The 72089-nt window shown below is 37.0% G+C and overlaps 3 protein-coding genes and 1 long non-coding RNA gene across 4 annotated transcripts; 2 read left to right on the forward strand and 2 right to left on the reverse strand.

The window, feature by feature from the left end:
- Positions 1-19416: 19416 nt before the first annotated feature.
- LOC117989538 (transmembrane reductase CYB561D2-like) lies at positions 19417-21326 on the forward strand. Its single transcript, XM_034976905.2, has 3 exons — positions 19417-19681; positions 20453-20645; positions 20839-21326. Exons 1-3 carry the CDS (start codon positions 19472-19474, stop codon positions 21153-21155), a joined length of 720 nt encoding a protein of 239 aa, XP_034832796.1. The 5' UTR covers positions 19417-19471; the 3' UTR covers positions 21156-21326.
- A 3609-nt stretch (positions 21327-24935) lies between these two features.
- Positions 24936-34797, forward strand: LOC117989775 (uncharacterized). The gene is made up of 6 exons (XM_034977186.2): positions 24936-25177; positions 25532-25724; positions 26711-27033; positions 33140-33385; positions 33710-33902; positions 34451-34797. The coding sequence occupies exons 1-6, from the start codon at positions 24950-24952 to the stop codon at positions 34780-34782; spliced, it is 1515 nt and encodes a 504-aa protein (XP_034833077.2). The 5' UTR covers positions 24936-24949; the 3' UTR covers positions 34783-34797.
- Positions 34798-44419: 9622 nt separating this feature from the next.
- On the reverse strand, positions 44420-51457 carry LOC117989534 (uncharacterized). Its single transcript, XR_011237646.1, has 3 exons — positions 51149-51457; positions 50243-50432; positions 44420-44702 (listed from the first exon to the last, which is right to left on the reverse strand). It is a non-coding gene; the product is annotated as an uncharacterized lncRNA (long non-coding RNA).
- Positions 51458-52012: 555 nt separating this feature from the next.
- LOC117989777 (uncharacterized) lies at positions 52013-53390 on the reverse strand. The gene is made up of 3 exons (XM_069503916.1): positions 53355-53390; positions 52906-53098; positions 52013-52332 (listed from the first exon to the last, which is right to left on the reverse strand). Exons 1-3 carry the CDS (start codon positions 53388-53390, stop codon positions 52013-52015), a joined length of 549 nt encoding a protein of 182 aa, XP_069360017.1.
- Between the last annotated feature and the right edge of the window lie 18699 nt (positions 53391-72089).

A 72089-nucleotide genomic window follows, 5' to 3' on the forward strand; every position in this document is an offset into this window, starting at 1 on the left:
TACTCTGTGTATAAGACCACAGCGGTCACCACTGCGCCAGGGAGGTCGTCAAACTTAACCGACTTGAATAACCACAAACACTAAAACTTAAAAATAATTTAATTTATTACCGACTATATTAGGTAGGTACCTATACAAGAGTAAATGTAGTTCTATAATAGTATTTCTTGGAGTTCGCGTAACAAACATATAAAAAAAATTAAAAAAATAAGAACTTACAGTCGACTCCTCCTTTTTTTTAAGTCTATTCAAATTATTTAATTTGACTTTTTAAATTGTGATTTATTTTTACTATGGGCAGAAACCAATAGATTTCAAATCAGTACTTTAAAGCTTAATTATGGAGTAAAATACTAAGTTGCAACATAATTTGGCTTGCGTGTCGCTTTATCCGTACAATCATATGCATAAGGGCTCATATACATTGCGCTCCTTTGAATATGTATTATTAGTTCTTATTTCATTCGAAAACGTTATTTTACGACTGTATTTCAAATGATTACAAGAATGATATAATTATAATTTCAGTGGCTTAAAACCAGAAATGTACTAAATAACAGGATGCTGAGCAAAACAATACAATGACGTATTTTTTAAGTTAGAAAAAGTTCATTCTTTTACTATCTAACCCAATCCAATCTATAAGCTTGTATGCGTCCACGGCTGGGCATAGGCATTATTCAAGAGCGCGCCACCATCACGGCCCTCCGCTTTCCTTCATCCACCCGCTTCCCACTACCTTTTATCAGGTCCTCGCGTCGGTCCAGCGTACATTGCGCTTACTAAACTATACTTAACTATATAAACTAAAATGCACATAGGTATAGGGTGTAACCAGAACGCTAGCAAAAACCAAGACAGGTGATGGTACTCTGTACTGATGATCAGTGATATTATACTACAAAAAAACGCGGGAATAAAACGGTAAAAAAAAAAAAAAAAAAAAAACATCTGACTGACGCTAGAGGTCAACGAACGTTCGGTAAGTGGGCCACTTGGACTCAACATCGCTTTGCAGGCGGGGCATTGACCCGAGTTTTGCACGCTATACTCGTACATTGCATTGCGGGTTTGAAAAATACTAAGTCACTGAAACTAAAAAATGAGGCAAATGATATTGGTATTGAATTCTGTTTAGGTAGTATAACAATAACGCTAAGGTTTTGCTAGCGTTCTGGTTACACCTTGTATATTAGAAATTTTCATAAATATGCAATGTAAACTTTTGTTTATTCCACTACTAGTCAGCGCTTGATTGCTTAATGCTTACTTACTCATTTAGTGATAACTGGTAAGTGACACTGCAGTCCAAGGTAGGTGGAAACGCACTGACCCAGAATGAACGTCAGTTTATTAAACCCATTCTCCTTCTAATTGTTTGCTCACAGTATAGTTCCGGAATGCTAATGTTACGACCTTTAAGAGCTACAATAGTTATAAATCTCCTCTCACCTGCCGCAGAGCACATTATAAATTACAAATTAAGCGCTTAATTGCTTGTAAAAGCTCCAAGATGCTCACCTTGTGACAGTTACAAATTCGGCATTTCGTTATCAAAATCTGTGACAAGCCGACTAACGTAAAGTCACTGAACCATTATTACTACGTTTTAGGGTTCCGTACCCGAACCACGAACAACGGGACCCTATTACTAAGTCTCCGCTGTCCATCCGTCCGTCCATCTGTATGTCAGTCAGCGGGCTGTCTCATAAACCGTAATAGGTATATAGTTGAAATTTTTACAGAATGTGTATTTTCTATTGCCGCTATAACGACAAATAATAAAAATTACAAAATGACCGCCATGAAAATTAAAATAGTGTTATTTCTCATAGGACGGTATTAAGCCCTTCGAGTGCGAGTCCGACTCGCACTTGACCGGTTTTATTAACCAAGGAATATACAGTAGCCAGCAAGAAATATTGTACATCGTCACTAATACCTATGTGACGTTTTGTCGGTCTCAACAGAGACAACGCTCGCTAGTAAGTAATAACGCTTACTAGTAAACAAGGTGTAGAAACTTATAAAAGATAAGTCTTTTTCCTATATGTAGATAAATAGTGAAGCCCGAAAACCAGCAAAGTGCAACGGATCATGATGATAGTTTTTAAGGTTTTTAATAAATAAATACCTATATCTACAAAAAAAACAATATAAATAAGCCCTAATGTTAGAAGTGCCTCTATTCCTACGCTCAGGCGCGATATCAGGTACAAGCCATCTCCACCTTGCTACAATGTAGCTATCTATCTTACGGGTTTCATAAAATTTCATTATTTACTTATTAGAAAACACTGCGGTATATTGATAAATAAGCAAGACTGGTATTTGTGTTAGGAAAATAATGATGTAATCGAATCTAATATAAAAAAGTATTTCATAATTTTTTATCATGTGCATTTTTGACATTTAAAACAAGTACCAGTACTTAACTATTCTGTTACCTTTCCACGGCCCGTCTGATTAACCGATTTTTACGAAATTTGGGACGAGCTTATATTATCTTGTTTAAAAAGTACTAAGTACTACTTTTTATCTCAGAAAAACATCTAGTGCACTTAATATGTAGGAAATAGCTACCTAAAGGTAAGTATAGTACGTTTTACAGCAATGAAAGAATTTGCTTGAAAAAAATCTGAAAACTCAGCATAGTTTGTAACAGATAAAACTTTTTATCTGGGCCAACGCAATAAATAAAAAAGTTTATATTATTTATACAATGAAAACAACTGCCGTAACTTTTAATTTAAGCGTTGTCGAAAGTTACTAACAAACTTTAGCGCAATTGGAAATATGCGCTAAAATTTTGTGTTAATATTTTTATTAAATAACAAGGAATGGATTTACTTAGCAGCTCCCAGTTTATTTATTTTTTAATTTAAAAACAAAGATACATTTAGAATATTAAATTACTGACAATTACGGTGTATCACAAAAACCTGCCACAAATATTGTTCAAAGTTTTTGAAATTAGTTAATTTTACATAATTCTTTTTTTTGTTTTCTTCCGTTTTTAGTAAGTAAATCTAAATATTATTTCTTTGGAAGATACTTTGTACAATACACCTTTTTTTGAAAATAATTCCAATTAAAACAAAGAAGATTTGTAGTTCAGATTAAGTGCACATTCTCTATCACTACACTAGCTCCATACTATCAGATGAGTTCCCACTTCACAGTCAACTACAACTTGTTATGGCAGGCTCAAAATTTAAAAAATGCGGACCAAATTCAATTCTATAGCTAAACCCATATATCCACACAAAAACTAGTAATTGTAAACGAATATTATCTCGACCCTTATCTGTGACCCGTGTATGCTATAATAATATGGATATACTACGTAGATATAATGAAAGTCATCTCGTTCCCACTGAATCGATTAGTTTCTCGATATGATCGGGTCGTTATCACGGTGTTTAGTTACCGGTAGTTCAAGATTAATGATCGTTAGTTTAAATGGTAGAAAAATCAAACGTAAAGAACTTTTTTTCAACTAACGACTACGACTCTGCACCGATATTGATTTCATTTTATCTTTCAGGTTTTCGATTAAACATTATCCTGATTATTCTAAAGAAGAGATCCGCTTATCTCTACGGGTCTCTACAATTATTGTCATGGGTATTTTAATATTATGACAAGTTTACCCCTAGACTGTGATCTGTGATGCAGCCGAAGATGGAAGCCTTGTTAAGTCACTGGCCTGTGAAGCTATCACACGACCCTGTTCGCTTTGTGAAGACACAGTTATCACTCCGTAAGCTTTTAGAGTTTAGACCTTAGAGTGTAGTTCTATAAAATAGCGACGTGGATATAATAATGATTGTTTATTGAAAATGTTACAAGCTTATTACTGTAAATCATGCCTGCGTGGAGTGGTGCCAAGAATTATGAAACAAGTATGAAACATCACTGCTTAAGACTATCCAAGAATTAATTAAGGTTCCTTCCTTATTTTGACTTAAATGTGTTATGTTTGCAATAAGACTTGCATGAATAGTCCCTTATCGAATCCGTTATCCAGTCATATAACAGGTCGGAGTCGTATCGTCATCGTCGGATTAGGAGAACCATTCGATTTATCAATGACACGAATGAATTGAATCCAACCGTTAAGTGGCTATTGTTTGATTTCATTGACATTTTGTTTAATAAATGTTACGGTACATTTCGCCAGAGGCGTATATTCTTCATAAAATCGTAGGATATCTGAGGAATTTTGGGTCAAGCGGAGTCGGGAAGTCATACCTACTATGAATTCCGTGCAGACGAAAGTGGTCATGTTTTACAGAAATAATTACTTCAACTTATTCTAAACACTAATACAAAACACTAGTACGTCTTACCGAAGTGTAATAAAATAAACCTACTATAAAATAGGTAGGTATCTTTATTAATATTATTATAAACATAAGATTGTAAATGTTTACTAAGATTAAATAAATTGAGTTTTATCAGTGAGTTAATAATATTTTGCTAGTTTGTTATTCTAGAGATAGTTTATATGATGATCGATAAATAATAGTAGGTTTTCTATTATTAGTTACTACCAACGCATAAAAAAGTATAATTTTTAGGATTACGTACTCGAAGGACTTCCGTGCCAACGGAATCTCCGCTGTCCGTCCGTCTATGTGTCTGTCAGCGGGCTGTATCTCAAGAACCGTAATAGATAGAGTCGTGTTATTTTCTCCGAGAGTATGTTATTATTACTATGTTATATAAACAGAGTGTATTATTTTCTCTGAAGAGTTCTATTGCTGTTATAACCAACCACAACTAGTAAAAAACCAAGATAACGAATTTCAAAATGGCCGCCATGCAAAATGTCTCAAAAGTAAGTATCTACGGATTTTTTCGTGTGTGAGTCCGACTCGCACTTGACTGGTTTTAATCCAATGGCTTATAAAACTTTTAATTATAAAGATTATGATTAGAAATGTTTTAAAATATTTTTAAGACAAATTTTAAAAGTACTCCTGTTTCAAGTTTTTTAAAAAAAAAATTTTTTAAAACATTTACTTAATGTTAAATTAATCGCCAAGCCAAATAACAGAGCAGTTGGGATACAAAAATCCCTATCCCACAGGACACAGCACTAACTCAGTTTGACGACAGAAAACATTTTTCGATCAAACTTCGAAATTAATTTTGAAGTTCCCGTCTGCACAACGCAGCCAAAGCTAAGCTAGACGGGTCACCCGTCTCCAAGTTAGATTCCATGTCGAAGTTAAAAGTTATTTACATTTTTTTATTCCGCTCGATCGACGTTTTGATAGTTTTTAAAATGTTCAAAAGAACTTCGTTTGTAGCCTAGTATACTGCAACCCACCACTGCACAATAACTTCAAAACAAAAAACAAAATATTAAAACTATTTCTTTAAAATACCTACTTGAGCCAACATAACTTCACTTCACGTTGTTTGTCAAGATCTCTCGTTTTGATAAACAAATAAAGTGGCCACGGTGATAAAGACAAAAAATTATCATTTTGTCACGTTCTAATAAGAGCTTCAATGCATTTAGCTATCTCGCTTTAACAGTAAGAGTCACATTAGGGCTACTTCTACAGGTATTTATTCTGAGTTCGTTCGTACCAGTATATCTAATGTAACTACCTACCCGCTGAAAAACTTACACAGACATTTTCTATTTACCTTTACCTATCGAATTCAATCTACGGAAAATCTATCGTACCTACGTATTTTATAAATAAAACATTGGCACATATCTGACTCTGTAGCAGCCCGGAAATACTGTTCGGACATCCGGCGGTACTGCGCATCGCGCTTCTACTATTTTATTGACAGCACATAACATACCTATTTTAGTTCTTTTTGTTTCAACAGTAACAATTTAGAGCAAGATTAAATACATTTATCTTCATATTATATGCAATCCCGTATCAGCTATTTTTTTTTTATTCAGGTGAAGGTACAAGTTAGCCCTTGCCATCTGTGGGAGCTCCCGGGTTCGATTCCTGGCAGGGGTTTGGAATTTTATAATTTCTCTGGTCTGATCTGAGACTTCGGCCGTGGCTAGTTACCACCCTACCGGTAAAGCCGTGCCGCCACGCGATTTAGCGTTCCGGTATGATGCGATGTAGAAACCAAAGGGGTATGAGCTTAATAAAACCGGCCAAGTGCGAGTCAGGCTCGCGTAACGAGGGTTCCGTACTACAGTCGTGTTTTTCGCCATTTTGCATGATAAATCAAAAACTATTATACATAATAATAAATAAAAATATGTTTTAAAATGCACAGGTTAAGACCTTTCATATGATACCCCACTTGATAAAGTTATCTTACTTAGAAAATTGAAAATACTAATTATTAGTTGATGACCACAATTTTTTTTGTTTTTGTGTGATGTAACCACAAATTCACGGTCTTCAGATTTTTCCCCGAATGTCAGCTATAAGATCTACCTACCTGCCAAATTTCATGATTCTAGGTCAACAGGAAGTACCCTGTAGGTTTCTTGACAGACAGACAGACAACAAAGTGATCCTATAAGGGTTCCATTTTTTCTTTTGGGGTACCGAACCCTAAAAAACTGCCATACCTTGTCCAGGTTAGCCCGCTTCCATCTTAGGCTGCATCATCAGTTACCACCAGATGCGATTGTAGTCAAGGGCTAACTTGTATCTGAATAAATAAATTAAAAAAGAGTCCGTGTAATTTCTTTGTAGCCACACATGACTGCAATGACGACCACGACAGCAGTCTCAAGAGCGTAGCGACAAAGAAGAAGAAGGGGTCAGAGAGGGGGTTTTCGCTCACGAAGTTCTCAATAAAATTGAGTTGAAAAGATGGCAGTACTACAACCCATAAATACCTCTAAAGGCCGTTGGTCTTGCACCTAATATGTCTCAGATCTTGACCGTCTACCGTCTTATCAGGCTACTAGCTTATGCCCGCGACTTCGTACGCATAGACTACACAAATTTAAAACCCCTATTTCACCCATTAGGGGTTGAATTTTCAAAAATCCTTTCTTAGCGGATGCCTATGTCATATCTAATAGCTATCTGCATGCCAAATTTCAGCCCGATCTGTCCAGTAGGTTGGGCGTTGATATATCAGTCAGTCAGTCACCTTTTCCTTTTATATATTTATATGATAGTGAGGTAATAGAGAGCAGAAAAACTTGTGTTTGCGTACACCCTTGTGGTACCTACCATATTGTTATCTCCTTCGTAGTTGGCTAGTCTCCGTTGCTCAGAATTTGGTCATGAGAACATTTTAATTTCAAAACCGTATAGGTATCTACATTATTTTTTCCAATAATATTTCAGTAATTATCTTTAGACCTAGACATGTTATAAAATTTATCAGTTCCGAATTGTGATATCAATGTACAAAATTATCTCTGGCATCGAAAATATTTATTGTGCTATCTATTGGTTTTGCGTCATAAAAAAATAAATATTAATGATAATAACTAATAGATGAAATTATTTTTAATGTCTATGGTTTTTATCACTGCATGAAACATTTTTCAAAAGTAACATTCAGCAAAAGTATCATTGCTGAATATCTCTTTAATTAAGTTGATAAAACGATAATATTTAACCCTTACTTTTGTGATAATTTAATTGCTATCATAAATTACATAAGTAGTTCCTAGTTCAATTGACTTTTAGGAGTATCTTGATATATAAAACTTTTCTAATTTACAAGGAACCAAAGGCTTAAGAAACAGATCAAATCTGTATGGTGCAACATGCAGCATGCGATATGCACCGCCAGCCCTCCCACTACTAAGCATGCAGGAAAAGCCACCGATACCGGAGCATCCTCAGGAGCTGATGTAGATCATCAATTGCAAAGTACATCATCATATTCTATATAAGATTTTTCTAATTTCAAATAATTTTGATACAACTATCACTTTACTATACTACTTATAAACAGTAAAGAAGAAAGATGACTCAACTTGTAGGTAAAAAAGTTTCAGTATTAATGGTATTAATTTTGTTACATTTGTCATTTTCTTTTATACCATTTAAACAATCCCAGAACAAAGAAAAACTTTTCAAACTCTTTAAGTGCTCTAAACTGCAGTCTAGGGCATGTATAAGTGAAATAAATGCCTGGAAAGCTGTAAAGCAACAAAGTATTAAGCACCCGTTTTATTTCCACTGCTAATAAATTAACTTCTCCAACCCACACTCAAGGTTGGGTTCAGGGTTCGCGCTCTCTCTATGACTCGTTTACAAAACATCGTTCCGTTTGAAAGGGTCTCGCTTCCATCAGCGTCGTAATCCTCCAAGAAACCCCACTATTTATCAAAGTATGGTGGGATTTTTATTGAGACAATAGGTAATGGACCTTTTTGCTTGGAAATACGTCCGGATTTTTGTATTCAATTGGCCAAAAACGTACGCCAAAAATTAAAGAAAAAACAAGGATTTTGATCGAGAGTGTAATTACACCGTTTTGTTCGCCAGCTCCTCAATTGAAAGCCAGTAGCATTTTTGTAACGATATAAAAGCAGACCAGTGGATTTAGTATGTATAGTCTATTTTAAAAAGCAAGACGTACGGGCTTTCCTCGTTATTTATGACCTTTGAGAAAGGTTGAGAAAATTTATAAAATAATTTTAACATTGATTCATTTATGATAGATTTTTAAGGATTTTTACAGGCACAGGTCTGTTTTTAATCAAAGAAAACTTTAATTGAAAATGAATCGAAGCTTGTATACCTACGAGTTGCGAAACTTCTACTTAATGATTGGCGATAGAATGTAAACGTATCCTCGTAAATTTCCGTACATAATTAACTGCTTAATCATAAATGTACAGATGAAAGCTAGTCGCACTATTAAATCTCTTGTACGAGGAAAATTATTTCGAGATTCGATTACGTACATACACCCACCTACCTACCTAGTTCAAATTTAATTAAACCAATTCAGTATTGGCTTCTTTCGAATACGTTGTTCGTAAGCTGTTGTGAAGGTTGATTTAATAATTTTATTCATGTTAAAATTGTTTCATAATTTTACTGTAGATAAGTATTATGTAGATAGAAGACCATAAAGCTGTGATAGCCTACTTACTGGTTAAGACGTCCGCCTCCTAATCAGAGGTCAGGGGTTCGATCACGGGCACGCACCTTTAACTTTTCGGAGCTATGTGCGTTTTAATTAATTAAATATCACTTGCTTTAACGGTGAAGGAAAACATAGTGAGGAACCTGCATTCCTGAGAGTTCTCCATAATGTTCTCAAAGGTGTGCGAAAACTGCCATTCTGCACTTGGCCTGCGCGGTACACTATGGCCCCTTCTCATTCTGAGAGGAGACCCGTGCTCTGTAGTGAGCCGGTCATGGGTTGATCATGACGATGTATGTATATATACACTTTATTGCACCACAAAACACAAATAACAGGTTACAGAAAAAACTTAAAATGTAGGTACAAAAAGGCAGTCTTGTCGCTAAATAGCGATCTCTTCCAGACTGATGAGATAAGATCACTCGGCAATTTTACCTTGCCCACACCTTGCCCACAGCTTCACGGACTAGTATTCTATCACTTTTCGTGCAGCAGTAGTTGCAATTTATCGAAAACTATTTCTCACCTAGGTAGACTTTATTACTATAGACTATCTATACAGACCTGACCCAGTCCCAATCTAGACCACATCTGCTCAATTCGGTGCATACTCGTAGCTACCGTAATACATTATATTAATGCGTTTTATAATTTTCATTGCGATCTATTCCATTATACATTGTACATATTGTATAGAAATCCAACAATTGTAGGTATTAATACAAGAAAAAACTCGCCATATTATTTCTCTGTTTCAACTGTCCTGTCAAAAAAAAAGTACTGTAAATACGAGTAGGTATATGTATACAGTTCTTGCCTTCTTAAAGAAAAGACACTATCTAGGCTAGTCGTCTTTGAATCGAGGGTATATTATTAGCTACTTTATATTCCACGAATTCTTCTTCATAATATATCGCAACGTTTTCATTATGGGATATTAAAATACCCGCTCGAAATTTATGCCTACAGTATTTCAGCGGAGAGTTCATAATGTGGTTCCGACGATATGCATCAAGGGTCTAACCTAATAAGTGTCATATCATTATAATGTATCCATCGTACCTCGTATAGACCTAATGACATTGTTACTTTATCTCCTCGTTTATCAAACCTTTGCAGATTGGTTAAATTCCAGCAAAGAACAAATTAGGGAATAGAAGGTTTATTTTTGGTTAAGAGCAATTTCTCTAGCGCGTTCCCCAGCAATATTCATTCCACGGAGGAGAAAATGTCATAGAAACGTATAGTCCGTGACAGGTTAAGATGGCAATCGGGGTATGAGGCGAGGGGATGCCCCGCACACCCACACCTCACCTGAGTTCGCCCACGCGAGTTAGGGCGGGGGCTATGCGGGGGTGCAGGGCGTTTCCTCCCCAATTGCTATCTCGACCTGTCGCATTTGGTCGGGTGTTATTCAAAATAGGTGCCACTGTACACTTTTTGATTGTTTATTGTTGAATTTCTAAGACAGTTGATGTAATGGTGTAAACTTAAAACTAAATTTACTAAAATCTTCCCAACGTAACCTGGTCTGACTCTAAACCTGACCATTTGAATATTAAAAGTCCAAACGCACTCACGCTGAGCTGCACGACGCGATTTGGCAGCACCTTGTCCCATACAAACTAATAATATAAACCACACGTGTAAATGCGCCGCGCCGCGTCGCGCAGCGTCGCTCATGTGCGCTTTGCTCATTTAACTACCTATATTTGACGTGCTGCGTCGCGGTGCGTCGAGTTGGGCAGCGCAGCGTAAACTTGTGCGTTTGGACCTTTTACAGTGCGACAAGGCTATCTTGGCGCTTGGCGCAAATCAGAACTAACGTTGCCATCAAGTGTCCCCTTTGTTCTTGTTTGAATATTCTAAGCCTTTGTTCTCCAACAGCGCCTCCCTGTCAATGTCATTCAAGTGCCAAGAGAGCCTTGTCGCACTGTACCAATTAAACTCAATGAGATTTTGCAGACACGTTCTAAAAACAAATATCTGTATCTGTGTTGAACTTGACTAGTTAATATTAAAATGAAAACCAAACAACGTTTGTTACGTACCTACTCATTATATTGTAGCATTATTTGTTCATCTCTGGTCTCGTAAGTAGGTACCTACCTACCTACCTACCTATCTATCTCCTAACCAATTGATTAGATTCGAATAAATGAGGTGTTTTCCGCATGGCATATGCTATAATGTTATGACGTCACGATTAGGCCTTATGTAGAATTATGTACCTGTTATGTAAGGTGATTAAAATACTTTTGTAATAAATACCAACAATCAATTTCGCTAATCTGAACGTTGCCTGATAAAACCGATTGCAGAATTTTTCTGAATTATATAGCAAAAATCACTTGTTATCATTAGGTATACATATACTTACCTCTACCTATGTTTATCAATTATTATGATGAAACATACCTCAAGGGCTAATTACTTGTATCGGAATAAATAAAATATTGTCCTATTTTCTTATTTTATTTTAACACCGATGTATCATGTAGATTTTTCTAATTCACTGTGCGAGAGCGAAGTATGAAATTGTATTTTATTTGAACACCATCGTAAATCTCCTTTCGCGCGCCATAAAATGAAGGAAGCTTTCATTCAGGAGTAGGTGTGCGAAGATAAATATGGCACATAAATTTCACATTTTCAACAATATCGGGGCGTACGCATCTATTACTACTTGATATATGCCCGTTCCTATCTATAAAAACTGTAAAATGATACGGTTTTATATTTTGAACAAAAAGCTTAAAATAGAAAATACCCTAACATCGCAACATTGCGGTGTTATCGCATCGTTATTGTAATAAAATATTGTCAATTTATAGTAGCAGCCAACCACAATATTACGCATACAATCTGAGAAATGACTCGCCATGTTTGCATATATTGTGTCAACTATACATAGACCAAATTCGGCGAGCCCTTTCTCAGATTCTACGCATTATAACTGCGATTTAGACGAAAGGTATAGAGATGGCTTGCATCCCAGGGAAGCACATAGACTACTTTTTATCCCGGTAAATCAAAGGGTTCCTAAGGGATTAAGAAATAATCTAAATTCACTTCACTCTATATCCCCACTCCCGTGTATACCTAAACCGCACTAAGAACTGGCTAGGAACCTTTTAGGTTACAGGTTACTAAATTCACATTTAATTTAGTAACCTATTCTGCTCTAACTACTTACTTAGAAGTTAGAAGTAAGTATTCACAGTAACAAATTCCTAAAAGGCCGGCAACGCATCGGCGGCTCCTCTGGTGCTACAAATGTTCATGGGCGGCGGTAATCACTTAACATCAGGTGACCCGCCTGCTCGTTTGCTCGCTATATCTATTAAAAAAAATTAAAAAAAAGTACCTACTTAGACGTCAAACACAAATTGAGCCAACTTCATATTATGAAACAATTAAAACGGAGATGCTCATATTAATCCAGCTAAAAGCAAGATTCATATAAGTTGAATAATGCATACCTACGCACCTTAATATGTTTCGAGTCGAAATTATCAGACGGTAAGGGGGCTCTTCGAATTGAAGGCACACCCAAAGCTCGCACACTAAGGTGGATTGAAAGTAATCCAAGTAGAAAATTAATCCTTGATTACGTCCCACTCCCACTGTGATTGGAGAATGAACAAAGATAACGATGAAATGGAAGTGATAATTTAAACTCTCTAAGGCACAGTTTGAAATGAAGGGATGAGAGCGAGGTGTGAGGTCGTAGTGCGGCAGTGGTATCCATATTTTGTTTCTCTTTTCATAGACCAAGAATTTTACGGCGTCATACATAGGCATTGAATTATAATGTACTACCTCAATGTACATAGGTACATAAATCTGTCACCAGGAGAAAACCTCAGAACACATACAAAATGCTCAAGTACTGGGCCAACTTATACTTTAAAAGTATCGTATTGTATGGTACAATTATTTATTATTATTATTATTATAGGTAGATCTTTTTTCGTTATTTCTTTCAAATGGACACTTTACTGTGTCAGCGTTATCGTTGAAGAAAAAACACATTATACAGAACCGAGATGATCTCTACAATAAAAATATAAATTACTACTCTCTACAATATAAATATAAATTGACTGCTCGCTTTTGATATCTAAGGGCCTGTTTTACAACTACCAGATAAATGGTATCTAAGGAATAAATTTGACGTTATGACAGTTTTTATATTGGGAATCTATCAAAATGCCAAATTTACCCGTTAGATAAAGTTTATCTGGAGGTTGTGAAAGGGATAGTAATAATATGAAAATTTTCTAGACGTGGACGTAATAAATAAAATCATACAATATATCACCAGTCACTTCCATGCACTTTATCAAACCTAAATATCTTCGTGTACGAAAATATTTTACCCTTTACACAGAACCCCCTGTTGATATAACCTTCAAACCTTTGGAAAAACAAATTCCTTTGCGGAAGTGAACTTTGTTCGGAAGAAACACAAAATAACTGCTCAAAATTACCCTAACAAGATAACGTAATTCCTTTAAATAATTTTGCAAATATTTCACGAAATGACTTTAATTAAATTATTGCGATTACAAAGTTGGTGAAATATTCAAAATGAAAGATGAATTAATTACTGTAATTTACTTACATGCTTTATACTTACACTAGCTTATTCCCGCGACTTCGTCCGCGTGGACTACACAAATTTCAAACCCCTTTAGATTGCATTTTCAAAACACCCTTTCTTAGCAGATTTCTACGTCATAATGCCAAATTTCAACCCGACTCCAGTAGTTTGTCTATTTGTGTGTGTGTGTTTTGTATGCGTTCGTCTTTCACGCAAAAACCACTGGATGGATTTGACTGAAATTTGGAATGGAGATAGATTGTAGGTACCCTGGATTAAGATGTATGCTACTTTTCATCCCGGGAAATCAAAAAGTTCTCACGCGATTTTTAAAAAATCTATTTCCACGCGAACGAAGCCGCGAGAATCAGCTGGTATTCCATAAAACAAAAATAAGAACGTAAAAGTTACAACTACAAGAACGCTTGTGCTTTCTACTTTTCGAACCGGGTGCTTAGTGCCTTGAATTGTCATACGCGCTAAATAAAAACATAAACTTACGAAAGTGTTCAATGCCATCCAGTGTCAATGTCCAGTACAATTTTTGATAAAATTCAATAAAACAGAAATAACAATAAACGGCTCAGCACAGTGGCTGGACGCGCACGTAGGTACATCGGAATATCAATTGTGTCACGTGGCAATTTATATTTTCGCAGAGGGTCCCTCTCTAAAAGATCAATTTCGCGCTTGGACAAGTTTAATGTAAACTTAAGTGCCTAGGGGAGACAGCAAATGAAAGCCGGTCCCGTTTCCTCGACAAACGTCTCTGTTATTGAATTTTTTGTGGGTTGTTTCAAGAAATTTGTAAAAATTTTCATTCTAAATGAAGCTTTTATAACCCTAAGGTTTGCTTAAAGTAAATAGAATGAAAGTCAAAGTAATTGTCTTTGTAGATTGTTCAGTGATTTCATACAATTTCAAAGTTATTTGAAAATATTATTATGCAAAGGACCATTGCCCTTTAATAAAGTTAGATTAAAGACAAATCCAATTTAAAATTGTCATAGCAATGAATTGGTTTTATTTAAAAAATGTGACCGTAGAATATTTTCAAATAAGTATTCGGTAAGTAATGTAACTTAAACTTACTTCAAAAAGAGAAGATGAGAAAAAGATGGATTTCTAACCATCATACATTTTTTCTTGAATACCTACTAACTTGGAATTAGTAGTTAGTACTGTAACATTGGGCACAGATTTGGCAGTCAAGGCCAAAAAAATCTCGAATAAAACATACCAAGTTACGTGAGTAAAAGTTGTAGCTTCCACGTATCATTTTCATCTCATAATATCATATAGGATCAACCCGTGTTGGCAGAAAATAACAATTTTTAACACGCATACATCTTTGCAAACTCCGACGGTTTTCATCCAGTGAGAAAACTTTGGAACCACACGTATCAAGAAACGCTGTTACTTGAGAAAATTTTCACGAAAGGAAGTTTCATGGATTTATCGAATATGCTGCTACCAGCACTCTAAGGCAAACAAGTTCGGAATACTTCGTGTATTTGGATTGAGGTTCTCGTGGGATGGAGTCTGATTGATTTTGTCTAGTCTATTTGCGCACGAAAAAAGTTACAAACGCAAGATACTATCTAGAGACTACCTAGTATATTTGCACATTCGCAGAATCGTTGGCAGATGGAATAGAGGTTTTAAATTGGAAACTTTGTATTACTTTACACTCAAAGGAAAATCAGATAGGTAGGTTTTATTTTGAGAGTAGGTACAGTGAGGCGAAAAAATCATTGATTAAAAAAATTTTTTTTTTTAAATCCCATGCATACTTACAGCGAAAACAAATGCGTATTTTTTTAAATAACACTGTATATTATATCACATGATAAATACAGGGGAAACCCCATTAGATACCATCTAATCAGTGAAAAAAACATGTTTATCAAGTCAGACAAAACAATTAGATTTTAAAGTCATACTAATATTATAAACTAGCTGATGCCCGTGGCTTCGCCCACGTGGATTTAGGTTTTTAAAAATCCCGTGGGAACTTTTGATTTTCCAGGACAAAAAAAACCCCACCCGTGGTAGCCCGTCCCCGAGATGCAAGATATCTCAGTACCAAAAAACAAAATAATATCATTTAAACGCATGATTCTTTAAAAATCCCATGGCATCGCCGTGATTTAAGGAAGCGATTCTTTACAGCATCAGGGATGAGGAGTTGGGTCCTCGAGTTGAACGATAGTCTTCACTTGGTAGGTACCTCCAATATCAATTTATAACCGACAGTTTCTAAATTCCATCAGTTTATCTACAGTAGAAGAAGTCGCGGGCATCATATAGTAAATAATAAAACTATGTACTGGCTAGTTCAGATAATTACGGAGAACTCTCAGGCACCTCACGATGTTGAACGCACAATACTCCAAAAAGTTAGAGATGCACGCCCGAAATCGAACCCCTGACCTCCCGATTAGGAAGCGGACGACGGAACCACTAGGCTATCATGACTTATTTTTCGGGTAGATAGATTTTATTACTAAATACTAAATATATTAAATATATACTAATACAAATTTTCATGCCAAATAATCTAAGCAGGTGCTAGCCGTAACAGGACGCCATTTGTTTGCCGACAGTAAACTTCACCTCGTAACCCTAAAATCTAATTGGATTTAATTCCATTAGCAAAAGCCCAAACGGGGCCCTTTAATTGTGCTGACCAACACCGGTTCATTATACGGGTCCCGAAACTCCGATGTTTGCGCCGTGTATGATAGTGCAAAATATTCGCAACTGACATTAAAATTGTTCGTAATGTAAGCAATACCCTCGTAACTTTCGGCAACGTCGGCTGAAAATACACCTGCTTGTTTGCTGATTACTTGGGGAGTAGTAATTTTAGAAGGTCGTCCAAATTGCTACGTTTTTGACGATAAATTAGGTTTGTTTTGTTCATCTTTGTAGCTAGGGAGTTGGTGGCAATTTCTATGGCCGTGATAGACATCGACATCTGCTCATAGGTCTCTTAAAGGGCTTTCCACACGCCACAGTGCGTCTCATCTGTGCACCTAGTGGGGAGTCTGCCAATTCTGCGCTTTACGGTGCCAGGTCGCCATTCCAGATCTTGGGACCCCATCGTCAATAGGTTTTTCAAACTATGTGCCATTGCTTCGCAAATTATTGGATTGTGTCGGTTACTGTGGTTCTTCTACGGATCTCGTAATTTCTGATTTTATCACATAGAGAAACTCCAAGTATAGCTCACTCCATCACCCGCTGAGTGACTTTGAGCTTTCTTATCCCTTGAATCCCAGTCTATTATAAATTATTTATAATACCCAACCTAACCTAACCTAATACTATAACCTAATTACTTAATGCATTTCAGTGTTTGATGAAATACATAAGTTGTAATTCACATTCTGATGTGCATTCCTAAAGAGCTTTGATTTGAATGTCATTTGTTTCGATCAATATCTCTGCCCTTGAATAACTAGGTAAATACTCGTCCTCAATAATTTGACCTAAATAAGAACTCAAATGTAAAAAATGAATACCTTTTTGATATGTAAAACTGTCTAATTAGAAATTTAATTACGAGGCCTATTAAAATTTAATTTGGCGCAATTCGTTGATAGTAAAAGTAGGTCATAGTAGTGAATATTACTTACTTGAATGTTCATAATATAGGTATGCTTTATGCAATAAAATCTTTTGCAAAGATTTGGAATATTTGCTTTTGCCGCAAAATGATCACCGTGCTATTAACTTCCCCCCGAGACACATACGAGATAGCAACTTCTTTACTTGACTTCTTCAAATAATTTCACTGACTGGTTGACTAGACTGGGCTGGACTGGACTGGATTATCTAGTTCAGTTCAGTCCAGTCCAGTCAAAACTGCTTTCGTCGTTTGTTTGTCATCCCTCGTTTCTTTTGTGTTGTTTTCGTGCTGAAATTTGTCTTTGTTTCTTTACTGTTTGATATTACATACACCAACAGTATCAAGACGTTCTCATTAAAACAGCGGCACAGTTACTTGCAAGCTTTATACGGGTCCTACGTTTAGTACTTGTCAGTCAATCAGCCTGTTTGCGCCCACTGCTGGACATAGGCCTTCCCAAGAGCGCGGCACCACACACGATCCTCTGCCTTCCTCATCCACCCAATTCCCACTACCTTCTTAAGGTCGTCAGTCCAGCGGGTTGGAGGTGGGTTAGTACTTGTATATGTCATTAAATTGGGATTCCCTTAAACAGCGTAAATTTATAGATACGCGGCACATATCTACAGTTTCCTCATGACTTTATAAATGAATGAGAAAATGGTTCATAAACTCTACAATAGACCTCTAACCTCTGCATAATATAATCTTGGAGACCAGTTGTAGTATAACTTAGTAATAATAATTTATCAAGTACGATATCCTAGTTATTAATAACATGACATATAACATTATTTCCCGCACGCTATTTAGCGTAAGATCATCAATCAGTTACAATATTCAATGAGGAGTTTCTATCTATATTGAGTACTAATTTATACTCACGACTTCGTCCACGTGGACTACATAAATTTCAACCCCCTATTTTACTCCCTTAGGGGTTGAATTTTCAAAAATCCGATAGCCGATGCCTACGTCATAATGGCATGCAGCCAAATTTCAGCCCAATCCGTCCAGTAGGTGCGTTGATAGGTCAGTCAGTCAGTCAGACACCTTTTCCTTTTATGTATTGACTACTAACTTGAAATTTGGCAGGTAGGTAGGTATTATAGTAGACATTAGGGGAAAAATCTGAAAACCGTGAATTTGTGGTTTTAACAACACAAAAAAAATGTGTTCATGAACAAATAATTAGTATTTTCAATAAATAACTATACCAAATTGGGTATCATATAAAAGGGCTTCAGCTGTGCATTCTAAAACAGATTTTTATTTATTTTTATGCATCATAGTTTTTCATTTATCGTGTATGTCGAAAAAAACACCCGAACCCTCGGTGCGCGAGTCTGACTCGCACTTGGCCGGTTTTAAAATAGATGTCTGTGATAAATGACTTAATTGATTTTTTGATAAAGTTAATAAGATTATTATATTTATGCAATTCATTACGTTAAAGAAATATTATATAGGCACTAGCTGATGCCCGCGACTTCATCTGCGTGGATTTAGGTTTTTAAAAACTCCACGGGAACTCTTTGATATTCCGGGACAAAATACCTATTTAGCCTACGTCACTCTCCTGGTCTTTAACTAACCATACCCATGCAAAAAATTGCTTCCCACTGCACTGCGTGTGTCCCAACTTATCGCACACTTTTTCCACAAAAGCTTAGGCCCCAATATTGTGAAGGTATCTATAAGTACACAAATATTATTGATACTGGTATGATTGGTATTATATCTAGAAGTCATCAACAAGTGATAATGCAGCGTAAAATTGTCACGGCGCATATTATGTGCACTGAAACCACAGAGTGCTGTATTGTAAAATGAGACGAGTTTGCATGACGATACAGATTTCTTCGCTTTGTATTGCTAAAGATATGTACCAATTTTTTCATGAGCTACTCAAAAATGGCGAGGTGTGCTCCCAGTATTAAAGACAGTAAATACCATTTCTATTATCTTATTTAGTGTTCCGTGGTACCAATGGAAATCGCAAAATAATATCGGTGACGTAAATGCAATCTCAATCAATATTGATTAACAATAGCTACCAGCGTTTATCTGCTTTTTCTAGGTACCATGCTATAAATTGGTGCACATGGAAGCTAATAACATTTCTCATCGTAAAGTAGTGACTTAAGGACGCAGTTTTCAAAATGGTTGTGGCCGACCCCGAGGCAGTAAATGGTTCGAAGTTTGAAGGTGTGGAAACCGACAGCTATGCGTTGCGAATTTTTCAATCGACGTTAAACTTGCTAGCTCATATACTAATTGGAATCGTAGTTGGAGTTTGCATCGTGTTTGCGTTCAGAAATGGATTGCCGTTAAATATGACGAATATGCACATTGTTTTGTGTGTTATTGGTGTGAGTAGTGCATTTGGACTAACCTTATCTTGTTAATTTAGATACCCAAAAATATTTCTTTTTGCACTAAATTACGACCTATAAGTATTTCAATGATTAATTTTGCTAAGAAGTAGGATATTAGTCATAAAATGATGTTCATTCGTGGATGGTAGATGATGCCCATTAGTGATCACTTAAATAGTTTTTTTTATATTTTTGTGTACACCAATTTTGACTGCTAGGCGTTGTCCTAATACAACGCGAACGCGATCATCGCGCGAACTACAAATAGGACACCTATTCGAGATCAGTATGTTTGATCGCGCGTCCGTACGAGTAAAATTCGCGCGAACTTACAATGATCGCGGTTACGCGTTCATTAGGAAAACGCCTAAGTTATTCATGGAAATATTTTGTATTATATTAAAAAATCTAACCCGATATTAGTTCAGTTGTAGAATTTTATTCAGTGCCCTAAAATTAAGTTGGTACCAAGTTACTATTCGTTTGTAATCAAAGTCAAAATCATTTATATTATGTACCTATGCTTTTTTTTAATAGAGATAGCGAGAAAACGAGCAGGCGGGTCACCTGATGTTAAGTGAATACCGCCGCCCATGAACATTTGCAGCACAAGAGGAACCGCAGATGCGTTGCCGGCCTTTTAGGAATTTGTTGGTCCGCCCCTTGAATAACCCCATGTTGTAATCTAGCTTGCTCTAGAAGCGCTACGATAGATCCAGACTCCACCAAACCAATAATATCTGATTAATTTTCCTTTTCTTTCAGTACCAGCTATTGATGGCCGAAGGAATTCTAGCTCTGTGTCCTCATAATAGTTGGACTGCTGGGTTCAGATTGGTGGACAAAAGAAGGACACACACAATCCTGCAAATTATGGGTTCCGTGCTAGCTATCGTAGGAAGCGTACTCAAAATGCTTGACAAGAGTACCAATTTTAACACACTTCATGGTCAATTTGGTAAGATTTTTTTGGTAACAATTATTTTTTTATTAATACAAGTTGGCCCATGTTGGATAGAAATTCTTTTTATTTCCCTTCTTATTTTGTAGAAGAAGGCGTTACTTACTTTACAAATTTCCAAATTCATCCTGCCAAGAATCGAATCTGAGACCGCCCGCTTATAATTTAACCATATTTTTTTTTATTACAGCACTGGTGGCAATGGTTTTCACTACAGTGAGCCTGGTAAATGGATTGACGTCACTTTACGCATACGAATTGCGTAAGTGCATACCAGGAAACTTCTCCAAGATCCCGCACATCATTTTCGGCGTAGTAGCATTCGTCGCGGCGCTAATCTCTCTCTGCTACGGGTTCGATTATGGGTTTTTCAAAACCTGGACTGGCCTCAACCAACACTATGGGTTTGCGTATGCCATGATGGGCATGGCCGCCGCCTTCACTTTTATCATAATCGTCAACCCTATGATTACAGCTTTCAGTAAAACTGTTCGTATGTGTAACTAATGTTACGTTAGTTCTTAAAACTCAGAATCTCAGTGTTCGTACAGTTATTTGTTGCAACTTTTTTGTACAAAGTCGCTTTAAATAAAATGATTAGGTATCTATTGATAAAACATCTATGTATTTATGTTTATTGAAACATTAATTTAGGGAACAGTAATAGATAATAAATCGTTTATAATATTTTGTGTATTTTTAATTGATTTTTGCGTTGAATTACCTATCTACTCATCTTCTCTATATATAAAAATGAATCGCTAAATGTGTTGCTCGTCGCAAATCTCGAGAACAGCTGAACCGATTTCGCTAATTCTTTTTTTATAATATTCCTTATAAAAAAAGTCCGAGGATGGTTATTACGGAGAGAAAAATTTAAAAAATCTGAATCGACTGTGAGGCGGTACGAAGTTCGCCGGGGCAGCTAGTCAATAATAAAATTTTCAAAAGTACTATAGTACAGTGGCGTTAGAAACTACATATTTATACATAATAGATTAAATCTTCACCATGATAAGGACTGATTAACTGTTAGTGTGTCCTGCATCACTAAAAATCTTTATCAGATATATTTTCTGAGGCGTTACTTATTTTTATTCATCTACCTATATGAACAAAAATCAAATGCCGCATGGATGAATGATAATGGTTCTTCTCGGTAGGGAAAGCATTCCGAACCAGTGTTCGATGCATATTTTGAGGATTCAAAAGTACCTACCTATAAAAGTTTAATAGAACAAATTATTTTTATTTATTTAATCACTTGAGAACAGAAATAACAGCAGTAATCATTATTGACAAGATTTGTATGAAAAAAACTTTATAAAAAATTCAACCCGGACAAAGTTGGCGTGGGCTCCTAGGTAGTAGTTAGTAGTAAGAGGGCGTCCATAAATTACGTGAGGTGTTTTTTTGAATTTTCTGGCTCTCCCCCCCCCCCCCCCCCCCCTGGTGAGATGTCGTAAGATTTTATTTAACCCCCTCCCCCATCCCTAAATCCCTCACGTGAGATTTTTCAAAATGTGGGTTTCTTACGTAAACACGTTGGATAGGTACTTGAATGAAATTATTTTCTTTCTAACGAATTAGTGAATTGTCTAATCGTAAGTATTACGATTACGCTTAAGATTAAATCTTAAGCATGTTTAATCTGGATTAAATGGACCAAAATAGTATATTTTTTTGTTTCAATCAGAAAAAAAAATTGCATGATACTTATTTCCCGAGACCCCACCTCTCTCCAACGTAAGATTAGATGAGATTTGACTCGACCCCCCTCCCCCCTTAAACATCACAAGTAATTTATGGACGCCTCCTTACCTACCTATACAGGATGTAACCAGAACGCTTGTCGGTAGCAAAAACTAAAACAGGTGATAGCACTGATGATTAGACTAATATGATACCAAAGAAAAGAACGCCAAAAATATATTTAAAAAAATCTTACATTTTGTAAAAGTTCACGATATATTGCAAATAAAATATATGACTGACGCTAGAGGTCAACGAACGTTGCCTAAGTAGGCCACTCGTAAGGCATTGACTCGAGTTTTGCACGCTATAAATTGCGAGTCTGAAAAATACGAAATCACTAAAACTACAAAATGAGGCAAATAGTTATTGGTATTTTATTGTTTAGGTAGTATTTAAGTTTTAAATTTAGGATTAAATTTACTTTATTTTATATAAACGTAACATACTTAACTTCACATACATGGACGCGTAATTAACGCTACCCATACACTGAACACACACACACACACACACACACACTTTATATTTGTTTCATAATTTACTTGTTTTTTTCCTTTTTACTCTAGGCTTCCAAGGATACTATGTTTTTATTTCCTTAATCCATTTAGTTTTGATATTATGCCTACTTAGCCAATAATTGTTTTTTTTTAAATTTTGTTCCTCTGTATGAAATAATTTTAACTCACTCTTATATATTGTTAATTTTTCGAGAAAATCTGTAATTGGCCATACTTCTGTAATTAGCATTTAAGAAACTTATTGTATTATTTTGCTGTTGATTTTCCTATAATAAATAAAATAAAATAAATAATAAATAAAGTATAACAATAACGCTAAGTTTTTGCTAGCGTTCTGGTTACAGCTTGTATAAATATAATCAATTAATAAAAAGCGGTTCACCCAATAAATAACCGTGAATATTTGTGAAATATACTACAAATTATTATTTACTTATTATGAAATATTTTATGAGTATTTCATTTATTTATTCATCTTTAATTGCTCACACGTAAGTAGGTATACACAGAAAAACAATACAAGAAATAGAAGAGACTATAGTACGCGAAGGTCGAGATGGCAATCGTGGTGGGGAGGCCCCGCACACCCGCACAACCACCGCAAAGCCCCCTGCTAACCCGGTGCAGTATAGCGCGGGGGACGTGGGGATGAACGAGGCATACCGCCGCCTCATACCCCGATTGCTATCTCAACCTGTCGTGGTGTTACAAGCTGCATCCAAGAGAGACATAATAAGTATTATTACTGAATAGTCCAAAGAACATATTTTCGCATAGTATCCAACCAACTCGTTCGGAAACGACAACGCGATCACTAAAGCACCTTATCTTTATGGCATCTGAAGCTAAAGGAAACTGCAGGGAAGAGTAATAGCCCCGATACGCACATTCTGAAATAGAGTATTGTTGCCTTTGCTAATGTACCCTGTGATAAATGTGAATACGACCAAAGCCAGAAGAAATCACAGAGACTACGTAAATGTACAGCTTTTGTAACATTTACTGGATTTAGGTAAGTAGGTAGAACATGGACAAAAATAGCGTAAATCGTAATATAAAACCAAAAAATACAAGTGTTTTAAAAAGAAAGTGCCTAACCGTAACCTAACCTAGGTCCTCGTTATTTTAATTATTACTAAACTTTAGTCAACTAATGAAGCTTAATCTACCACCTTATTCGTCAGTACTTCAACAGTTTACCAGAGATTTTTAACAGCAAAAACAAGTAGGTATACAGGTAGTACGCAACATGTCAAGATGGCAATCAGGGTGTGAGGCGGGGGGACACCTCGCGTACCTGCACGTCACCCGCGCTTGCCCGCACTGGGTTAGCGCGTTGGCTGTGCGGGTTTGCGGGGCGTTCCACGACGTTTGTCATCTCGACCTGTCACGTACTATAGGTAAGTGTGTTTCCAGCTCTTTGACACATTTCTGCCGAGAGACCTTCTCCTTACTAATACTACTAAGGAAAAGCTGACTGACTGACTGACTGCTCTATCAACGCACAGCTCAAACTACTGGACAGATCAAGCTGAAATTTGGCATGCAGATAAGCTATTATAACGAAGACATGAAGTAAGGATTTTTGAAAATAAACCTCTAAGACATTAAGTAAGGATTTTTGAAAAATCAACCTCTGAGGGGGTAAAATAGGGGTTTGAAATTTGTGTAGTAATAAAGAAAATCAAACACAGGAGTGGGTCAGGAATAAGGAAACTTTCTAAACAATATTTTAGCAACCAATTAACCACAGTATAAAAATATAAGCAACTCTGAATGATTGTGATGAATCTGCACCTGCAAAAACAAGGGTAAGGTCTTGCACAGAATAATCATTTTATTGAATATCTTATTATTCAATACTGATAATGACAAACTGTGATCTCTTTCGATACAGATAAGTTACTCACGAGCGTTTATCTGCTCTTACATAGAGCTACTTTATCTATAAATGCATTCACATAGAAAAGTATAGACATTTTTTAACTTACATTAGTAACACAAGGACGTAAAATTTTCGAAATTACCATGGCTAATCCCGAAGTAGGAAAGTCTATCCCGAGTAGTCAAAATGGTTCAAAATTCAAAGACGATGAAAGAAAGGAAAATTATTCGTTGCAAATTTTTCAATCTACACTAAACTTGCTAGCTCATGTATTAATTGGGATTGTAGTGGGAGTTTGCATGTTATTTGGGTTTAGATATGGAGTGCCGTTGCGTATGACTAATCTACACATTGTTTTGTGTGTTATTGGTGTAAGTATTGAATTTTAATTGTTATATTCTTAGCAAAAAATTATCGAAAAGTAAAAAGTAGTAAAGTGAAGGACTAAATTTCACTTTTTATTTATGTGTCCTTTGCGTACAAATGTATAATATAAAAGAGTTACAAATCTTTTATATTTCAGCGGTGTTTTGTGTTTATATTGTATAAATATATACAATATTTTATACTAACTAAATTAATAATTTGTTATTGAATCTCACTACCAGATAAACTTTTAATAAAATTTAACGAACAAACCAGAGAATTATTTTAATTTCAGGTATTTAAATTTTTTATTTTCATTATTCCGGTGTTTCCATTTTTACATTTCCTTTAATTTTCAGTACCAGTTGATGATGGCAGAAGGAATTCTTGCCCTTTGTCCATATAATAGTTGGACTGCTGGGTTGAAATTGGTAGACAAAAAAAGGACACACACAATCCTACAAATCATGGGTTCAGTGCTAGCTATTGCCGGAAGTATACTCAAAAGTCTTGACAAAACTACTAACTTTAACACCCTTCACGGTCGGTATGGTAAGTTATCATCATCATCATCATGATCAACCCATCACCGGCTCACTACAGAGCGCGGGTCTCCTCTCAGAGTGAGAAGGGTTTTTGGCCAAAGTCTACCACGCTGGCCATGTGCGGATTGGTAGACTTCACACACCTTTGAGAACATTATGGAGAACTCTCAGGCATGCAGGTTTCCTCACGATGTTTTCCTTCACCGTTAAAGCGAATGATATTTAATTAATTAAAACGCACATAACTCCGAAAAGTTAGAGGTGCGTGCCCGGGATCGAACCCCCGACCTCCAATTAGAAGGCGGACGTCCTAACCACTAGGCTATCACACACTTATGGTAAGTTATACCAATCTTAAACTTCGATCAATGTGCACACTTACCTCTACTAAAATTGATTAAAAAGAGTAGTCTAGAAAATATAAATATAGCAAAATACCACTCACTGACTAATCACGAAATCTCAGGAACTATAAAGCCTACAAACTTGGAATTTGGAAGGTTGGTTCCTTCTAGGATGTAGGTGTCAGCTAAGAAACGGTTTTGAGAACATCCCCCCCTAAGGGGGTGAAATGGGGGGGTGGAAGGTTATATGAAAGTTCTACGTTTTTGTATAAATAATAAAAATCTGTATAAGTCAGTTTAAGAAATTCCCCCCTTAAGGGTGGTAAAATAGGGGGGAAAAGTTTTTGTAGAAAAGTTTTAAATATTGTTATTTTAACTTGAAATTTGAAACATAGGTTCTTTCTAGGGGGTAGGTATCAGATAAGAAAGGATCTAACTAAATTCCCCCCCTAAGGGGTGAAAGGGGGGTCGAAGGTTGTAAGGTGAGACTGAGTGAGTAGGTAAGTGAGGCATTTCGCAGCGGGAAAATTTCTGATCTTATGAGAAACCAGAAATTTTACGCGGACGAAGTCGCGGGCAACTGCTAGTATAATATAAGACCAACTCTTATTAATTCTAAAACCAATATTAAATTTTTCTTTATTTCCAGCACTGGTGGCAATGGTTTTCACGATAGTGAGCCTGGTTAATGGAGTCACATCTCTTTACGCGTATGAATTGCGCAAATGCATACCTGGGAACTTCTCCAAAATCCCCCACAGCATCTTCGGCGTAGTAGCGTTTGTTGCGTCTTTAATCTCACTCTGCTACGGATTCAACTATAGCTTTTTCAAAACTTGGACTGGTGTGGAAAGAAGCAGCGGGGAAAACCAACATCATGGATTTGCTTATGCCATGATGGCAATGTCCGCCGCTTTCACATTTATTATAATCGTCAATCCTATAATAACTACTTTCAATAAAACTCTTCGTGTAAAGAAATAATACTTACTTATAGTTCTTAAAATTTAGAATCTCAAAGTTCAGTTCATTTTAATTTTTATGTGTTAGATCGCTTTATCCTCTGTTTTACTGTTTGTTCTGCCCAAAACTTGTTATATATCTATAATATACCTACTTACTTAATCAATCACTAATTGCGTTTTAGTAAACATATAATATGTATCTTCGATCGTTTTCGAACGACACATAATTTTATCAATAGACATTTCCCATTTGCGACTATTATCAAACTCTGTGTCAACAAGACGAATATAAATCGAGGTCAAATTCTGTTTAATGCTAATCAAATATCATAATTAATTAATACATAATTAAAACATCATTATCATTTCGAATACCTTATGATCTAATATTACAATATAAGTATAATGTACTGTTAAAGTTACAAGTAATAAATTATTATGATATTTCAAGAATATTTTTATTATTTTATAAGGAGCTAAGGCTTGTATATTTCTCCTAAAATAATATCCCATAAATAGAACCTTAAAAGCGACTTTCTATGCTGTTAACCAGTTCAATATGAGTGTATACCTAAATATCAGCAGTTTTATTCGATATCAAGATAAACTAGTCACTAACGTTTATCTGCTATTTCTATACTATAAAAAAAATTCGCATACAAACTTATACCCATTTCTCATCAGTACAGTTAGTACAAGATTGAACAATGCATTTATCGTTTATCGTTTCGTTTACTCCTCACGGTCAATGTTTACGTATTGTCCGGCAGTATGAGTTGGCCATAACAGTCAGTATTGGACTCATCGAGTAAAAGAAATAGTAAACGTGATGGTCCAACTCTCGCCACAATTTGTCTCTCTTACACGTTCGCAAAAAAAGGGGGACAGATATACGCTGCCATTTTGTTGAGTTTGGCATTTATTATTTCGTTTATTGACGTTTTTGACAGATTGACAATGACAGATTGACAGCGTGACAATGACAAACAAGTGACAGTCCACCACTTAGTCTATGGTGTGTGTGTCTATGGTAATTTGTCTAAGATCACTAAAAACCTCAAGAAACTTGTGTCCAGAGCCAAATTTTCATCAGATTAAAAAAAAAGTTACCGCTTTCTAGTCTGTTACTCTGTCATTGTCAGTAAAAAAATAAATCAAAACAAACCAACATAACCTTTTATCATAACTGAAACTGAGAGTTGAGACTGAAACAAACGGAACAATCGCTTTAGTTTTAACTAGAAAACTGAAGTTTTACTGATTATTAGGTATATATTATTGTACGTAATACAACTTTGTAGAAACAACTTCGACAAGGAAGCTGACAGAAAAATAAGCTGGGCTGGGCAGCATTTGGAAAATTGCCTCAAGTCTTCAATTCGTCGATACCCCAAAGCCTAAAGACGAAAGTCTTTAATGAATGTGTCCTACCTGTGATGACGTATGGTGCTGAAACGTGGACACTGACAGTTGGCCTTGTCCACAAGTTCAAAGTCGCTTAGCGGGCTATGTTGGGTAACTCTGAGGGACAAAATCCGTAACAACGAAATCCGTTGGATGACCAGAGTGACTGACATAGCCCAACGAATTAGAAATCTGTACTGGCAGTGGGCAGGCCACGTCTGCCGCAGAACCGATGGGGCAGACGTGTTCTGAAGTGGAGACCGCGTATCAGCAAGCGCAGTGTGGGACGACCTCCAACCCGCTGGACTGACGACCTTAAGTAAGTTTACTCTCTCTCTTCGGATCACGCTCACATAATGTACTAATTACTAGGTAATACAAATCTCTTGATCTGAATTTGGACACATAGACAAGTGGCCAGGTTTGAAGAGTATAGTTAAATCATAACATAACTTCATATGTACCTACCTACTTAAATAATTACTGTCTACTAGGTACCTAGCATTAAATGAGTTCAAAAAGGGCTGAGCCATCATTAATAATTATATTTGTTAGAACAGTTTTGACTACTGACCGCTTGATAAATGACAACACATTTTAGACATAATCTTGTGGTACACTGAAGTTAAAGTTGCAATAAAACATCTAGGTAATCTATTACAGAAAGGCAACTCTTTAATAATCAATTCAGTTTTCTTTGTTTAAGACATGTAATTAAGTTCGGGACCTTGAGTTTGAGCTGTATTTTAGTGTATGTATAAAGGTTATCTGTCTATCTATCTGCTGGCTTTTTACAGCTCATCCGTTCAACCAATTTTGACAAAAGGTACAAAGATCTTTCATCCTGGGGATGGATATAGCCTATTTTTAAATAAACTAGGCTCTGAAAATCGAACAGTTCCCACAAGATAAATGAAGTTGCGAGTATAAATTATTTAGTGTGGAGCTTTGTTACATGCTGGAGAAGGAGATAGGCTACTTTTACCCTTTAAATCAGCGCGGATAAAGTCACGGGCATCATCTACTTATTAATTAATATTATAAATAAAACTTAGACCTCATTAAGATAGATAGTAAAATAAGAAGAATAGTTCTTGTCTAATTAGCAATTTAAAAAATTAAAGATCAATAATTTCTATTTTTTCAGTGATAACTGTGGACCAGTTAGTTACGTTATGTTAACAGCCTGTGAATGACCACACCACCTGCCTAATCCACTTTGTTAGAAGAATGCAAGTTGATTTTGCTGCATCAAGACTACACTCTACAGAATCCTCATAAGTCATCTAAGTGCAGTAACACTGCGCAACAAACTACAGTTTTATAACAATATAAAAATTTAATAGTAAATAAAATGTTTTTTGTCTCTGCTTTTCTATTATGAACATAGTGTTTTTATAGCTAGTCATGCCATAAGATTCTTTTATAGGCATTTTAATTCATACCTACATACAACGGGCTAGCTTTTGAGACTTGCCGCCTTGATGGAGAAAAGAAGAGGAGATAGGGACGTTCCGGAGTCTCTGGATTCATCCATACAAAACGTGAGTGAGTCTCTGGCTGAAGGAGTGAAGGGGTTGACTTACCCCGCCGCCCCCTACCGAGGCTGTTTTAAGTCAATGACAATTTTATCAAAATTAAAAATCATTTAAAAAAGTATACATCCCCGGCGGAAAATCACTCCTTCCAAGGGAATGATTTCCCTCCCCTCCCTTTTACCTCAGCTACCCCCATCAAGGCTGCACGTTTCAAAATGTTCATACAAATAAACAAAATTGAAAATTGCCTGTTACGTTCTCAATAAGCTCATAATTAAAAAAATTGTGAGCTAATCTTTGAAGTGTTGAACCGATTTTGATGAGACTTGGTGCACAAACAGTTGGGGACAGTGTGGTTAATTCTGTTAGACGAGGTCTAAATGTATTGCTATCCTTTTCTGCAGTGCAGGGAGCTTATGAAAGGAACAGCAATACACATAAACCTGTCATTTTAATTTAGTTTTGATCATAGATTCCCGGAAATATCCAGGCAGGCAAATTCCAGAATACTTTTTAACTATTATTAGTATCATCTGAAAACTTACTTTTTTTAGGATGAAATAAAACAAATTAAATTCTTTTGTTTTAATTTAAATTAGATACTATAAGTAGGTAGGTATGCGTATAAGTATTTTACATCAGCTGTAAAATTCATAAGGTGTATTTAAGTAGGTACATCATAAACAGTTCAAATTATATAGGTATTCTACAAGTCTGATGACCCCCAGGTTAGTTGCAGTCTTGACTCTTGAATTAAGTTAGGTTCTAGTGGCCCTAGCTTAGGTAGCTGGAAGATAGGCAACATAATCTGGTAAGTATAGGTTAGGTACCATAGATGATCTGCAACCTGAAAATAATAATTTATTTTAGAAAAATACTTAATATAATAAGCTAGCTAAATTTGGTAGGTAGGTCCATTTCATACAAAATTTTACTAACTTATACCCTTCTATACTAGATTGTGCCCGCGATTTTGTCCGCGAGGACTACACAAATTTCAATTAGATAGATCAGTCAGTCAGCTTTTCCTTTTTTATATATAGATAAATTAAGTACCTACTTTCTTGTTTGTGAATGGATGCAAGTAATGGTAGGTAGTAGGTAGGTATTTTCTGTTATTGTATGTATGTTTCTTAATATACCTGGTAGGTAGGTACCTACCTAGGTTTCTATTCTGGTGAAAAAATGGGTTGATTTTATCAGATGTAGGTACCAACTTATATGTATAATTGAATCATAAATTAATGTAAGTAGGCACCTACTTAGTAGGAAATTTGAGCCACACGTTTGATGTACCTACCCATAAGGCTTAGAATAATATTATGTAGGTATTAGGTACCTAGGTATAGGTAGGTAATAAATTGTGCATATCTTACCTTTGCCTCAATGATCAAGGTGTGACATACTCTTTGTGATCGATCTTACAACGCTACAAGTAAATGCATTCTGCGAGCTATATGTATGGATGGCTATCGCTGCACAAAATGATTCATCCGAGATGCACTATTATCATTATCTATCATTTTAGCCTGTGGATGTCTGTCTTCTACATCCAATCATCGCTGCACAAAATGATTCATCCGAGATGCACTATTATCATTATCTATCATTTTAGCCTGTGGATGTCTGTCTTCTACATCCAGTCATCGCTGCACAAAATGATTCATCCGAGATGCACTATTATCATTATCTATCATTTTAGCCTGTGGATGTCTGTCTTCTACATCCAGTCATCGCTGCACAAAATGATTCATCCGAGATGCACTATTATCATTATCTATCATTTTAGCCTGTGGATGTCTGTCTTCTACATCCAGTCTTGAGGCATCCTCATTCAGCCACTTCACGTTAGGTACCTACTCTATAATATGAACGGTCCATCGGTCGGTACCCCACTAGGTACTTGTAGGTATGCTGTGGTACCAAATCTCAACTCAGTAGGAACGCAGGCATGGATTGTTCACTGCCACTTCAACTTGCTGGGTGGTTTCGACTATGTGAGAACCTGTTTCTTTGACGGATGCTCAACCAAGTACGACAGGCATGGATTGTTCACTGCCACTTCAACTTGCTGGGGGGTTTCGACTATGTGAGAACCTGTTTCTTTGACGGATGCTCAACCCAGTACGACAGGCATGGATTGTTCACTGCCACTTCAACTTGCTGGGGGGTTTCGACTATGTGAGAACCTGTTTCTTTGACGGATGCTCAACCCAGTACGACAGGCATGGATTGTTCACTGCCACTTCAACTTGTTGGGGGGTTTCGACTATTTGAGAACCTGTTTCTTTGACGGATGCTCAACCCAGTACGACAGGCATGGATTGTTCACTGCCACTTCAACTTGTTGGGGGGTTTCGACTATGTGAGAACCTGTTTCTTTGACGGATGCTCAACCCAGTACGACAGGCATGGATTGTTCACTGCCACTTCAACTTGCTGGGGGGTTTCGACTATGTGAGAACCTGTTTCTTTGACGGATGCTCAACCCAGTACGACAGGCAAGGATTGTTCACTGCCACTTCAACTTACGGGGGGGTTTGGGCTATGTGAGAACCTGTTTCTTTGACGGATGCTCAACCCAGTACGACATGCATGGATTGTTCACTGTCACTTCAACTTGCTGGAGGGTTTGGGCTATGTGAGAACCTGTTTCTTTGACCGATACACTGCGCACATCACAAATTACGCCGCTGAACCAAATTTAAGTTACACAATCACGAAGGTTAGCTTTGACTACCTTCCCAAACATTCTCCTTGCCTCCGTGGGCAAATTAAGGCACTTCACTTATTAAATTTCATCATTTTGTTTAATTATCAATAAGCTTTCACGCTTCTCTCACCGAGTATTTTTTGGTGAGTTACAATTCGACTATCGACTCGTATCCATAAGCGAAAATGACGTCATTTACTAGTTTTAGGACGTCAAACTTAGGACTCGTACTGCCAAATTACTCGATATTGGTATTGGTGTAGGTAAACGCATACCATTCTCGATGGTGACGTAGTTATGTGGTAATTGGTATCGTAAAGTTGAAAGCTATACTCGCAAACACTCGATCATCTTTAGTTCGCAATATTTCCGCTGTGTCGCTGCCTGTAGATGTATGGAAACAGTCGATTTCGACTTTGGTATTTTTAAAACTATGAAATCTTATACTAACTGTACAGACGTTACTGTCACAAGGACGTAAAGTTTTCGAAATGGTTATGGCTGATCCAGAGGCAGTAGTGAATGGTACCAAATTAGACGATGTGAGGGTGGAAAATTATTCGTTGCGGATTTTTCAATCGACGCTAAACTTGCTCGCTCATATTTTAATTGGGATTGTAGTTGGGGTTTGCATCCTGTTCGCCTTTAGAAATGAATTACCGTTGAATATGACGAATCTGCATATTGTTTTGTGTGTCATTGGTGTAAGTATATTTTAATTCTCGATTAATTTTATTTTTTGATATTCCAACAAATGTTCACTTCTGAAAATTAAGTATCGACCTTGAGATCCAAAATAATTTTTTTTGTACAAATAAATTATTTAATAGTAATTGTCACAGCAACGTTTTGTAACTGAGCTAACTTGTACATTAAATTTCATGCAGTCTTTTTAGAGTTTTTTAATGAAACTTAGTCGAAGTTGATGGATTAATTGTTTTTATTATTACTGATACAAAAACCAAAAAATTAACGTCGATAATATTAAAAATTTAGTTTGTTTTTTTTTCATTTACTTTAATTTTCAGTATCAACTTTTAATGTCCGAGGCAATTCTTGCTCTTTGCCCTCATAATAGTTGGAGTTCCGGGTTGAAATTGGTGGACAAAAAAAGGACACACACCATCCTGCAAATCCTTGGTTCAACGCTAGCTATTGTTGGAAGCATACTCAAAATGTTTGACAAGACTACTAACTTTAACAGTCTTCACGGTCAATTTGGTAAGATATACAAATCTTTAACTTCGATATAGGTATAAATTTTAAGAAAACTAATTAATTTTAAATACAACACAAAAATTGCGGACCAGCAGGGTTCAAACCTACGTTTTCTGGGTTCGCACTCTACGCCTTGACTTATAAGTTCACTCAGTACTGAAGCGAATGTTAATACATCTAGTAGCGAGACTTTGCAGCTATCGATACTATTAAAATTATTTAAGTGGAGTTATTTTTTTTTATTTTTTTTATTCAGGCCCTTACTGCCCTTGACTGCAATCTCACCTGGTGGTAAGTGAAGATGCAGTCTAAGATGATAGCGGGCTCACCTGGAAGGGGTATGGCAGTTTTTATTAAACCCATACCCCTTTGGTTTCTACACGGCATCGTACCGGAACGCTAAATCGCTTGGCGGCACGGCTTTGCCGGTAGGGTGGTAACTAGCCACGGCCGAAGCCTTTGAACCGGCGACCTTTCGGTCTTCAGTCCGCTCCTTTAACCGTTGAGCTATCGAGGCTCTAATTGATTTTAATGTTTGTTTTGATTTTCAGGACTGGTAGCAATGGTATTCACTACAGTGAGCCTGGTTAACGGACTGACGTCACTTTACGCATACGAATTGCGTAAATACATACCTGGAAACTTCTCCAAGATCCCCCACATCATTTTTGGCGTAGTAGCATATGTTACGTCATTAATCTGTCTTTGCTACGGACTCGACAAAGGCTTTTTCAAAGAATGGACGGGTGTCAGCAGCAGCGGTGAGCCCCAACATCATGGATTTGCTTATGCCATGATGGCGATGGCCGCTGCCTTCACTTTTATTATAATTATCAACCCTATGATTACCGCCTTCAATAAAACTCGTCGTATATTAAATTAATACTACAGTAGTTCTTAAAATAATAATTGTGAATCTCAATGTTCATACAATCACTTGTTGTAAATATATTAGGTGAGTATGTTATCCTATTCAACGTATTTCTGAGATCCAGATTACGTGATATAATTTAAACACTTATTGTTATCTGTATAAAACCTACTGTAAGTGGTGTTTAAGTAAAAATAAATAAATAATTGTGTTTAACAAGTTTTTTGCATAATTGCATTCTCGCCTAGAAATGGTATGATCCGGTATTAGGAATATCTACCCTCATATGTTATTTAATGGTGATAGAGGTGAATGACAAGGTGACAACACGGCAATGACACGGTTACGACACAGCAACGAAACGACAACGACAAGACAATGACACGGTAACTACAAGACAACGACACGACAACCTATACATATTTCAAGTATAATCTTTATCCGGCATTAGCCAGTACTTTTAACGAATTGGGTTTTCACTATAGTTCAGACTGATTTACTGTAATCTTATCACAAAACCTGTAATGATATAATATATTTTATACAACCTATAGGTATAATATTCGTTCATGGATATATTGAATCATCATGTATCTTATCCACAAAAGTATGTAATGCTTTAAATCACCGATAATGGCACGATACTAAATTATATTTTTGACAATCTAAGGATTTTGATAAGATTTTACAAAGTTTTTATTTTTAACTGAAACGTGAAACGTTTAACTTTAAATAAAAACTTCCTAAATCTTTTGTTAATGGTCCTATTTGCTATACTTAGGCAAAATCTCTAAGCTACTATATTCGTCAGTCAGTTTATCCTTTTTAGGTTTCCGTACCTCAAAAGGAAAAAAGGAACCCTTATAGGATCACTTTGTTGTTTGTCTGTCTGTATGTATGTCTGTCCGTCTGTCGAGTGTGTCAAGAAAATCTATAGCGTACTTCTCGTTGACCTGGAATCATAAAACTCGGTAGGCAGGTAGGTCTTATAGCACAAATAAATGGAAAAATCCAAAAACCGTGAATTTGTGGTTATATCACAAAAAAAAATATGTTGTGAAATTATAACTAGTATTTTTAACTTTCAAAGTAAGATAACTATACCAAGGCTTTGTACTATTATATATTCTGTGCCTATTACATTCTAAAACAGATTTTTATTTATTTTTATGCATAATAGTTTCTGATAAATTATCGTGTAAAATGTCAAAAAAATACAGCTGATATATATACAATAAAATACAAATACAGAACCCTCGGTGCGCGAGTCCGACTCGTACTTGGCCGATTATTTGTATAGATCACATAGATTAATAGGTAACCACTGTACGATTATACTTTAATTAACTCACCACTCGCCAATTCTTCGCTTCGCCATGCGTCTAGGTTGGTTTTTTTTTTTGTTCACTTCATGTATACAATGCACAGGCAAGCAGCCATCTTGCCATAGAGAGGGTGCGGGGGCGACGTCCGCGCCGAAGTTGCTCAGGCGTGTCGTTGGCGAGTATTCGCGGGAAATTTAAAACCCAACATTTCCCCCCACCGAAATCCATCTGGATTTCACCAGTTAAGACACCAATTGAAAATAAAATTTATTGAAAGTTAGTGCATAACTGTTAGTTGAATAATTAATTTAATAGAGTGTGGACTGTATAGATAATAAATATAGACATATAATTATAAGCATGTTGAATTGCATAAACTAAATGGCTAACGAAAATATAATTGAAGCTAAGTTGAACAAAATATATGTAAATAAATAAAGACATTATGCATACATGGCTAAGCTGACTCCGTTTCCAGAGGTAAAGGACTCAACTTAACTATGGGTCGAGTGAATTCGGAATTCTTTGTTCGAACGCTGACCACGCGAACTATGCCGTCAGGCCCGGGATGCAATTTAGTGACTCTTGCGAGACTCCATTGCAAGGGTGGAAGATGATCTGAGTTTACTAACACCAGATCACCTATTTTCATATTTGAATTTTTGGTAAGCCACTTTTGCCGTTGTTGTAGCAAATGGAGGTAGTCCTGCCTCCATTTTCTCCAAAACTGTTGAGAGATTTGTTGCACAAGTTGCCAACGGTTTAAACGGTTTTCAGAAATTTCTGTAATGTCATATTCGGGTACGGATAGCAGTTCGCGTCCTATCAAGAAATGTGACGGCGTTAACATCTCAAATTCATTTGGGTCGCTTGATAAGGCGCACAATGGTCTGGAGTTAAGAACTGCTTCGACACGAGCAAACACAGTGGTAAGCTCTTCAAAGGTTAAAGCTCGAGTGCCGACCGATCTCTTTAAATGCAGTTTAGCCATTTTGATGCCACTTTCGAAAATTCCACCAAAATGACTGCCAGTTGGTGGGTTATGTCTCCACTTGACATTACGTTTAGAAAGCTCGGTCGATAGCTCGTTGAAATTTGATTTTAAGAATTTCGAGACTTCTGCAAGGTGTCTACCAGCCGATACAAAGTTGGCCCCCTGGTCTGATATTAAGGAGTTACAAATTCCACGCCTTGCGCAGAAACGGTCAAAACTATGTAAAAAGCTTTCGGTGCTTAAGGATGAAACAACTTCTAAATGCACTGCTCGAGTGGCACAGCAGACAAAAAGGCACAGATATGCTTTGTAAACACGCGCATTTTTACGAGTGGACTCTTTGATGTAAAACGGACCACCCATATCCACTCCGACTGTATGAAAGACATGGATGTCCTCAGACCGAAATTTAGGGAGTTCACCCATCATGGGTTGTTTAATGGATGGCGTGACGCGAAAACACGCAATACATTTCGTGGTGCGTGACCTTATCACTCTGCGTGCTGAAACTATCCAATATTTTTGACAGAGGATACTTTGAAGAGTACGCGGACCCACGTGTAAGTGCAATCTGTGGTAATGGTCAATTAAAATGTTGGTAAAATGGCTCGTCTTAGGAAGAAGTAACGGATGCTTTGTAGCGAAAGGCAAGTCTGACTGGGACAGCCTACCCCCCACCCTGAGGAAATTGTCTGAATCAAGGAAAGGATTCAGCTTTCGAAGGGCTATACTACATTTCTCACCTTTGGACAAGGCAGCAATATCATCAGAAAAATGTTGCTGTTGAACACTTTTGAGAATTGCATTATGAGCCGTCCTCATTTCGGAAATTGAGAAACTTCTTCTCTTCTTAGGTTGACATCTACTGTTATTTAGAAATAAGTAACAGCGAGCCACAACATTGATTAATTTAGTGTAACTTGAAAACTTTTCTGCCAGTTCACACAGAAAATTAGTCTCAGGTTTCTGAGTCGTAATCAAACCAAAGGCAGGGCTTGGTTTCAGCTCTGGTGGATTCTCATCCCTGAACTCTTCAATTGACTTTATAGGCCAGGTGGATCTGTTCTCGTACAGCCACTGTGGGCCGCTGAGCCATTCTGGCATCTCAAGTAGCGTTGATGGTAACGCACCACGAGAACACACATCCGCCGGATTACTATCGCCTGAGACATGATTCCAGCACGAGGAAGGAACTGCATCATTGATCTTGGCAACACGCGTGGCCACAAAAGTCTTCAGAGTGTGACTAGGCGTGTTGAGCCAGTTCAAGACCACTGACGAGTCGGTGAATAAAAGTATCTCTGATACCTGTTGTCGAGTTACTAACATTGAATATACATATTTGATTAACTTGGATAATAGGTGCGCAGCCATCAGCTCTAATCGAGGAATAGAAACTGTTTTTAAAGGTGCGACCTTTGATTTTGCAATCAACAAACTGATTTTGGTATCAGTGTTTTCAGTACGTAAGTAGACCACAGCAGCGTAGCCCCTTGAAGATGCATCGCAAAATCCTACAACTTGAAGTTGAATATGCTTTTTGAGAACAGCATGTCGTTCATGCTTGAACTGAGACAGTAAATGAAGTTCACTGACATATGTTTGCCACTGAGCCTCCAAATCCGCTGGCAATGGTTCGTCCCACCCTAGTTGTAAGGACCATAGCTGCTGCATTAGACACTTTGCATAGAAGATACAAGGAGCCACATATCCTAGAGGATCGAACTGACGACCTATTTGAGATAAAATAGTTCTCTTAGTTACCACCGGGTTTGGAGGCACAGTTGAAAAGGTGAAAGAGTCGGAAGCGGGTGACCACTGCAGGCCAAGAACTTTGATTGCGAAGCTCTTGTCATCGTCAAATGACAGTGGGGTTTCTCGATGGTCGTCTGGCAGATGCTCGAGAACTGGTAACGAGTTACTGGACCACTTTCGCAAAAGAAAACCACCACGTTTCAATAGAGCGATGAGATCATCTTGAAGTTGTAGAGCTTCATCAACTGTCTCCACGGACCACAAGAAATCATCCATAAAGAATGCTTTCTTGAGGGCCTGGGCGGCCTGAGGATACGTTGCAGCTTCCTCATCCGCTAAAGTGTGCAGTACCTTTATAGCTAGGTATGGACTGCTGGCAACACCATATGTAACTGTGTTGAGTTCGTAAACCTTAATAGGTTGATCCTGGGAAACACGCCATAGAATGTGTTGATATGGCCGTTGACTTTGCTCGATTAGAATTTGCCTGTACATTTTGCAAATGTCAGCAGACAAACAAATTTCTTTGAGTCTGAAATTAATGATGAGCTCATTAAGATCCGCTTGTAGCTTAGGACCTGGCAAAACTACCGAATTGAGAGAGTTGAGGTTAGAAGTCTTACAAGAAGCATCAAACACCACTCGATGTGAGGTCGTGGTACTTGAAGGCTTGACAATACAAAAATGCGGGATGACATACGTCGAATCCACGTCTTGTAATGAGCCTAGACAAGTCATGTGCCCGAGAGACTCATACTCACTCATGAACTTGTGATATTCAACTTTGAGATCATTCTCGCGTTCGAGTTTTGATTCTAAATTGAGAAGCCTACGTATAGCAATTTGCCGTGAGTCGCCAAGCTCATAACCCGGTCGCAATGGGTATTTGACTATATACCTCCCGTTACTATCACGCTGATGTTCCTGAGCGAATAGTTGTTCTGCTAAAACATCATCTGGATTCGGTGGGATCTCGGTAGGTATATTTTCCAATTCCCAAAAAGAATTCATTATTTTATCGATATGCGTTGAAACGCCACAAATTGCACTGAAGGTGCTTGTCTCATGTTCAAGTTGAACGGAAGAAGGTACAGACTGACTCGCATGTTGAGGCAGCATAGTCTGACCCGTCTTGACGTACTCGACATGAGAGTGTTTCTGATGTCCAAGTTGAACGGAAGAAGGTACAGACTGACTCAAAGGTTGAGACAGCACAGTCTGACCTGTCTTGACGTACTCGACATGAGTGTGTTTCTGATTCCCAAGTTGAACGGAAGAAGGTACAGACTGCCTCGAAGGTTGAGACAGCACAGTCTGACCTGCTAGAACGTACCCGAAAATCGAGTGCAAAGCTACTGGCATACCACTTTCTTGTGGTAGAATCCGTTTGCCATCATAAATATAGGGGAACAAATCACCCGCTATTAACATGTCGATAGGACCCGGTTTATAAAAGGAGGGGTCTGCTAGACTTATATTTTTGAAATTATTTATCACCTTGTTAGATAAAGGCATGGTGGGTAAAGCACCAGTAATTTTTGAAACAATAACTGTGTCAGTTGACAATATAGGACCTGCTTCACTTGTGGGCTTGACTGTACAAGTGGTTAACCCGTGGTCTTGAACCGCATTTCCACCTAACCCGAATGGTTGAAAGTGACATTTACGGCGTGCTAGACCTAAACGCGAAGCTAGCTCTTGAGTAATGTAGCCCGTCATGGCACCACTGTCAATTAAACAACGAACCGAGTGGTATTTACCCCAACGATCTGCAACATGAATAACTGCAGTGCCGAGTAAAACAGTCAGAGAGGCCGAACATGTTAGCGCAACTGTGCTATCCGCAGTATCTGTGCCCTTATCTATGTGCAAGGAAAAGTGATGTGGACTCGAACACATGCACCTAATCGAAGATGGGCAGTTTTGAATACTATGCTGCTTTAAACAATTTTCGCACCTCTGGTGTTTCCTAATTGCATCTAACCGTTGAGTTGGTGAGAGTGCAAAATAGTCCGGACACCGATAAATTGAATGTAATTTTTTACAATAAAAACAATCCTTAGTTTTGAATTGTGTGGGCTCGCCCTTAGTATCATTACTAATAGAAACTTCGGATGCAAACGCAGGTTTTGATGTATTAAAATTTGATTTAATTAATTTATTTTGTTTTGATAAGTTATTTTGTGCCTGACTGTACCTAACCTGATTTTGTTGTTTATTAGAAAAAACCATTTTTGATTTAATTTGTCCTTCAGTCATCTCGATTACTCGAATATGATTTTCAATAAAGGCAATCAGTTCATTAAAAGTTGGTATGTCAGTCTGTGAAGTCGACTGTTCAAACTCCCTTCGAGTACTAGAGTCTAAATTTCTGATCCCGATATAAAATAACATAAATTGTGCTAAGTCTGTGATATTTAACATTTGTAACGCCTTAACACTTTCCTGGAATGTCTGAAGAAATGAATTGAGACCTGCCGCAGACTCATTTTGTAATGGTTTGAAATTAAACATTTTGTCTAAGTAGTTAGTAGCCAACGCTCGCTTATTTTCATATCGCTTAAATAATGCACTCCATACGATTGAATAATTTTCCGCACTGACAGACATTGCCTTTAATATTGTTAATGCAGGGCCGCTCACCGATGATAACAAATAATAAAATTTTTCAATATCAGACAACTCAGAATTATTGTGTATTAGAGTGGTGAATGTATCTCGAAAGGTTGGCCAGTTTTCCAAAGCACTATCAAAATGGAAAATTTCTAACTTAGGCAACTTTGGTTTTGCAGCAGATTGACATGTCTCACGCTTCAGTTGACCTTCAGGTTCAGATATTTGCAAACTTAAAGCAACTGCTTGAATTGAGTAGTATAACACATCAAAATTTTCAAATTCAGTGTATGTTGGTGCAAAATCAGGGTCATATTTCTTATTTAAGGCATAAAGTTCGTGAACCGCCTTTTCAAAACAGGTTTTCCACGTGTCCACATCCTTGTACTTTGAAATAAACATTTGTTTGGAGGCAGGACTGTCCATACTAGTTTTTGATAATTCATACAGAGAATTTATTCTCATAAAATATAATTCTTTAACAGTTTCATGAGGTTGCGATAACCTCATGAGCTCTTGTTCAGCTTTAGGATTTTTAGCCATCGTAATTGATTACAAAATAGGCACTTTGTACTAAAAATTGATTAAAAGCTGCCAGATGACAGTTCATGTACCTAAGTTCCTTCACCTCGCCTATAACATGGCGGTTCGCGCGATCACTTTACGATGACGTAATCGTATATAATTATGAATTTTATTTAGAAAATAACATTAGAGCCCTTATGTTATTGAATAAATATTAGTTTGAAATAATATTAGCTTGAAATATTATGCCAGATATGTAAAAAACCGTGTGCATATGTATTACGTAGATAACATTTATATTACATATAGGTACTGAATACAATGTTAAACGTTTATTGATGTCTTAAATGGATGAATCCAGTTAGAATAGATCAAAATCCGGTTCGAAGGACCAAAATGTACGATTATACTTTAATTAACTCACCACTCGCCAATTCTTCGCTTCGCCATGCGTCTAGGTTGGTTTTTTTTTTTGTTCACTTCATGTATACAATGCACAGGCAAGCAGCCATCTTGCCATAGAGAGGGTGCGGGGGCGACGTCCGCGCCGAAGTTGCTCAGGCGTGTCGTTGGCGAGTATTCGCGGGAAATTTAAAACCCAACAACCACAATAACTACGTCAGTATATAATAAATCTATTAAATATGATAATAACTTAAGTAAAATAAGAGATTAGGTTCTAATATAATTTTATTACATTATTAAATAGATATAGTGTAATAAAATTATATTAGAAACTAATGTCTTATAAACAAGCGTTTACTAAAAAATCTATATCATTCAATATTTTTACTAGCCGGAAACTAACAATGTAGGTACTTAAATATTAATAACTGTAACCTATTTAATTCGTTTTGTCAATAATACATATAACAAAAATATTTGACTGCTTCCAATGATGTTATGTAAAAAAGATATGTACTAAAAACTAGGATACTTATGTCACATTTTTAGAGCTCTATCTCTATTCTTGCGCGTTTTGTAGGTATCTTCTGTCTTACTCATCACTGAACACGAATTATATAAATCATAATATAATATGAACGTAATATCTCTATGGCAAATTTCAGTGGTAGCGCTCAAATAATACAGACCAGAACTTTCAATTACGTTGTAGACATCATCAAGTACCAAATACCTCAATATCTGATAAAGTAGACTCGTAGATACCTAGTCACTACCCACCCTAGCGTCGCAAAGCCTGATATGCAGTTGAAAGGCACTTAGCGAAATTGGCTTGAACGCAAAGCACAACGACACAAAAACACTTATAGCGATTAAGGAGTGAGCCAATGTACTATTCATGCATGCTCTGAACACTAGTCGAGAATAATTGCCTTCACTAGAACTGTCACTAACAGGTCGCATTATTACTTGCTGCCTACAGGAGGTCTAATAATGATCTAGTAACTAGTTATGATTTTTTCAATCTATGTTACCATGTCAATGACTATTTCCATACGTAGAGATAAGCCACCAGCAGGAGCAAGGTGTTAAGTTAATTTTTATTAGTTGCGTTCGAAGCAATTATAATATATTATAATACTTGCTCAACGGTGAAGGTATCGTGAATAAACCTGCATGTCTGAAAGTTCTCCAAATTATTCTCAAACGTGTGTGAAGTCTCTCAATCTGCCATTTGCCAGCGAGAACTACGGACCAAACTCATCTCATTCTGAGAGGTTAGTGGGTTGGGACGATAATGATGAAAAGAAAGAAACAACACATTTTGTAAAAAATCATTGCAATAAACAAATATAATCATAATAATCATTGCAATAGTCCAAAAATATAGCACGCTCTATACGCTCGTGTTTACTAATCTCTGATGGTAACATGCACCAAAATATTTATACTGAACAAAAAACCTCTATCAGTGAATTAAGAGATAAGAAAGCATGCTAATACGGCTCGACCACCTTGAAAAATTCTTGAATAAAAAAGTAAATTAGATCGCTAGATGACGAAGACGTTCTAGATGATCCTAATCCCTGTCACTTCATTTTCATAAGTGGCTTTAACTTTTACAAGTGGTCGTAACATTTTATTACACGTAAATAAATAATCAATGAACTATACTGGTCACGCATCTTTTATCAACGATAATATTTCTCACGTATACTCGATAACCGATAGAAAGTGCTCAAATACCTACATGTTATCGAATCTGAAGTACTTGAAAGTAAAGATTTTGAAGATAACATTATTGTGTATTGAATTGTTCACTATGATAACAAGAATACAATGAAAATAAAGGTGGCTACTTAAATAACTGCAAACTGAATAAGAGTTTGTACAAAATCATCATACACATAGACAGTAGAATCTGTCTCTCCCATCTATATGTATAGAACAGTTAAGCGTGCTTAAATAAAACTTATTGATCACGCGCTTTCAGCAAAATATTTAAAAGTAGCAACAAAATAAAACCTGAAGATTTTAATGTACTTTTTAATAAACTCTAATCATACATTTTATAAAACAGGTCACCAAAATAAAGGTCGAATAGAAAACAATAAAACCTATCAAAATAAATAAAACAGAATCATTTGTCCAGTTCTTAAAGTCACTTGTAAATAAAGCACTACAAAGACTGATAGATGATAGCAAAAATGTTGGTATTCCAAAACTTGTATGTACTAATCTGAAATATCGCCCGCGATATAAAACAAAAGGGCCAATTATTAATGATATAACATGCAATACAGCTGTGGCTAGACCTGAAACAAAATTATTATGATAATAGTTTTCTCGTTAATTCTCTTATTTACTTACCACTAGAATATGATAATGTAAATAAATGAGAGAACTTCGTCCGCGTCGATTTAGGTTTTTAAAAATCTCGTGAGAATTCCTTGACTTTCCAGGATAAAAAGTTGCTTATGTTAATTTCCAGAACGCAAGCTATCTCTGTACAAACAGTTGAACGGATGGGTCTTTATAAATCCCGCGGGAGCTTTTAGATTTTCTATCAGTTAAAAAGGGGAAAATCAAGTTCAGTTTAAAAACAGATCGGCAATCGGAGGTTCAGCACATTTGTAAAGGCCAATGATAGTCTAAGAGTGTTTGTGCACTCATCCGTATTCGGTTCATTTCCGTTCATTTTCTTCGAAGTGCAGTCATACAAATACAGTACGACAAGGCTTCCTCAAGGCACTTGAATGACATTGACAAGGGGGCGCTGTTGGAGAACAAAGGCTTAGAATATTCAAACAAGAACAAAGGGGACACTTGACGGCAACGTTAGTTCCGATTTTCGCCACGCACCAAGATAGCCTTGTCGCACTGTACGTACCCATTCCTCATTCGATTCGTATTTTGACGTAATACGTCAAATCATGGATGAGTGTACAAACGCCATTAATCAAAATCGGTCTACTAGAATATTAGATACAGATTGACTCTAAGGCCTTCCCCTAATAATACTGAACGCAGAACGCAGAACTTTGTAGTTGGGGAACTCTAGAGCTGAAGGCCAAAATTAATTAAATATTGCCAAGAGACTACAACTAGGTATTATCATTTAACTATCACAAACTAATCATTAACGGTTCGCGGATCTCTTATCAGTTTTAATATCGGCTCGATATCGGCGGCATTTGATCTCGACCTCCAATTTCCACATAGCAAGTCACATGCACAAGATAAGCATTCTACTGACGACACTGCGGTAGGGCAGATTTAGGGGGAAAAAGTGGGGATAATCCTAGATTGCCTCCTAAATATGTCGTGTGTAGGGTAATTCAAGGTCGGATCCTAGATTGCCTCCTAGATCAGCTGACGGGAGCAGATAAGCATCCGATAGCGAGTTTTCCTTCACACGTCCGCGCATATACTGAGCGGCAGACCCATGTGTAGGTGATAGGGACCATCCTAGATTGCTCCAATCTAGCTGCCCCCGAATCGGCCCTGCCGCAGTGTCATGAGTAGAATGCTATATAATAGAATTCCTGCCTCGATATATTAGCTGGATATATCCGTGTTATGTATAACGCATGCCAGTGATTAGCTAAATGCGTAAAGATAAATGGATAATCTGGTACCGTACTTAGATAACGGAAGCATTTCATATTACGAATCAATGGCCTTAGCCATCACGTAAGCAGTGATAGCCTAGTGGTTAAGACGTCAGCTTTCTAATCGGTGGGTCCAAGGTTCGATCCTGGGCATGTCAGTTTTCGGAGTTATGTCCGTTCTAAGCCATTAAACTTCACTTGCTTTAACGGTTCACCGTTAAAGGTTTCCTCACAATGTTTTCGTTCAGGAAAACATTGTAGGAAACCTGCATGCCTGAGAGTTCTCCATAATATTCTCAAAGGTATGAAGTCTACCAATCTGCACTAAACCAGCGTGGTAGTGTGGCGATAAATTGATTATGATGATGAAAATGAAAAGTGCATGCTAGCTGATTCATCCTTACTTCGCTTGGATGGATTTTCTGAAAATTCTGTCTAAGTGGGGGTCCACATTATTGAGAAAACGCGAGCTGTTTAAGCTGTACGTTAATAATGTTAGTTAGTTAAGTAGTTTTTCTTTTATACAATACATAACTAGCTTATGCTCGCGACTTCATCCGCGTGGACTGTACAAACTTCGAAACCCGATTTTAACCCGTTGGGGGTTGAATTTTTAAAAATCCTTTCTTAGCGGATTCGTGCGTCATAATAGCTATCTGCATTCCAAAGTTCAGCTTGATCCGTCCAGTGGTTTGAGCTGTGCGTAGATAGATCAGTCAGTCAGTCAGTTTTTTTTCTTGTTTATGTGTATTTCTATAAAGGGGACTATGTTAAAATAAATGAATACCTATCAGAAATTAATTGGCACGATGTACTAGTAGCTGACTCAATTAATAAAATAACAAACATTTTTTACTCCATTCTAAATGATGCCATAAATAAATTTGTCCCAGTTAAAGTTAAATATAAATCTAATTTCCCTGTATGGTACTCTAAGTCTTTATCTCATATAGTGAAAGAAAAACTTCAAAAGCACAAGCAATGGAAACAAAGTAGAAACCCTCGCGATTACGACGAGTTTGTAATACTCAGGGCTCGACAAAAACTTGTACAGAGCCAGTGTTACACCTCTTACACTCGGCGTATGCAATGCTATATCCGTAAAGATCCTAAACTTCTCTTTTCTTATACAAAATCCCTAAGAAATAGTGAACAAGGATATCCCACTAAGCTTACTCTGGGTAATACTACTTACTCTGATGAAACTTCAGCTTGTAACGGATTCAGTCAATATTTTGAGAGTGTCTTTGTAAAACCGGCTAGCTCGTACGATGTAACAAGTTCTATAAATATGAACCACAGTGAAACCATTTGTAAAATTACTGTAAGTGAAGATGATGTTTGTAAACTGCTGAAAACTTTAAAAACTAATAAGGGAGCGGGTAGTGATGGCATTCCACCTGTTTTTCTAAATAAGTGTGCTATCAAGTTAGCTATACCGCTCTCCATAATTTTTAACCTGTCCATTAATGTCTTCAGCAGTTTCCCTGACAAATGGAAAGAAGCACATATAGTACCCATACACAAAAGCGGATCAAAAACCCAAATAGAAAATTATCGACCTATATCAATCCTGAACGTGATGAGTAAGTTATTTGAAAAAGTGGTCTACAGACATATACGCCCCATTATAACTAGATCTATTCCATATGAACAGCACGGTTTCATGAAGAATCGTTCTACCGTTACAAATTTGGCTGTTTTCACGGATTACGTACTGCAGAGCATGGACGACAGATGTCAAGTGGATGTGGTCTACACGGACTTCGAAAAAGCATTCGACCGTGTAGATCATGTTATCCTACTTCAAAAACTAAGTGTACTTGGCATAAATGGGAGCTTGCTCCGGTGGTTCACTTCATACATTAAAAACCATATGCAAGCAGTTGTCTTGGGTAGTGCTAGAAGTGACTTCGTGACTATACCCTCAGGAGTACCTCAAGGGTCCATTCTAGGCCCGCTTTTATATAACGCCTATATATTTGACATTGGAAGCTGCTTCCACCATGCGCAATACTTAATGTTTGCGGATGACAAAAAAGTTTTCGCCAAAATACGTTCCATTGAAGATTGTTATAAATTACAAAAAGACCTCAATGCCTTGACAGAATACTACGCAAGGAACAGGATCTCAGTTAATGTTAAAAAGTGCCACCATATAACTTTGACTCGTAAAATAAATATAATTGAATTTGACTACATAATCAATGGCACAAACTTACCCAGAGTGACTACCGTTAGAGATCTGGGTATCCAAGTTGATACTAAACTTTCAATGGATGTCCATATTGATATGGTAGTAAATAGAGCTTACAAACAATTGGGTTTCATCAAACGGGTAACCCGTTCTTTTAGTAATGTGGAATGCATAAAAACACTTTACTTCGCGTATGTCCGGAGTATTCTAAAATATGCGTGTAATATCTGGTCGCCTCAATACATAATATATGCCCATAGGCTTGAAACCATACAGAGGCAGTTTCTTAAATACTTAGCTTTTAAAGACTTTAAAAAATTTAATAGTTATGAGGAAGCGTGTACTCACTACGGTATCAGCTCACTGGAACATAGAAGGGAACAATGTGATATGTTGTTACTGCAAGCAATTTTAACCGGCTCAATCGATTGTCCTAGCTTACTCTCAGCCTTTTCATTTAATGCTCAACCTTTAAGAACGCGTCACACGCGCCTTCTAAATGTTCCCAAATCTAACTCAAATTATGCGCGAAATTCTATAATTCCACGCTTGGTACGTACTTATAACAATCAGTTCGCTGAGTTTGACTTATTTTACCTATCAAACAATAAATTTAAAAAGGAATTAAGAAACTATCATCGTAAAACAAAAAAAAAAAAGTAGCTAACATCTAAATATGCATGCAATCATACACTCCCATTTACACACACACACATGCACACACGCTCACACATACTCATAAGCACACACTCACATACGCATACACACACACATACAATCATACACACACTGCTGTAATTTTATTTTATTATTGTATATACCTACATTTATTCTAACTCTATTCTGTTAAAATAGTTTAATTATAATTTTAAGTAATCTCTTTTGGCCTTCTGTTATACCTAGATTTAAATTTAAATAATAATTATGTATTTACGCTGTTGATTACTTTCAAATAAACAAAAATAAAAAAAAAAATATGCATACTTTTCCTCTGTCTGTCTGTCTGCTAACTCTTCACGGCCCATCTGTTAAACCAATTTTGATGAAATTTGGTATAGAGATAGCTTGCAATTTGGGGAAGGACATAGGCTATTGACTTTTGGACGCGGAAGGTGTCCAGTTTTCTTCCCGTATAAAATGAGCGGAGTTCAATTGCCCAGACAAACTAATGTAAAAGACCTGGGAGTAATATTTGACCATAAACTGACATTCCATGACCATATTTCTACACTCGCCTCCGAATCATTCCAGCGGTTGGGGTTTGTTTTGCGTAATACTCGAGATTTTCAAAATTGTTACACGATAAAACTGCTATTTGACGCTTTGGTTCGTGCCAAGCTAGAAACCAGCGCTTGTATTTGGAATCCATATGAAAGCACGTACACCTTGCTACTTGAATTTCTTAAAAATTTCTCCAAGGGCACTTGGGTTTCCACTCGCTCAAAACCCGAAGAGACTGCGACCAAATTGGTACAATTTGCAAGATTCTTAGGGGTGTGATTGACTGCTCTGAACTACACAACAAGCTCTGCTGCGTTTATGCACCCTCTAATTACAGCTATCTCCGCCACCGCTCCAAATTTTTCGTAAGTCCGTTTAGTCGCACGGTAGCGCGTTCCAGGTCACCCATACCGCGCACTTTGGCTGCGCTCAACGCACTGCTGAAGGAGTCCCCTCGCTGTGACATATTTGCTGACAAATGGGCTGACCTCATGGGTCAGATCTTGCACTTTTGTGAAAATTTATAATTTTGCTTTTTAAAATTTATAATTTTAAGTTGTTAATTTTTGTAAGTATGTTTATGTTAGTTTGTACTCGTATTTTAATTAGTGTAATTGGCTTTATGGCCGTTCTAATTAAATAATAAATAAATAATAATAATAAATAATAATAATAGGCTACTCTTGATCCCGGATAAATAATTAAAGAGTTCCCACGGGATTTTTATAAACCTAAATCCACGCGGATGAAGTCGTGGGCATCATCTGGTATTATATAGATTTAATTTCTGTTCTAAATTATTTGAAAGAAACGCTTTCAAACTTACCCGTTACACCATGTACACTTCCGGATAACCCTTTAGAAGTGCAAACTAAAACAGTTCCCGTTATAGCGCACACAATACCACACACTTGCAGGAAAATGTGTGCGAATCGCTTGTGTCTTAAATGCAAAGGTACTGACCAGCCATTCGCATAGTTGAAACTTAATATAGCTTCTGCGGTAAAGAAATGATACTGAAATAATATAAAAATTAATAGAGCCTTAAAATATCTACGTCTTATAAGCATAAACTACTAATAAGTATATCTAACTTATCTACAGGAACTGGTAACTGGTATTTGAAATATAACTCCTTTCAAATAGTAGGTAGCTGTAGTAAGTAGGTACCAACTTGTTTGTTAAATCTCTATCCTGCTAATATTATGCATGCGAAAGTGTGTTTGTTCGTTGGCTTGTCTTTTAATCACATCGTCATGGAGCAACAGATTGACGTGGTTTGTAGGATATAGTTAAAGGCCTAAAGAGTGACAGACTACGTTTTATCACGAGAAATTAAGAGTTCCCACGGGATGTTTTAAAACCTTAAATCCACGTAATCGAAGTCGTGGGCATCTTCTAAGTATACTTATGGAACAAAAACTTTTGGTAAAATTTGCCAGAAATAAGCTGTTATTTCCCGTGAATTAGACACAGCAAGAAATCCCTACCCATATTATATCCCTACCTCCCTGTGAAAGTGTGTTTATTTGTTAGTTTGTTGGTTTGTTCTTCAATCACATCGCAACGGATCAACGGATCGCCGAAATTTTTTGCATGGGTATAGTTAAAGACCTGGAGAGTGACATAGGCTATTTTTTATCCCGGAAAATCAAATAATTCCCACAGAATTTTTAATTCTTATTTTGTAGTTCAGAAGTTCTTATTTTGTATGGACTATAACAAAACTTACTGCAATGGTACAAAAGATAGCATGAAGGTCTCCCATACTCAAATAAAACATCAAAATTGCCATAACTGTCGCTCCTATAAAAATATGAGTAAACCCAACTCCAATGGCACACCAGACCGTCTTACAATAATGCTCGCTAGGTTCTATTACCAGTATACGCACGGAACGAAAATCAGACCCACGTGATCTTGTTTTTGGACGGTTGTCGTTATTACTGGCTTCGTTCGACATGTTTAGTTTAGTGTTCACTCAACACAAAATAACCTCTTACAAAACTCTATTAATGAGTGTTTATTTTGTTTACAATATTTACAATTAATTATTATCATTTATAGAGATCGTTGATAAGTGTTTTTACAAGTTTTTTTACAATACTTAATTACTGTTTCATTTTGTTTTGACTAAGGTTTGACAAACGTTGATCCTATCTGACATCATGATTCATGACCATAGAGATCAACGATTTTTTGTCTCCAACCACCAGTTTTTAATATCAATGTTTCGCCTGTTTCCCTGGTACACGTTGGCTCACTGCATTTGTGCTATATCACCAATGTAACCTCAGTGACGTCTGGATTTCAAATGGGTCGTTCATTAATTACTATCTAAGAGGTGGCGCGGAATTATTTGGTTTCTAATATCTTGTCATTTATATCGATAGTTTTTATGTGGTTTTTATCGAGTTCTGTCATAATGAATGTCTTAGTTTGAATGTAGGGTGCAATCCGCAGAACCAGTGATCTGATTCTGAACATACCTGATAGATTACAATATCCACGAGTTGTCTATAGGCCATGTAAGTTACGCGGAATAAGTCGTGGAAAAAAACTGGTACCTATATATTATACAAAGTAAGTAACTTACCTAATATTCAGTTAACCTGTCCCTGCGTCCTGTGAAAATCATTATCATTGGTTTATACACTATAATGGTCGTGTAGACAGCACAGCAGATTACCATGTAACCATACATTTCGTGAACAGGAAGCCACCTCACAAATATGTCTGACGTTATCCCAGACACAAAGCACATAGATGATGCAATACATGCGAAGATACCGGTGATCAGATGAACATATAGGCAGACTCCGAAATTTTCATTTTCCTTCGACGACGGGCGACAAAGCTCAAAAAGAAATAATCCGGACAGTCCTGTTAGTATTGCTAAACCAGTAGCCACAATACCTGAAAGATTTCTTCATCATCATCATGCTCAACCCATCGCCGCCCGGCCCACTTATAAGCACGCGTCTCCTCACAGAATGAGAAGGATTTAAGCTATAGTCTACCACGCTGGTCCAGTACGGATTGGAGACTTCACACACCTTTGAGAATATTATGGAGAACTCTCAGGCATGCAGGTTTCCTCACTTTTCCTTCACCGTTAAAACAAGTGATATTATTTGCGTTAAAATTTTTAGCAACTAAATATCCATGTAGAAGAATCCGGCTGTACTCACGTGTTTAGTCGACGGTTGCCCGACTAGTTTCGAACCCATCCGGAGTATTTTTTATAGGGACTCAGTACGCACACGCGTCGCGTTTGAGACGCGGTTTTTTAAACGCTAAAATAGCTCAACGGGTTGCGAAGCTAATGGCAATGGGCAGGGCATAAAGGTAGTTCGAAAAACCGATAGATATTGGGGTGCCAAGGTGCTGGATTGGTGACCTCGCACCCACAAGCATTTGGACACCGAGCGTTTGGAAGATCGGGAGGTCAGAGTTTTTTTTAAATGTATAGATACCAAGTTGTCTTACCAAAAATAGAATGTAGCGTTATTAACGATTTAAAGCCGGCAAAATAGGCAGAACCTGCTGAAGCAACACCAAATAGCAATGCACAGAACTGGACGCATATGTGTTCCACCTTTCTATCTGAGACCCTCACTGGCGCAGCGGCCCCGCTTGATGAGTTCATGACAAGAATTCCGGCTAGTAAACATACTTGAAGCTGGAATAAGCAAGTCTTATTAATTCACTTGGACCAAACAAATCCAACCCCAAAGTCTGACTCTTGGTTGAATTTATTTAGGAATAAATTATAATTTACTAGCAATAATTTTCGGCGGGAATTTCTATAAATCTACCTTTTTTTCCTTGAGTACATTATAAAAGAAACCTTAACGCAAAATTTCAGTTTGGGCTTGGTCTGTACACATTGACCCACTGCTCTAGTGAGCCAATATGTACAGACATGCATGACTTACCCCAATAGTGCCACATAATGCATGCAGTCCTTTCATTAAAAAACTTTTTTTATAACTCATTGAGAAAAATTGTGCGATGATTGCAACAGTAGCCAACATCATCTCTGCAATACCTATCATTGCAGCATGCCATATTATGCGCATATACTCCTTCGGATGACTAGGTCGATCCACTAAAACTATTTTGACTGGGCCAACGAATTCTAAAGCTTCGCCACCTGCTTTTTTACCTTTCTTAACACATTCTAAATTACAGTCACGATTTGGCATCTTTAAAACTTTATTGTTACAGCACAAATATTATAATTTGGAATTAAAAGTACCTAATTAAGTAAAATCATAAAATGGAAAAATGTGTGGTAAATGTTATGTTAAACTGTCATTACTTTCTGCTGTCATGTTGACCGAGTCGAGAATTTGCTTAGAACAAGGCCATTTAGAATTTGGCTCTATCTGTGAAATCTATGGCCAGGTATGATCCATAATAAAGTAACACTGGAGCTCCGACTGCGGTTTTGGTCCACTTTTTTATTATTTAGATTGTGTTGGTATCCAAACTTAATTTAATCAATTTTCATGGTCTTCGATCATGGCCACTGTCTTCCTTTTATTGTTTTCTTATAACGATGATAGACGGGGTGAAGTCTTTAGAACAGCCCCCCAATTGTGTAAGAATAACCATTTCATGGCTATCGCAATCGTCAAGAAATTCTGCCCTTTGATTGGTTGTTTCGCTGTTTACATTTTTTCACAGCCAATCAAAGGGCAGAATTCTTGACGATTGCGATAGCCATGAAATGGTTATTCTTACACAATTGGGGGGTAGATTCAAGTATGCTAAGCTGAAGAGGTTATAGCACTTATGGCAATCATAAAACCGATCCCCTCATAGGTTTCTGCGCAGCATCGTACCAAAATACTTAGTTATTTAACAGTTCATCTTTCCCTATACGGTGGAATATACTATATCGGAAACTGAAGCTTTCCACCACGAAAACCTGAGCCAATTAAGAAGAAAAGAATTGAGGAATGAAATTGAAAAAATGAAAAAATGTGAAAGTGAATCTAGGATCTCCCACAGCCTTTACCAGCACATACCCTAGGGAGGTCGAATATTGTTGATACAAGACTAAAGTCATAACCCCAAACAATATACAGATCCCCATGAGGTCCCTCCTCTTTCCTAAACATCCGACCCACAATCATTACCTTTTATTACAAGGAAGTTACATGGTTTTGCTTTCTTGATATCAAAAGGTCTTCTTTTATGGTACTGCCTATAAAATATTTTAATAACATGCTCCAAAAATGACTTGTTACCGGGGAATAAAGGTAAGTTCATGCTATACCGTGCCCTAGCCGAAGAATTCTCAAGGGCAAGGATCTATAACGGGCATGACATGGTCTAGCATGAATCAGTTCATGAAAACATAGTACGTGACAGGTTGAGATAGCAATTGGGGTAAGAGGCGGGCGGACACTCTGCATGATCCGCACGTCACCCGCGCTATCCCGCACCGGGTTAGCGGGGGGGCTGTGCGGGTGTGTGGGGCGTCTCAACTCTCAACCCCGATCTCGACCTGTCGCGTACTATAGGTACTATTTTGATCGTGAAACTGAAACATAAAGAGACACGTATGCACGATTTAATGAATTCTTCCTTTAGTTTGTACATTTACTTACTGCAAGTTACATACATAAGTGAGCCCAGGCTTTGCCTGGCAAACTATTAATTAAAAATTAAGCTCCAACAATGCAGAACTATAATAAACTATCAAAAACAAAGCGCACAGAGAAGCGATTTAAAATTATTGATATCTCGAAGGAATCAATTTCGAAAACTGTACCATAAAGTACTGAGCGAAGAAATTAATTCGATTGGCAAAGCAATTACGAACAGTCACGACGCCCAGTGATTCATGACGTTTATTACGATACAAATCATTGCCAGGAGACGTGTGAATTTACATAGCAAGCAGAGAACTTCGATGAACTTGTAGATTAATTTTTGCGTCACGCACAGCAAGCGAGACCGCATTTGATTTCGGTTACACTAATTTATTTTCCTGTGAGACAGAGCGCATGGATTCAAGTTTTTTTAATCTCTTTGTATTCTTGGGAGGAAAATTAGTCTAGACACATATCGCACATATACCTAGTAATGTTTGCCTATGAAAGTCCCACCAAAATCGGTGCAAGCGTTTCGAAGATTAACCTTGACATGCAGACAGACAAAATTTTAATAACAGGTTATCTGGTTTTTGTAACATGTATAATACTAGCTTATGCTCGGTACTTCATCCGCGTGGACTACACACTTCAAACCCCTAATTCACCCCCTTAGGGGTTGAATTTTCAAAAATCCTTTCTTAGCGGATGCCTACGTCATAATAGCTATTTGCCAGCCCGATCCTTCCAGTAGTTCGAGCTATGCGTTGATAGATCAGTCAGTCAGTCAGTCACCTTTTCCTTTTATATTTTTAGATAACCAATTAACCGTATTATTTTAAAATCATGGACACATCAATTATTCTAATTAATTCGTATGGATATTTATTGATAGATAGTACCCCTACTACTAAAATGGTTGTTATAGCCATTTTGTTACGTTACGTACACTACAGACACTGAAGATGTTAAAAGAAAACCGGCCAAGTGCGAGTCAGGCTCGCGCAATGAGGGTTCCGTGGTATAGTCGTATTTTTTCGACATTTTGCACGATAATTCAAAAACTATGATGCATATAAATAAATAAAAATCTGTTTTAGAAAGTACAGGTACAGACCTTTCATATGATACCCCACTTGATATAGTCACTCACTTCGAAAGTTGAAAATACTAATTATTAGTTCATGACCACAGTTTAATTTTTTTTGTGTGATCTAACCCTAAATTCACGGCTTTCAGATTTTTCTCCAAATGTTAGCTATAAGATCTACCTATACCTGCTAAATTTCATGATTCTAGGCCAACGGGAAGTACCCTGTAGGTTTCTTGACAGACAGACGGACAGACATACAGACAGACAGACAGACAGACAACAAAGTGATCCTATAAGGGTTTCCTTTTGAGGTACGGAACCCTAAAAACAATTGAATAAAATTCTATAATATCCCTGTTTCTGAAGTATAAAGTTTTGCAGACAAAAACAACATTTTCAGACAGAAGTTGATACAGACAATGATAACAAAGGGTTCAATAAGTACCCGACAGCTCGTGTAACCACACAAAATCTATAAAAACTCTCTCATTTAAAGGGGTGCATATTTATGAAATTCTGCCGAAACGAAAGTTTGGAAAAATCTCCACATGTAGTGTGGCATTATGTACGATATGAGATCTGGAGTCTGGACCCTCCCACTGCAGACGAATCGCTTTAAAAGCATTGTCTTGTATTTCACGAAATGAGATGTTAAGAGGAGCGTCTTTGAACATGTATTGTTAGACGCTACAGTTTAGTAGCTCTTTTAAAGGATCCCTTATAAAGTTCCGCACTTACTTTGCACTTTAGAGCATTTAGCAATGTAAGACGTAAATAAACATCTAACTAAGCTCCTTTCATACTTTGTTCTAATATCACCTATAGGTATAATCCAAATTCAAAAACCATCCAATTTTAGACATTTTGCAGGATAATTCAAAAACCGTGATACATAAAAATAAATAAAATGTTTTATAATGCACAAGTGAATACCTTTCATATGATACCCCACTTGATATAGTCATCTTACTTAGAAAATTGAAAATACTAATTATTAATGACCACAATTTAATTTTTTTTGTGTGGTGCAACCACAAATTCACGGTTTTCAGATTTTTCCCCAAATGTCAGCTATAAGATCTACCTACCTGCCAAATTTCATGATTCTAGGTTAACGGGAAGTACCCTGTAGGTTTCTTGACAGACAGACATACAGACAACAAAATGATCCTATAAGGGTTCCGTTTTTCCTTTTGAGGTACCCTAACCCTAAAAATTGCCGCAAAAAAACCAAATAGGAAAAAAAGTTTATTTTTGAAACTTGTTCCACACATCACCAGAACCCATCTAAAGGGATGGTTATCCCGGCGCTTCTAACACTTGAGCATAAAAACTAGAAGGCCTCAAACAGAAGAAGTGCCAGAATATACTACCTCGTAAGTACATACGTAAGTACTTAATGATTGTAAGTTCCTAAACAAATTAACATCACATTAATCATTGAGACTTCCAAAATTCCTCAATTCGGTGCGCATATTTCCTTTTAAGTTACTATCTGGTAAGGTGTAGCTGGATGATGAAAACAGGGCCGGGTATGGTGACGCTCATTAAGGAAGATAACAACAGAGGAACAGTGGAAGTTCATAGACTGATGATGATGATGATTATAAAATGAGCAATGCATTTGTAATTTCGCCTCCTATACAAACGTTTATACATATGTAAGACAGGCTGATGTCTGAGGTGATTCCAAGATCTCCGTTTCTAAGATTCCGTACCAAAATGGTAAAAATCGAACTCTTATGGTGCGACTTTCTCCGTCTGTCTGTCCGTCTGTATGTCAAAGTCGATTGTTTTTCTTTCGAGTAAGTAGGTACAAAACCATTACAAACACACAAAAAAATTGTGTAAACAAAAGTTTCTAATAGAGAACCAAATAAATAATCAAATTATCCCAATTTTGCGGAAGCGCAAAACTAACAAAACCAATATTGTTAGTTGTAACTAAACATGGTAAGCAAGTTTATGTTCACAGACTATATAATAAGGGCTATATTAAGATTGCCTTTTCTGGAAAAAGGTTGTTATATAGGCCATTATTCAACCACGTCTGATCAACCTGAGAGATGTAACTCTACCCTTAAGGCTTAGGCAGACACGAAGCGCGACGGTTGCGACGTGCGATGACATTGGCATGGAAGAACGTCACAAAAGAAGCGCTCAGGTTTTGTACAAAATGTATCAAACACATAAAGCTGGAATTAAGACCAAAGAGCGAATGCTCGCTCTATTCCTAATCTGTCAAATTCTATTTGGACAAACAGCGATAAATCAATGCTCAATCTCCATTTTTATCCAAGGAGAACTTTATTGAGTGAGGATTCGAACGTTTGGTCTAACTCCACCTTCAAAATGCGGACCCCCAACTGTAACGATGCGCTAGTACAGGAGAGTGGCTTTGTAAAGTCAGAATCAAAAGTCTTTTATTCAAAATGGGTAAGCACTGTACACTATCTAACATGTTGATAAATCCACTGACGTAGTGATGATAATTGATTACGTAACCTTGAAACTAAAGCTACGAGGGTCCTACGTCATGATCATACAGTTCCTTGAATTACAGCCTGAGCCGGCTGGTCTGTTTCAAAAAGCTACATCAAACATTGCTACAATCTCAATTGTTGTGATTGGCTGGATTTATAGTATCCTTGTTGCAACAGTGCATTTCAGTAAATAGTGAGAAAGTGTGGACCAATCTGAGGTGATTGCGATTGCCACACTGTAGTATTTCAAACAACAAAGGTTAGGCCCAGCTTTCACCTAAGCGGAGCGGAGAAAAAGTTTTCATTTGACCAATCAGATTTTAAAAGATTACGTGATAATTTTTTCACGTCATCTATATTATTATGCGGACTCCGTCACCGTCACTACACCGCGCGTTGCATCTGCCCAAGCCCTAACTCCACGATTGGAGCCATAAATCGCCTGCAGTGTTTCAACAATAATTGCAACTATAAAGTTCACGGTTGACATGCAAAAAGTAATAAAAAACGCGTTGCGGCTTTAGCACCATCGTATCCCGGACTGCAGCATAAAACCCACATTACTGCCTGTCAGGTTACATTGTATAAATAAAACAGGAGAATGAAAAACTACGTAATATACTTATAATTGTAATTATTATTTTTATTGTTATTTTTATGCAAAAGTTGTCTCACCACAGTTTAAAATTCATATTCAATTACGAGTTTGCCTTTCTTGTGAAATGTTTTACATGACCACAATTAAATCCACTAAGAAGTTTAAAAGTTACAAGTGCATATACATTCAAATGCAAATTATAATTTTGCTTCATAATATTTAGAAAGAGAGAAAGCATAGAATCCAGCAAAAAAAATTATAACACCATAACGCCCATGGTGCAGCACCTAAATTGAAATTCTTTAAAATATTTATAGCTCGCAAACATGCTACCCAAAGCGCTTCAATTTATGCCTTACGTGGCTCCATTCTATATTGCACGATACACGCAGCCTAAATTACCGGCAGCACCAGGCCAGGAAGGAACATAACTCACACTCCAGCGTTATTAAAGCCTCCCGTTCTCTTTCAATTTACAAACATTTTTGTCTCATTTTCCAAAAGGGTTTTGTTTCATTTACTTCAACCGCACACTGGGCCACCGGTGGCGACTACTGAGTAACCGACGAAGTGAAATGAAGTGAAGATGAGATGTTTTATACACTAAAAAACTTTATAGTTGGCTTTGGTGGTATCGTAACGAAACAGAATGCGATCGGAGACATCGATTTTACATGAAGTATTATTAGTAGGTACAAAGATTGTTATGAAAGATCCGGCTGATTGCTCAAGATGCGCTCAAATTCAATCGTTTCAACATACAACATAATGTAATGTATCCATATGTATCTCTAAGTTTACCGGAAGGAAAATGAGCTACTAGCTCGACAATAAGTATGTGGCAAATGTTTGTTTATATGAAATGAAGCCACAAGTGGCAACGACTAGTGATCACTTCGTACACTACAATGGCTGCAACTGGTGGCATGTGGGCAAAACAATCTAGTCTAGTCTAGCGACTGGGCTGGGCCATTGGTAGCCCAGTGTGCGCCAGCAGTTAGTCTATATGGAATGTAGGTCCTAGCCATTGTTGCCCCGCCGCATTGTTATATCCAGGGTGACAGTCGACGAGCTATTTTCATTCACTATTATGCGCCTTTATTATTCTCATTGTGCAACACTTACATTTAGTCTTATTAACGCCCTAATGCATCAGAATAGCACAATAGAGGACACGTCAGAGTTGCGCTTTGAAATTGTGTGTGGTTCAGGTGTGCCTTTGTATACTAATAAAGTTGTTTCAGTTATATCTTTAAAAAAATAGGATTTTTTCACACAAAAAACAATTGAAATTTTACGTAACGTACAAGTACGTACAAATAATTCACGGTTGTGTTATAATACCAATTGTATTAATACCTGCCAAATTTTATGGTTCTAGCCTAGGTCAATGAGAAGTACCCTATAGGTTTACGAACAGACAGACAGACAACAAAGTGATCCTATAAGTACCCTAAAAATCAGTTAAATTGCCTATATTTGTATAAAGACCTTTTCTTACATTTCTGTAATAACTAGAAGAAATTTTTTTTAACAACACCATGGTCCATGGTGTGCGAGGCGGACTGAAACTCGTAAGGTACTCGTACATGCTAATCTTACCCATTGACCTATTACTATACAAGCTATACATTATACACTGTCGAAAGAGAGGAATAGTGTATCAACGATAAAAAGAAAATAATTAAAATACTTTACAAAATATCAATAAATATTTATCTCTACCAACCACGTAGCGAATCGTGCATTACTTTCATTATTGCTTCCAGGTTTTCATCGGCTGCCAAAACTGTATTCACCATTACAACGACTGCCAAAAACTTTTCCAAATTATAACTTCCGAGCTCATTTATGCTTTAGTATACGAACAAACGATTCCACCAATTTATTTCGGTCATTGGTGCATTCTAGGTTATAGGTACTAACTGCAAATATCAGTAGGTACCCATATCAGTACCCATCAGTACCTATATTATAAACTAACTGATGCCCGCGACTTCGTCCGCGTGGAATTAGGTATTTTTAAAAATCCCGTGGGAACGCTTTGATTTTCCGGGATAAAAAGTAGGTTATGTCACTCTTTTTAGGGTTCCGTACATCAAAAGGAAAAATGGAACCCTTATAGGATCACTTTGTTGTCTGTCTGTCTGTCTGTCTGTCTGTCTCTCGGTCTGTCAAGAAACCTACAGGGTACTTCCCGTTGACCTAGAATCATGAAATTTGGTAGGTAGGTAGATCTTACAGCTGACATTCGGGGAAAAATCTGAAAACCGTGAATTTGTGGTTACATCACACAAAAAAATTAAATTGTTGTCATGAACTAATAATTAATATTTTCATTTTTCTAAGTAAGATAACTATATCAAATGGGGTATCATATAAAAGGTCTTCACCTGTGCATTCTAAAACAGATTTTTATTAATTTTTATGTATCATAGTTTTTGAATTATCCTGCAAAATGTCAAAAAAATACGACTGTAGTACGGAACCCTCATTTCGTGAGCCTGAATCGCACTTGGCCGGTTTTTTTTCGATACAAGTGGGAAATCAATGAGTTCCCACAAGATTTTAAAAAACCTAAATCCACGCGTAAGTACGAAGTCGTGGACATCAGCTAGTTACGATATAAATAAAATAGAAAAGGAGACTTTATAATGAATAAGTATATTTTTTTACAGAATATTGGCCATGTAATCATGAATTTATGACTAATATTCTCCTTTCCCCTCCAACTAAGCGTAAAGCTTGTGCTAGGACTTACGAGTAGGTGGATACGACAATAGTGCAACAGGTGGTGTTTGAACCGCCGACCTTTTGGAATTCAGTTAGCTCCTTAACCGTTGAGCTATTGAGGCTCTATGTCATTACTTGGCTTTTTTGATTCATTTTCATTGTGACAATAGCTTTCGAGTTTCGATGCCAGCTTCTTCTTCCTAGGAGCTAGGGTTAATCCCGGCCTACGCGAGGTTCTGGCGCAATCTACTACCTACTACTAACCTACTAAGTAGATACTCAAACTAATTAATTACCCATCTCACTCAGTTCTTATTGAGTCAGCAATATCTAGTAGATAGGCACATTTTTGCTAAATCCGTTTTCATACTAGATAATATTGTCTGTTACCTTTTCACAACCCATACCTGTTTAACCGATTTTTACGAAATTCGATACAGATATGCGTACGCGACAAATCGTGATGGCAATTGAGGATGGAACGCCCCGCACAGCACCCGCGCTAACCCGGTGCGGGCGAGCGCGGGTGACGTGCGGGTGTGCGAGGTGTCCCCCCGCCTCGTACCCCGATCGCCATATCGACCTATCGCGGACAATAGGTATACCTAGTTTGCATACCAGAAACGGACAGGCTACTCAGAGTTCCCAGGGGATAAAAAAGGAAACGTTCCATGCTGACGAAGTCGTGGGCATTATCTAGTAATATGATAAAAGCATTGCCTCCTTAACATTTCGGAGGCGACAATTTATATTCTGAGCTCGGATGTCTTATTATAATTGCAGGAATAAAATCCCGCTTATTATTTCTAAAAGTTATTTTCCCCCATCGTTAGTAGGGTGACAGGCGCCCCCCAGGTGCCGTAGTTCATTAATCTTATTCCCTCTCGCGGAACTCCAAGAATCTTAATTTGAAGTTTCGACGCTCTTCTTTATTAGAACTATGCGAAAAGAATCCACCAGTAGGTAGGTATTCATTAAAACGGTATACGGGTATCGATCTCCAATTCTAGCCATATTTGAGGGATGATTTTCTTTTTAATTGTTGGTCATTAGGTATTAATTTACCTACGTTTATGAAATTCCTTATTAATATGGAGAATATGTTTACTGATAAGTGTAGTCTTTTATAATATATTTAAAAAAAACTACTAAAATTATGCTCCTGAAAAAGCATATTAGGTACACAATGAATATTACCTATGTGAATGGTAAAAGATTTGGTACAGGGGCAGCTTGCATCGCGGAGACAGATCTAAGTTACTTTTTATTCCGGAAAATCGAAAAGTTCCCACGGAATTTCTGAGAACCTAAGTCCATACAGACCAATCGCGGTCATCTAATACTTATGTGCCAAATATTCTCCTAGGAGTGTGGTCTTCAAATATGTGGAAGATCTCAAAGTCAACTTTTGTATGCTCAAACTATAAAAATGTAATTTTTAATGCGCATATAAAATGTAATATGTAATATGCGTATTAATATGTTGACCTTTAACTGCGCATGAAATAAGTATGTATCGCCGTATGCAAAACAGTGAAGTATAGTATTTCATTGGTGCAATAAGGGTTTTTTTTAATTCATCGGAAATCCTCCGATTTGTGTCAGAGTCCTTTTTTATTAATATATTATAAAACATTTACTATTTTATATCTATAAATTTTTATCAAAGAATATACATTTATTCTTACAATAGTCATACAACTATAGATCTATATTTACAAGTATAGTATATTAAATATATTTACAGTTTTACTTAGATTTATTTTAGTACATAAATACAAATAAAATGCAATAAGGGTTTACAAACATCGATCTCTATACTCTACTAAACTACAGAATATCCATATAATAAATCTCTACAATTGGTGCACACTTTGAAGTAGTACACGACTGGTCGAGATGGCAATCGAGGAGGAAACGCCCTGCACACCCGCACAGATCCCGCGCTAACCTAGTGCGGGCGAGTGCAGGTGACATGCGGGTGTCCCCGGCGTCCCCCCGTTTCCTACCTACCCCGATTGCCATCTCAACCTGTCGCGGACTATACCTACTTGAGCATGTCGAAAGACCCAACTTTGTCCAGTACAAACTCGTGGCTTCTTAATGAAGTTTTGGAGTTCCTTATTGTTCCACGGCGGACTCCAATGTTCTACAGCCAATTATAATGCTTTGATAGCTTCGAGTGGAGTTGTATCAAGTAATACCTAAGTCATAGTCAAGTATCGACTACAATACATATGCAAGTACCTATATTCATTCAATACGATCGCTGAAACTTCCCAAGCGCCGCCTAAGGCGCCAGGAGCATTTTCAGTAGATAAGAGAAAATGTGTCTTATAGATTCGGCCGTATCGATTGCATCAAAATTATTTTCACGACGTTTGACGTCACGTCTACGTCATCCATACTATCCATCCATATTATAAATGCGCAAGTGTGTCTGTCTGTCTGCTAACTTTTCACGGCCCAACAGTTCCCGGCCCGGAAAAGCAAAGAGTTCCCACGGGATTTTTAAAAAACTTAAATCCACGCAGACGAAGTCGCAGGCATGTCCTAGTTTTTATTATAAATGGAGGCTGAACAGGCTATAGAAAAGATTTAATAAAAACATTAGAACAATAATGTGTACATAAAAGTAAGTACCTACCCACAATTTTATTAAGGCGAGAATAAATAACAATCATATGCCCTAAAGCCCCATTCCGGTGCCATTACCACATTATAGAGTAATGCTAAATTTTTATTGTCCTCGCTTATAGTAATGCGATATTTACTGCGGGGGAAAAGGCCGAGTTTATTGTTCATGCTCGAGCAGAGACGATGAATAAACTTAGCAATTTATGCCCGGTATAAAACTAACAAGAACATAAGGTGGGACCCGCCGAACCAATGTGAAATTATACTTTTATATTTTTAAACCATATAAAAACACTAGATAACGCCCGCGACTTTGTCGGCGTGGATTTAGGTTTTGAAAATTCTGTGCGAACTCTTCAATTTTCCGGGATAAAACGTAGCTCATATTCGTCCCCGCTATGCAAGCTATATCTGTACTAAATTTGGTAAAACAATACCATAGTAACTCTTTGATTTTTCAGGACAAAAAGTAGCTAATACATGTTCGTCCCCGGATCGCAAGTTGTTTCCGTTCTTTTCGTCAAAATCAGTTAAACGGATGAACCGTGAAAAGTTGAAAATGAAAATTAATCATTGCTGAAGCGAAAAGATCCATTGCCATTGTATAGACGCAAAGGCAAGCTAGACGCAAAGGAACGGATTACGGAGTTGTACCTAGTAATGTTTTACTTACCTATTTGAAATGAAATTTTAAAACCTTGTCGATTCTTTTACTACTCGTAAATGTGTAACCCGTCCGTCCCTAAAGCATCCAAAACAACACAATACGCCCTTGAATGTTTTAGGTTTTTGACAACGGCTGTTTGCGCGCCGGGGGTGTCATTGAATTATGAAATAAAGACGCGAAGGCGAAGCCTCTACGAGCAACGTTCATACATAGATATTGTTATCATTCATCAACGTTCATACAAAATCTTGTTGTTTGCGCCCTTATTGTGACTGTATTTATTATAGTATGATAGTTGTAAAAATAAAATGATAAAAAAATGATTATACTAACATATAGTTTTTAAGCATTGTCTTTACTAACAAAATATGGGTCTCTGCTGCCTTAATAAATAATTTATTTATTATTATTTATTATTAACTTGGTTTATCCCTGTTTCATGAGAGTCGGAAATAAACGGGCCGGCTGAATAATTTTGCTTGGCATTTTATCATTTCTACATATTACAAGTAGACAAAAATTGTAATAATAATATGATCCTTATCAAAATGAAAACTTTGTTAAAATTCAATTATTAATAATTAGATTAAGATAATAGAAATTACTTAAATATTTACAGTGAAATTCCGATTTCTCGCTCGTTTCTGATCTACTTAGTATTGTGCGTCGTTGATTCACAAATCCAAAGATAACGGTCCTGGGCCAGCTTTTCTCTCCAGCGTCTCAGCGTGGAATGGTCCACAAAGAGATTCTTCACAGATTGTGCGCTCAGTCGGTGTAAAATTGCATGGATTCCACATTTTTGTCTCTTTCTATTACTTTTGAGTTCTGAACTTGCAATCTGAAGCTTCAAACACGTTTTGTATATGTGTAGTAAAAATAGCATAACAAGATAAGAAATGGGTTTTCTTTCTTTCTTTCTTCTGTCTGGGCAGGTTTTGGTGAAAACAGCATTGGAATCCATTTCGAAGTTTCAAAATATGTAATTGAAACAGAAAAACCAGCCCCCCAATTGTGTAAGAATAACCATTTCATGGCTATCGCAATCGTCAAGAATTCTGCCCTTTGATTGGCTGTGAAAATATGTAAACAGCGAATCAACCAATCATAGGGCAGAATTTCTTTACGATTGCGATAGCCATGAAATGGTTATTCTTACACAATTGGGGGGCAGATTAGCTTTGTTTTATTCTATTTAGACAGAATATTACAAAAAAATGGAGTTTAAACAGAAAGATTAGAAATTAAAATATCCTTTTACGAACAACTTTAATTGCATACATAGCTCAAGTAGCCTAATTTGCGTAATCACTTGTTAAATTGCCAATGTTACTGGCGATGTTTGTTAGTAGTAAGAGCGATGTTGTTTCCAAGTTGTCAGAAAAAGTTTTGTTGTTGAAGTGGCATGTAATTTTAGTAGGCGAAATCGGGTCAGATATTGCTGCAGAGTGCTTTTAGACGCTTCAAGTTACAAGATTTAAGCGGGTTCACTTATTTTGAAATATAGTTTTTATCTAGAGCACGTATGCTATACGCTTTATTAAAATTAAGAGTCAGTATAGTAATCAACTTCATTCATCGTCAAATATACGGAAATGCGTTCAAAATAATAGTAAGTGGATAATATTAGTAATTTGCAACAGTAAAATAAAACAATACAAAGCGAAATGTAAATGACTTTGAATGACTTCGAAATAATAATGTGATGCCTCATTCTAATCTCATCACTGAATGATACTGGCTAAATATTTGCCAAAACATTGTGGCTAATCCTGTTGTGCAAAATCTCTAAGCTAAACTAAATGGACAGATCTAAATTTAGCTATCCTTTTCGGCAAGGAATGTCATGAAACAGATAGTAAATACATTTAGATCTCTCATTTTAGTTTAGTGTGTCGTTATATATCTTGCCTTGTCTTGTCATTGCTTATGAATTGCGGCAAACATCAATCGCAAACTGTTAAGCCAACGTTACAACAGACTGCCGCTTTCATTTTCGCCGGGGATGCATAGCGACGGCTCTACGCGGTGCTTGTTTGAACGCAATATGCAATAATAGTATGCGTGTGAGACCGGGCGCATCATACTAAGCCCCACGGTTGAAGCAATTTTCATACTAGGCTTTCGGTATAGAGCAATCTGAGCGTTTAAGCTCTAACCTATATTTAGAGCCAGGAAGCCTACCATTGTAGTTTTAAATATACAGTGTGATGCTCGCAATCACCTCTGATTGGCTGACAATCTCTTACTGAAATGCACAGTCGCAGTTGCAAAATCAACCAATTACAACAATGAGCTTGATAAAATATAATCACAATGGACTGTGATTGGGGGGCTGAATTCCTCCCATGCTGATGTCGACGGTGCTCATATATGAATACACAAATAATGTGTCATCATCAGCGTCAATCAAACAACTGGACATAGTGTTTTGAAAAGACTTTCATACGCCACGGTCCTGCGCCTCAGAATCTAACGGCTCACTGCGACTTTGATAACTATATAGTATATTTAGTGATTTAGTATTTTTCAAACCCGCAATATATAGCGTGCAAAACTAGGATCAATGCCTTACCTACAACGCGGCATTGAATCCGAGTGGCCTACTTACGCAACGTTCGTTGACCTGTAGCGTCTGTCAGATGTTTTATTTGCTATCAAAAACTTTTACAAAATATGGGATATTTTATTTGCGTTTTTTTAAGGTATCATAATATCAGTAATCATCACCTGTCTTCGTTTTTGTTACCGTTCTGGTTACACACTGTATTTTGATGTAATCCGTCCACCTAGTTGGAGGTCTGCGCTTTCCGGTGTGAGGTCTGCATTCTAGCACCTTGGGACGCCAACGCCTATTGGTTTTTCAAAATTATGGGCCGCGTCTATTACCACTTCAGCTTCGCAACCACGCAATGTGTATTCGTGCACAACAATTGTGCTATTCAGCAACAACCAATAGATGTTATAATGTCTAATGCATGATTACACAACATTTTCTTTGACGTCTTTCTTAGCCATACCCACATTAATAGAACACACAAATAGATCTCACTACATAAACTTTACTGCTTCAGTAGAACATAAGAAAATAAGCTTCTTAAAACCAAGCGAATCTAATAAGAAATCCCGGATGGTACAAGTTTAGTGTATAAAACGCCTCTATCATTAAAACTATGTTAAGAAAACGAGTGTATAGTTTAGAAATAGCGGATTTACTGCCCAAGTTTATTATTCTGATGTGTCCCAAGCAACCGAAGCAGCGTATAAAATCTACACGAAAGTGTGACACAAAGGAATCGTTAAGAGCCACGAAAAGGGGATGACTTCGCGGCAACTACAAGTTTGGTTTTCGCAAGATGGGGATATGCTTTGTAAATAATTCCTCCATTATATCGTTATAGAGAACGAAATATATCTCGCTAGATTCGTTTTGTAGTACTTATTTGGGGCACTGCCGATTTACAGCCGGGCTGTATCGCTACATTTTGTCAGTATTCTGTCGCATTTGCATTTTGCATTTGTATTTTGTACTCCCATGAGTATGAAATGTATTAAACTGCACGCACTCCCAACAAATACACGCGAACGGTTCTTACAATTTCAATGTCATAGGTGATAGGATACTGGGGGAAAACTTGCGCGGTGTAATTCCTAAGTGCGGGCTTATCCTTATAGTTTCATCTAGTCTGTCTGCCCGTCTGTATGTTACATCCATTTTAAAATTAATAAACCATCAGAGCTAGAGCTTTACATGAGAGAACTTTACAAGTTGAAATTTAGTGGATTAGTATTATAGAAATCTGTAACTTGAGAAGCGAGAGCCCAATTTTTTTTGTTTTATCCTTTCCTTTTTGTTTTTTTTATGTTGTTTCCTTATATAATAAATATAAATAAATTATTTACATATAAATAGATTAAACTTACACGTTCTGACTTCCCCTAGGAATAATACTTCAATGGAATTTTTCGATGTCCATTGGAATTCCAATCGCATAAATAAGATATTGCATTATACAGTACCTACTGAAAATGCATTCCATGGGGGAGGTCAATAAACGACAGGGGAATGTACAGAGTAATAAACAAACATGTACGCAATCATTTATTCTGATAATATCTCTTTTATTCATCCTACTATTTAATTTTAGAGATAATCGCTAGGTGATCAAGTCAGAATTGAGGAAATCCGTTGATCGTGTCGTAGAAGCTGAAAGGGCAGTGAGCATCACCGATGGACGTTGCAGTCCAAAGATGCTGGGTTGTTACGGCTGGTAGTGTAGTAGTGCTAGACCCTGGATAGACGACATTTAAGTCCGGTTTCCACTTAAGCGGAGCAAAGAGGAGAGGTGTTCAGACCAGATTCTTAATAGATGATGTGAAAAAATTATCATGTTATCACTTTATAAAAAGTGACAACCCTAAAGAGATTGATAATAAGGTCGATAAAGTTGATACTATTGTTAAGACAGTTGATAATAACAATGAAACTGAAAACAATGAAGAAATGGTTGATATTCAAGACAAGACCAAAAACGTTGTGAAAAGGGTAGAACCACGTTCTAATCTTAGATCACGTAACAATAGCGATGGAAATATTGTAAAATATAAGGCTAGGCTAGTAGCGAAAGGTAAAGGTCCTAAAATGAAACATTTTTCATGAGAGCTACGAGTATGTCTGAAGATATTGGGCATAGGACATAATATTATTGTAACTGCAAACACAATACGGCACGGAAGTTCTACGGCAAACACTATTGTGTTTACCGTAGTTTATAGTTACTGGTTTATAGTTATTTTATTTTGGTAATCAAATATTTTCGACAGTTTTATTTAATCTTAATGATTGATAGAAAATTGTAATAGCGTGTTTATATTACAATACCTATTAGGTTAAGGGCGCGATGTATGGGCGTGTTTATATTACACTGTAATAAGTTAAGGGCACACTATGTTGTTTGCGATGTAATGGGTTAACGGCGCGTATTGGAACGTGATATGTGTAACCTCATTACATCTAAAGATTCGAAAGAAAAAATAGCGTTCCATATTTGTAAGTTTCTGTCACTCACGATTTGTTGATATCGTTGTAAAAACGTAATGTCTTCTGGTAAACAATAAATTATATTGATTGAGTTTGTTGGGTGATCCACCTCCTAATTATTATTAGAATGGCGTTCCATACCTTGAGATTAATATCAGGAAAGTCATAAAATACTTAGTTTTATTTTACCTTGTTCCTCCGTAGAAAATGATTTGTGATCATAGATTCTGTCGAATCATTGCACTATGACACAAAGTTTTCGCGCCCTTGCCACTGTCAACGAAATAACCCCTGCGTCAACCAGGGTTAAGAAGTTATTCGCTCTAGGACGGAAAGTAATAAACGAGTTTGCATTTACGGTTCGATTTAGGCGTGAAAGTTTGGCTTATTGATTGTAGACGCCCCCGCCAGTTTGGGTTGCACATAAAAACTCGGCGAAGTGCTTCTGACGTGGCAACTTGACTGGGTTACATCGATTTGTTTTGTTACTCTTAGTTTTTCGTAGATGAACATACTTAGTAAGTATCTATTTTGGTTTTTAATATCACAGATTTCGAGTAAATTAACTGAGTACCGTGGGAATTTCTGAAAACTCCTGAACTGAAACATCACACACGCATACACACAAACACACAAGCATACACACACTGTTGTAATTTTATTATTGTATATACCTACATTTATTCTAAATCTATTCTGTTAAAATAGTTTTAATTATAATTTTAAGTAATCTCTTTTGGCCTTCTGTTATACCTAGATTTAAATTTAAATAATAATTATGTATTTACGCTGTTGATTACTTTCAAATAAACAAAAATAAATAAAATGAACTGAACTGACTGACTCATGAACGCTCATCCGTTTTGATTTAGAAAGCAGAGATGCATAAACTCCCTCAGGAATACCCGGCTGAGTTTGTTGTGGGCTCTACTCAGGCCTGGGTGTTGCCTGGGTGCGTTTGGAAACCTCGTAGCTTTAGTTTTAAGTTCGTGTAAAAATTATCACCACTATAGGTACACTATACCTACTATCTTACAAATCCAACAACCGACCATCAAAAAGTAGTTTACTTATTACCTATTTTGAGTAAATTATTCGACTTTGACTTTGACTCTGAAAAAGTGTGGATACCAGTGCAGAGCCAGACTGGAAACCCCAATCTTGAAATTTGGATCTTTTTCCAAACTTCAAGTATAGAAGAGGCATACAGAGACTACTCAGGTTTAAAATTTGAATTGGACTCAAATTACGCATAATTTCGCCGCAACGTCGGAGTCCGTCCTTGGACCGGGCGCGTCTCGTAGCTTGTTAATTGTGAAACAGAGGCTATTGCCGCACCATAAATCTCCGTCGACTTAACGTCGGCACTGTGAAATATTAACCACACGCCGGTTTTGACGCCCGGCCCCAGCTCCATCCAGCCTAGGCGAATAAACCATAAAGTAGCCTACCGCTGGAAGGACTCGCAAACAGAAAACATTCAAATGGCTTGGTACTTTTACACCTTCGCCATCCTCGTCTCAAATATCGATCATTGATCTGATGTCATCTAATATCTGAAGAGAAAATCCCCTTCTTCGAGTGAACTGCCAATGTACTGGTTGAGATCTCTCATATAAAGATAAATGCTTTCCTGTCCACTTTTGCTTTCTTTTTCTCTTTACTGTAAATGTTTTTGGTACAAATGAATTTCAAAAAAACAATACATCGACGACATAGACGACATCGATATTGCATCGAAAAGAACACCACTAAATTCTTGAGAGTTCTGATTTTAGAGATGCGTATTCAAGTTTTGGATAGAAGCAGGCGTTA

The sequence above is a fragment of the Maniola hyperantus genome, chromosome 16 (assembly GCF_902806685.2).
Source record: "Maniola hyperantus chromosome 16, iAphHyp1.2, whole genome shotgun sequence".
Lineage (NCBI taxonomy): Eukaryota > Metazoa > Arthropoda > Insecta > Lepidoptera > Nymphalidae > Maniola > Maniola hyperantus.

Bases quoted from the DNA above. Each gene is read 5' to 3' on its own strand.
- LOC117989538 (XM_034976905.2), top strand. From the start codon at position 19,472: ATGGTTGTGGCCGACCCCGAGGCAGTAAATGGTTCGAAGTTTGAAGGT. The intron at 19,682-20,452 runs GTGAGTAGTGCA...CTTTTCTTTCAG, and splicing joins TTGTTTTGTGTGTTATTGGT to TACCAGCTATTGATGGCCGA. The intron at 20,646-20,838 runs GTAAGATTTTTT...TTTTTATTACAG, and splicing joins CACACTTCATGGTCAATTTG to CACTGGTGGCAATGGTTTTC.
- LOC117989775 (XM_034977186.2), top strand. From the start codon at position 24,950: ATGGCTAATCCCGAAGTAGGAAAGTCTATCCCGAGTAGTCAAAATGGT. The intron at 25,178-25,531 runs GTAAGTATTGAA...TTTAATTTTCAG, and splicing joins TTGTTTTGTGTGTTATTGGT to TACCAGTTGATGATGGCAGA. The intron at 27,034-33,139 runs GTAAAGAAATAA...CTAACTGTACAG, and splicing joins CTTTCAATAAAACTCTTCGT to ACGTTACTGTCACAAGGACG.
- LOC117989777 (XM_069503916.1), bottom strand. From the start codon at position 53,390: ATGAAAGGACTGCATGCATTATGTGGCACTATTGGG. The intron at 53,099-53,354 runs GTAAGTCATGCA...TGCTTATTCCAG, and splicing joins CATTATGTGGCACTATTGGG to CTTCAAGTATGTTTACTAGC. The intron at 52,333-52,905 runs GTAAGACAACTT...GAAATCTTTCAG, and splicing joins AACGCTACATTCTATTTTTG to GTATTGTGGCTACTGGTTTA.